This window comes from Haemaphysalis longicornis, unplaced genomic scaffold (genome assembly GCF_048455015.1).
Source record: "Haemaphysalis longicornis isolate Haplotype H1 unplaced genomic scaffold, Haemaphysalis longicornis Haplotype H1 scaffold_1, whole genome shotgun sequence".
Taxonomy (NCBI): domain Eukaryota; kingdom Metazoa; phylum Arthropoda; class Arachnida; order Ixodida; family Ixodidae; genus Haemaphysalis; species Haemaphysalis longicornis.
This window is the reverse complement of record NW_027526203.1, coordinates 430577155-430640753: the sequence shown is the minus strand read 5'-3', so window position 1 is coordinate 430640753 and position 63599 is coordinate 430577155. Positions and strand designations below refer to the sequence as shown.

At 48.1% G+C, this 63599-nt stretch overlaps 1 protein-coding gene across 1 annotated transcript; it reads right to left on the bottom strand.

Moving 5' to 3' along the window:
* Nucleotides 1-7177: 7177 nt before the first annotated feature.
* Ccap (Crustacean cardioactive peptide) lies at nucleotides 7178-59035 on the bottom strand. Its single transcript, XM_077701478.1, has 4 exons — nucleotides 58878-59035; nucleotides 14725-14832; nucleotides 12089-12304; nucleotides 7178-8833 (listed from the first exon to the last, which is right to left on the bottom strand). Exons 2-4 carry the CDS (start codon nucleotides 14797-14799, stop codon nucleotides 8759-8761), a joined length of 366 nt encoding a protein of 121 aa, XP_077557604.1. The 5' UTR covers nucleotides 14800-14832; nucleotides 58878-59035; the 3' UTR covers nucleotides 7178-8758.
* Between the last annotated feature and the right edge of the window lie 4564 nt (nucleotides 59036-63599).

Below are 63599 nucleotides of genomic sequence, written 5' to 3'. Positions count from 1 at the left end.
CTTTAAAAATAAACATAAACAGTGGGAGGCCGGCGATGAGTTGGCTGAAAGAAATAGAAATGGCATGCAGACTCAGTCATAGCCAAGAACAGCCTGCACTGTCTAAAGCAAAGCATTGTGATGCCAGCATGGACCTGAAACAGTGATGTGTAGCTGTACTCAGCCAGATCCTGAAACACAGTATTTTCCGAAGTGTAGCTTTATTACTCTAGTGTGTAAATTTCTCATCTGGGCTGTGACCACACCGTAAGCGCCCATGCTCGGCATGTTCAAGTGACAAGCAAGTGTGACAGCAGGGGTGACAAAACCGCTGAAAACCAGCGCCTGCCTCCTGTGGCAACGCCGCCTCTCCAAAAACTTGGTGTGGTCTTGGCAGTGATGGCGAGCCATGAAATACTTAGCTGCATTAAGACCGGCTCCTGGCAAACCATTCAGAGTAACGTGCTTTGGATGAGATCAGATGTGGCTCTTCGCTCACTTTAGAAAAGTTGGACCTAGATGGGTGCCCGTACTCTCTACTGCATTTCGGCTGGGTGGCGTTCTGGAGTTCATTCTTTACTTGACCTACAGTACACAGCTGAGACAGGGCAAAGTGTCACGTTCTAGTTAGCACTGCTGCTTGAAGTACTGCCACCTCACAACGCGCTTGACGAGGTGATGGTTTGGTGGTGTACCCTTGTCCCTTGTGCAGGGGAGCCGGTAGCTCTACAGAGGATGCCAGTTTTGCATAAATGGAGAAATTGGGAGTGTGTCTTTTGACTTGTTCAACAGAGCTGCCACATCAGCTTCATGATGACCATGTGATCAATGTTGGCATCAAACTTTGCATTATACTATATACCTTAATGTCTGTGTAACAAAATTTACTACAAAGCAAACTTGAGTTATGCTTTAGGCCTGCTTTTGTCAACACCACCTACAATCACCTACCACCACACTTTTTTGTTATGCTGTATGCCACAAGTGCAGTGGTGTTTGATATTTGAATGCTCCCATGTTGTGAAAGGTCACCAAACATGTTTGTCGAAAGCATAGACCTCATATTATAGTGTCCAGTGTTGCAAGCTGCAGAGGGGGACCATAATTGGGGGTGCATTCACGTTATAACTGCACGGGACCAACTCTCGAGAAGAAAGTAATTTTCTTTATCAGATAGTGTAGCTGAACACTAATGCTAAAGTTCCTATGTTTCGTGTGATTATTTTTGCCACACCACCAATCGGCCCCATGTGCACATTCTATAGTAGCAGTTGCAGCAGAAGACTTGTGCAGGTACACCATGACTCCTTTGTGGGCACCCGGGGTGTTCCAAGACAAATTGAAACCAGATCTTCCACCTGTTAGATGGCAGCTGGTGGCTCTCGGGAAAATGTACTGAAAACCATGGAACAATATTGAAAACCTGTGCGCCATCGTCTGACTAGGAAAAAAAACCATGGCAGGGACGGGAATCGAACCCCGTTACATGCAGTGCCGTCTCGCGGCGCGCGGAGCAGTCACCGCTGAGGCGGCCCGTTTCGCTCAGTCCGCGGCGGCGGGGAAATTTCGGCTGCTTCACAACGGCGCACGCGGTTAGGGAGCTGCCAAGTGTCTCGAGAGTAAGTAAAAGCATATAACAATACGAATTAAAACGCACAACAAGGCACTCACACAAAAAAAGAATCGAAGAAAGAAATCTAGTAAAAGCATCGAAATGCCTTGATGTACTATGCAGGTCCTTCTTAATGTGTTGCTCATTTTTTTCCCTGAAGAAATCGTAAAGTGCCAAATTGTCATGTTGAGAGAATACATTGAAACCCTATATAGTTGTCTCGGAGACTGCAAAATGAATTGGGTATATCTGAAATAATTATTCGATGTTAGGAAAACCTATAGTGCCTTTGCACCTGGGCTCAAGTAGTAGCAATAGTAATAAACTTTAATATCCAAGCAGACATTCGTCTTGCATATCGTCCTGGGTGGGTTGCATCCCTAGTCCGGGGTGCCCAGAACCCTGGGCTCAATTTTAGATGCAGAGCATCTGATTCACTCGCCTTGTCCCTCCGGCGTCGTCGTCGTCGGCGTTGTCCGCCCCTCCCCCATTCTCCTCGCCGCGCCAGCTGCGCTCTCCGCCGCTCACCCCCTCTCCTCTCCGATAGCGAACACTCTCTCGCCAGGGGCATTGGATTGACTTGGATTTGGATTGGATTAAAGTGGATTGTGTTGCGTCATAACCGCGGCAGGGGGTTCACGGCACGTTTCACGCGATGGGAGAATCAACCTTTGGATTCGATTCGATTGGATTGGATTAAAGTGGATTGTGTTGGATTGTGTTGCGTCATAGCCGCGGCAGGGGGTTCACGGCACGTTTCACGCGAGGGGAGAATCAACCTAACGGAAACAACAACGGAACCCCCTATGCGTCGCATCTACACAGGGGTTCCCGCGAGAGGAGGTGGGAGTTTTTTTTTCAGGTTGGGGGGGGGGGGGGGGGGAGGCTCCACTGTGCATACGCCCTTGTAATTACACATTAGTAGGGTGGCCATATTCCTGCAGGTAGAAAACGGGACACAACGGGGGGGAGCGTACAGAAGACAAGAGCAAGAGGTTGAGATTGGTAGAAAGGTTGAGAACGGTTGTATTTTTTGCCGACGATTTAGTTTTTAAGCTGGAATTTATGACGCAAGACTCGGTTGTAAAATTCTTCACACTTGTACAGAAAGTTCAGCCGCACAAGTAACATTGCACACAATATTGACAGCAGGTTGATGTCAATATCGAGTTCACAATGGGGAAAAACGCGCTCCACTAGAGCCGTGCATGGTTCCAGAAAAACAGCTGGGCCAGTTCCCCGATGCGAGTAATCTCAGCGCAGCATACATCCCCTGTTGCCATCTCTTTGAAGACGTGAACCCATCTCTGAGACCGAAATACCTGAAGAGTTCCGATCTTCTACTCTCTTTTCAATGATTTGCTTGATATTGGTCCACTAGTGAAATAATACCTCTTCAAAGTCGTCTTCTCCAAGAAACTTCAAAGCGCTCTTCGGTAAGAATAGATCTAAATGTTACTTTCTTGGCAAAATATTTCGAAGTACTTTAGGTCATATCTGTAAAATATGCGAGTCGGCACAATTGATTTGATCAACTTGCTTGGCGTTAATTTTGAAACAGTAAAGTCCTGCGAAAACGGGACGTGAGTGTTTATTGGGACAAAAAGACGGGGCGGCAGAAGCGGACCTCAAAAACGGGACTGCCCCGGCGAAAGCGGGACGTCTGGTCACCCTACATATATGAGACACTAAAAGTTATGAAATAAGAGTAACGGCATAAACTGCGAACAAACAAACAAAAACCAACTACGAAGCATTCACCATTTGCATGCACCATGAGAGTACCGGAAACGGTGGGTTGAAGGCCGTGGTTGAAGGCTACGAGGCCGCCTCCTGGTGACCCTGGTGACCCCTCCGCTCCCATAGTTCGGCCCCGCGAACGACATACATACGCCACTGAGGCACGCAAGTCAGCAGCGGCGGCCGTTTCGGCGTTCATCAGTGCTCATCTGCCGCCTCGCCGCTAACTTCGACCGGGTCGTTTGTTAACAACACTACCGAAGAAGCGGCAAAACGGCATTTTCAGACATACTTCTGCTGCTGATATGCTACTACACGCGTTATCTTTTATTCGCATTAGGAACGACTTCCGCTGCTGATATGCTACTACACGCGTTATCTTTTATTCGCATTAGGAACGACGTCAGTCCCGCGCAGCCAGCGCAGCCGCAGAGCAGGGAGGACAAGCTAAGCCTACCAGTGTTGACCGACTAAAACGCACAAACAACAAAATGGCGGCGCCCATGAACCGTCACAGTCTAAGCAAATGTTATGTAATGCGAACTGACCAATGATAATGGCGGCGGCATGGAACAATAGGAGAAGAGTGCCGATACTCTGTACCTTTTTCTAGTGACCCTAGCCGAGCGCAAGCGACAAGCCCTACGAGACGACGAGAAAAATTTCATACCCTCCTCCATCACCATTTGTAGTGGTTTACAACACCTTTGCTGGACATCCACTTTCGCAGGGCTGGATGGCGACCAATTTTTTTTGTGTGCGTCACTCATTCGTTTCTTGTCAGCGATAAGCAGTTTGTGCCCCCAGTAAAAATGGTTGCTGCTTAGCTCAGCCAACTTTGGATATGCAAAGCAAAATCTTGGCTTAGTCTGGTTGAGTCTTGGTTTCGCTTGGTTAACATTTGATGTAGCTGTATTGCCGACCACGGCTCAAAGCCGTTCGGTCCTGTGCAACGATCACAGAAGGAGGCCCGGCCTCGCTTTCATTCTCGGCGAACGCGGCGTTCCTCTTCCACGGCGAACGCGGCGCAAGATGAGTAACATAGCCTTCCTGTAACATAGTCTTTCGTGTGTGTGGTGTCTTTCTCGCGCAAAGCCCGTGTTTATTCTCCAAGATGCACCAACTCGCCCAACAACAAGTTCTTCTAACATAGCCCGAGACGACCCAGCGGCGCATGTGTGGGAGACTGCGGGTTTGGTCAGCTGCCGATCAGCTGAGCGGCCGCTCACATCGCGGCCGCCGCCGATACGTGAGCAGAAAGACTTCAAACGGGGCCTTGCGGGCAGCGCCGACAGCGGGCCGGCGAATCACGCGATGCGCTTCGAGGGGTGTGTCGCGCGGGGGTTTGTCTCGGGTCAAAAGGTTAACTTGCGCATCCTCCGCGAAATCGCTGGACGAAAGTTGTAAAGCTTTGCTTTAAAAACATTCAAATTTTTTGTGGGCATTTCTTCAGAGGCCAAGAAAGAGGGTCACTTGTGTGGCCAGCATTACGTGACAGCTGCAAAGATGGCAGCACTTCATGTCGCAGAACAGTATCTGCCAATAATTTTTTTGTGCGGCAGAAAAGAGCCTTGCTGTAGTTCTCCAATTTCCCCTGCCAATAAGGTCTCAATTCGTCCATCTTAATGGGCATTTGAGCATGTTCCCAGTGTATCTTTGTGGTATTTTTTCTGATGCATGCGCTACTTTGGATTGCGTCACAGTTGACGGGAATTGAACTCGCAACGAGGATTAGCTGTTCCGGACACTTCTTGCAGACGCCAGCCAGGTGCGTACTTTCGCCAACCTAGCCAAGTAGTGCTTTCACATTAAAAGATAATGCATTCGTTCATGCGCAGCTCCGCAAAGGAACTACTTTGGAAGGGATAACCCTGATATATAAAAAAAGAATAAATATCAGGGCTGAAAAAAAAAAAAAAAAAAAAAAACGATCTTGTAACGGACAGGCGCTGCCGACAACGTTAGCGACGTCGAATGCTCGGGCAGGCGAGAGGGCAATGGCCTCGAGGTCGTAGACGTAGGAGAGTCGGGGAGGGAGGGGGTCCAGCACTGCGAAGCGCGTAGCAGCTGTCGGGCTTTGAGAACGCGCGCAACTGCACGCGGTGGCCACCACGGGCTACCTCCGAGGTGTGGGCCGGTCCCGTGGGTGACACGGACAGGGCCTGAAAAGTTTCTTTCCGGGGGCAGGCCTTGACGCGGGGTGAGGAGAGAGCGCGGAGGGGGGAAGAAATCGAATAGCATGCGAGGTTTCTCCTGAAAGTGTGGAATGTTTTGGTAGTCTGGGTTGGATCGTGGGCTCATCTCTGACAGGGTGCCGTGGCTGCTACCAGGGACCAAAGAGCTCAGTATCCTCCTTGTAAATGCAGGGTTGCTATGCAAAAATTGTGAATGCAAAAGTTTTTAATTTAGAAACTTCAACAGCGCGAACTGACAGGACGAAAGACGAGAGACACAAACGACGTAGACAGCGCCCGTCTACGTCGTTTGTGTCTCGTCTTTCGTCCTGTCAGTTCGCGCTGTTGAAGTTTCTAGATCATGAACCAACTAAATCGCACCAGAGTCTTGTTAAGCCAAAAGTTTTTGTTTCCGTCTCAACTGCATGTCGTCATCGTCATCCCTACCGCAGCGCAGGGCAAGCACGATCAACTCCAACCGTCACCATCTGCCTTGACGAAGGCGGAGGGAAACAGGACCATTAGTAGTCTCGTTACATTTTTGTGAGATGAATTCGTATGCTTTTTATCCGATGAAAGCACTAGAAGTCTCGAGCATCCTGCCTGTTCAAGCCAAAGAACGCGGAGGTTCGGTAATCTAAAACTTTTGTGCCATTGCAGCCATTCTATCATATTTGCAGCTACGAATTTTCAGGATTAATTGATAGGCATTGCTTACAAAGGGTATTAGACGTCAATAACCAAGTACAATTGGTTGCATTTGAAGGGGGAAAAATTGAACTTAGCGATTAGTCAAAGCAGAATTTCCTGCTAGGCCCTAGCGTTTATATTAAAAAAATGAATCTCAGGATAATTTTGCAATTGTACCCTACGCAGGCATCCATATACGAAATTTTACTACTCCGAACATCGCAACGCATAAAGTTTATTTACTGTTGGGATTCTTCCTTGTAATTCGCTATATTTATTTACCAATTTTTAAAAAAAATCTGAATGAAAATTTGGCTCTGGTCACTCCGGATTTTGGCATCTTTTTATTATGTTTGGATGCAGCTAATTGAATTCTATGCGTGTGAGCGCATGGTTAGTTCAAACGTTTGCTCATGTTTAATAAGGGGGCCATGAAGATAAACTACAACCTTGTTCAGTTTGAAATAACTAGTCTTTGGTAACTCATTCAGCTCTATTCTAACTACGAAAAGCATTTGTTTAACTAAAAAGTACGGCAAAAATGTTGAAAAATGTTCGAATTTTGAGTTACATTGACGCAATAGCAGCAATGGTGAAGCAACATAGGCCAGCACTGAAAGCATAGTTATCAGTGCGTTTACTGCGTGTTAGTGTACACGTGATAATATTCATGATCAAACGTGATATTATCAAGTAGGGGCGTCACTACAATCACCCAGTGATTTTTATCGGTGGTGGCTTCGGATCAGCGGCCGCGAATCGCACAAACAAGATTCTGGGTTGTCATAGAGACTTCATCAGAAAGTGGCTGGCGACATCTAGATTAAATATCTAGACTATTTGGTCAGCTTTCGATAAAGTCGGTATTGTTATTATGACAAAGCAGTCTTTTAATGAACCAAACTTGCAGTTTGTCTTCGGGACCTCTTTGTTTCTATGAGTCGCCAGAGCTTGCGACCCAGCGTCTTTGACTCAGTTGTATCAGTATACCAGTTCTAAATTCCTGTGTATAAGTGGCAGCTATTGCCACTGAATGCATTTGGCGAATCGAAACAACTCGGCATGCTTGGAAATTATAAAATGACGGTTTTTGTTTTCTTAAAGCTACAGTTTTTATTATTCAGTGCTTACGGCGATTGGTTCTTCTCATAAATACATCTTATCATGAAGATAACTCCTTAGGAGAGTATGACACTGGCAATCAAGTAAAGTAGACGGCGTGGCATAAAATGAAGGCAAAGCAACACTCAGGCATGGTGACGTGGCACTATTATTGCAATTAATACTCCCCGATTAATATTCCGTGCGCTACTTTTTTGGCGCCATGCAGCTATGCTTTGGGCTGTCTTTGACATGGTGGCCTTTGCATATCTGGATACCTTAAAGGAATCGCTTAGAAATCCCCTGTGCTGCCGTTAATTAACACTCAAGAGATCTTAACAATTGTTTATTGTGCAGATTTCACGCTGGTCTGCTGTCGTCATTTTGCCCCCTCTGAAGTGTGCACACTTGTCCAACTTTCTTTCAGTTGACCAATTGCCAGCATGGCTCTTCGTTTTCTTAGTCAAACGCCTTGCCAGGGTGTTTAAACAGGAAGTTGTTCGGCACGAAGATCATTGAGCATTTGCGACCCATTTGTTATGACCTCACGAATCTCCACATGGGATGCTTGTTTGTCACAGCCAGAGGTGGATAAATGATCTCAGCCTTACTACTGAGGTTGAGGCTTGCTTGGAAAAGTTCACCTCTGCATTTTCTGGACATCATAGACATTACTTGATCCTTGCCTCAACCTCGACCTCGTGAAAATAAGTCTTTGCTATCCTTGTGTTGAAGCAAAAGACGTAATGCACTTCGTACATCTGAAATGATGAAATAGGTGCATAAAATCACCTTGTACAGGTAGTGGTAATCTGAAAAATGCATTACTTAAAACACTTTTAATGAATGTATTCTGTCTTGTTCGTTACCAGCACTTAACCCGGACAAGCATATTGCGAAATAGAAACAAAAGCAGCAAGTGCCAGATCCACAGGAGGCATAGATCGCTATAGGTAGGCCATTACAAAAACTGGTGCGAGATGTTACAAACCGTGACGTTGACGTCGGGGGGTATTTGTTTGGAGGATGCAGATGTCCACACGGAATTGTGCATGCACTGATCTTCAACCTCACCTTAATCTTGGCTGTAAACTCAATGTTACTCACCTCAAACTCGACAGCTGAGGTGGAGATCGAAACCTCCGCCATTTTTAATAAGCTGCAGCCTCAGACCTCACCTAATACGGGGATGGTGAGGATGAGGTTGCCCACTTGCGGTCACAACGCAACCTAATTTTAATGCGCTGCGCTCTTTCTCTCCCTACCTCAATTTCGGAGGGTTCCCGCCAAATTAAAGTCCGGGCTACGCTAGAGTGCTTCTTTGCTACAGAATTTGCTGGAACAGTTTTATCTGAAGGATGCTGGAAGCTTGGGGTCATCTTGGGCTTGTGCCCAATGCCCTGGCAGAAAACGCTGACGCGACCGGCACTTGCGCCGATGGTGCTTGAAAGGTGACTTCTGACTATGGATTCTTCAAGGAAAATCTCCGTTTCCGCAACAGGCTGGGCAGGTTCACGAGTATGGCGCCATTCCGGAACTGCAAAAGAGAACATCCAAACGGCTGTTTTATCTCAGAACATGATGTAAGGATAGTAATGTGGGCCGAAGGAGTAAGGGTTGGACAAGCAAAAGGCCACGCAACAAGGTTTCGTGCATATTTTTCTCCCTTTCGTTTTAGTCGGTCTAGATGGCAGATGGATTGTGGGCTGGGCGCAGTCCTACAATTTGTGAGCAACTGAACTGATACAAGCTGCAGCTGTACTGTGGCCAGTAAGAGAGGGCAGGATGTAAGAAGAAAAAAACAAATACCCTCGAACATGTCCGCTCATGTTCGTCCGGTGCTGTCTGGATTCCTCCCGCACGGGAAGCTTGAAGCATACGCACACCCTCCATCTCTGTTGCAAAGACTTCTTTATACATTCTCCCGCACCCCGTCCGAAATAGCTGTGGCGTGTTCGGGAAGGCTGCGGTACTTTTAATTGTTAGTATCATCCGGCAGTATGGCCGGTTTGTAATGCAATAGCATGCAGGTTTTGCTTAATGCGTAGCAGCTATACATAAGCCTCTGAGGCGAGCTATAGGGCTGCATAATAGTTTAGGCCATGTGCAGTTCCTTAGCGGGCGCAAGAATCACGTACACGGGGATTTTCTTTTAATAGCACAGCTGTTTAAGCTTTTAGTTCCGCCGTATATGTTACCAGGAAAAACTACCAAGAAAAAACACCGAGTGCACGTGAACGTGCGCCTCGTGAGGAGCGCCAGGCGTCGGCTAGCTCGACCTTCCAGAACACTCTGCCCAGCGTTCATGGCGTGATCTTTCGCGTGCTCTTCTACTCTCCAGTTCACGTGCGTTGGCGCCTGAAGTGGAGAGCACAGACCCCGAGTCCGCGCTACTAGACACCGAGCTCACGAAGCCGGTTGCCGCCGGTTCTAGCGCGTGCTGTCGCGGTCCACTTTGGGAGATATGTGAAAGGCTGCGGACGAAACGATCCGCGCCTGCCAGTCATGGAGAACTTTCAGCGGCAAGTTCGGAAACCCATGCATGTGAGGTGCAACGGCCAGGTCTCCGACGAAGGAAGATGGGCCGCCAGCTCTGCTGTTTCTCCAGCCTTATACACCACTAGTGCAAGCTGCGCCAATTTTTTTCGTCTCCGCTTTCACTTGCGCGTCATTACGTATCTTTCTTCTCTGACCACAGTTTTGTTAATGTGCTGCCCGATCTAACTAATTTTTATAGCAATGCAGCCCTTTCTGGGCCAAGCACAGATGAACCACATTCCCACAGCAATCACAGCCATACGTAAACTTTCATGACTGCCTTCACCAAACCAAACTGTGCTTTGGTACTGGCACTTACTACCCATTTACGTGCTACATTTATTTGTATGTTTACCCACTCCCACACCTGATCCTGAAGTGTCGATTCAAGGCGACCTTATCCCCTCCGTGACCACCCTCCGCGTCCTCGGCGTCCCCTTCCATCGGGACGGCACGAGTACAGCGCTCATTCCGCAACTCCAGACATCCATTACTCGCCTAACCCATCTTATCCGCAGAATCCGCAGCCGACATCACGGCCTCACTGAATGGGAAATTTGTCGTCTGGTCCAAGCTCTCCTGATCAGCAACATCACCTATGCCACACCGTACCTCAATCTTCGACCACAAGAAACCGCTAAAATTGAAGCCCTCATTCGTAAAGCATACAAAACGGCTCTTGGCCTCCCCATTTACACTTCTACGGACAAACTGCTCAAGCTGGGCATACACAACGTCCTTGGCGAGCTTGTGGAGGCTCAGCGAAACTCCCAACTTCAACGCCTCAGCTTAACGCCAACTGGCCATTCCGTTCTCCGCACGCTCGGCTACCCTGCACCGCTAAATCAAGACCGACCACAACGCCTCCCAACTACCATCAAGCACCGTATCCACGTTTCCCCCATACCACGACATATGCATCCCACCTTCAACAGAGGCCGTCGGGAAGCGCGGGTCCGCTATCTCATGAAGAAGCTAGCAGATGACCCCCAGGTCCGTTACACTGACGTCGCCTATGACTCCTGCGCTCGACGCACAACTTTGGTCACCCTAAATCACGCTGGCCGAATCTCCACGGCTGTCACCACGCACACCAACAAAATACAGACGGCAGAAGCTCTGGCAATCGCCTTCGCAGCCACCACCCATGCCAAGCATCCGCACATCACTGTAGTCTCCGACTCACAGCAGGCATGCCGCCTCTACCAGGCAGGTCTAGCCCCACCCCAGGCCATTCCACTTCTCCAGCATCTACCTGACGAGACCACCATTACGATCGTCTGGACTCCCGGACACTCCGGCCTTCCGGGGAATGAAGCGGCCCACGCCGCCGCCCGAGCTCTGCACTTCCGGGCATTATCCACCGATGGTCAAGTGATTCCATCACCCCGCACGAACGACGACCTCCTCCAAATACCTCTTGATAACACGTACAATGCCCTTCTGTCCCACTACACCCTTACCCGCCGAGTCTACCCCCCTCCACACCACTCCCTAACCAACCAGCAAGCCATAATATATCGTCGCCTTCAGACCGGTACCTTTTACAACCACGTCATCCTCCACCAGATCGCACCCACTATCTACCCCCGTCAATGCCAACACTGCGACACCCCACTCACCACATTCCACCTCGTATACTCCTGTCCACACTCCCCTAACCCACCCCCCTTCCCCACCCCGGAGCAGTGGGAGACTGAGCTGACCAGCCCGGACCCGGCCCGCCAGAGGGCCTTGGTTTCTCGGGCCATTGAGTCGGCCCGGTCGAGAGGCATCCTGGACTAGGGACGCTTCACCACCACCCTTTTCCCTTTCCCTTTTGCTCCAATAAACGTTTACTACTACTACTACTACCCACTCCTTTCTGTATTGCTTTCGGGTGCGGAAATTACTAAGTTAAATTAATGAGTAATAATTCTATCAATAAATAATCAGTTAGCGGATCTTTCATTGGATTTTTAGCGACTGTACAATGCGATCACAATGTTGCATTATTCCTTGCAGTCACCAACAAAATTCCTCCGTTTTGTGTGCGTGTGTTTGGAGCGACATATATCTTTGTTAATCCACAAGCGAACACTCATTTGCTGTTAGGAGTGCACGGGCTTCAATTGGTTGCAATGAAAAATAGGCACCAGAGAACGAGTCGCTAACGGCCCGTCCGTATTTATACCGAAAGCGACTCTGTGCGTGGCCGCTGTTGCGACGCCACCATCGAAAGTGTGAAGGGGCCGTATCCGCGTTGAGCGCTCACATCGTCCTGGTTCGAAGCGCTGCGGCTGTCGGCGTCGTCCGTGAGCTGGTTAAAGAAGCGGCGCTGACTGTGCGCCGCGTCAGCGAGGATCTTCTGCCGGAGTCTGGACATCAGGTTTCGCGTGCTGTACTGGGACCGCTTGCCTCCACAGCCGGTGAACGCATTGCAGAAAGGCCGCTTCTGCTCCGGAAGGAAGCGTTCCTCTGTTGCGTCATCCTGCTCGGATAATGGGCGCGCGCGGCGATTGCGCAACGCATTAGTAACGCGATCTGAGCAGAATAAGAGAGTTGAGCTTGAAAACCAAAGATTTCGCAAATCGCAATCAAAAGACGCGTTTTCACCCCTTACATGAACACTTGAGGAAACACACATTCCGTGAACTTTGTTCACCTAATGGCCACCCAAAAATAAAATGCAGTAAAAAATAAGCACAGTTTAAGACTCGTATTGTGCGACAATGTTATCTTGCAGTATTTGTTTTGCATAAAAGGCCTCCGTGGCATTCCAATCACATTTCGTCGCCCCATTAAATTTATAAAGTAACGGTATTTTACCCGCCGATGCTACACGGATTAATTTCGGCCACCTGAGGTCTTCAAAAATGCTCCGGAATCTCACCACACGGGCGTTTTTGTTTTTCGCCTCCATCAGAAAAAGGGCCGCTGTTATCGAACCCGCGCCCTTGGGCTCAGCAGCACCCAGTAAAGTACAAAGCAGTCGGCTGTCGTGTTTCTCAGCACCATGAAGGTTAGCACCACGTACAGGCTATTTAACAAATTGACATTTGCTAACAAGCAAACTTTGCAGCAGCTGACAAATATTTAATCCCATTTGTGCAAAAAATTGGTGGGCCGAACCATTCATACGGTCACGGATTGCCTAGTGAAGCAGTATCAGTCTCATCGGGTTGACACATTCACGAAACAAAACGTAATTGATCAGGGCGCTGCTCGAAGGAGTGCGTGGAACTGCTGCTGCGTCTTGCCGGCAGGCGGTGCCCCCTGATAGGCGGTAGAAGCGGCTGTGTCATGTTCGACGCCGCGCTTTGCGCGTCTGCCGCGCCCAATACCTTCTAGACTGGAGGGTGTTGCTGCGCCGCGCCCTGTGCCCTCTCCGCGGCGCGAATGCAGCGCCGACGCCACATTCTTTCCATCCTCTGGCGCGCCCCCCCTCTCTCTCTGAACCAAGAGTTCTTTTCGCGGACATTTCACAGCTCCGATACCCCCTCTAGAAACGCATGCGGGGGATGCGTACAAGGGATTGAGCTAAGCAGCTTTGCTGCAAAGTAAGCCGACAAAATTTCGGAATGACGATATTACGTCATGACTGATGTGACTTTCTAAAAGATAAACGATATTGCCATTTTTAATTGTTTTGAAATATTTTTTATCCACGCACGCGCGCGCATGCACACCCTCATACAAATTCACGCACGCACTCACGTATTGTGGCCTTATGATCACTGAAGTGAACCACAATGGGCTTCACCATTTTCACTGTGGGCATTCCCTGTCATGAGTACGCGTACGCTCCCGAGCAGCCGCTGCTTCCCGGGGATGTGCTTCAGGCTCCCTGTGTGCCGCGAAAAAGCTTTTACCCCGTAGCGCAGATGCTTCGCGAAACCCACGGGCTCACGTTCGTTTGCTCCAAGCTGAGAAAGAGCAGGTGGCAAGGCGGCATGATTGCATGATCCGCGGAGCGCAAACCACTGGTCAAACGCTCATCGCCTCAACCACTGCTATTTTCAGCGAAAGGATGACGGGATCACGTCCGCAGCCGCTGTCCTCCCGGCCCCAAGGCCACCTGTAATGAGTGCGTTCGCTCCGTTCGTTCTCAGTGGATATAAGCCTCACCCGTGCATCGTGCTCAGTGCAGCTGACGCTGCAATGCCGAAATTTGCTTCACCGCACGAATACCCTGCGTGCAGTGGTGCACCCTTTACAGGGCGCTTCGGTAGTTAACTAAGCGCCCTGTAAAGGGTGCACCACAGCACGCAGGGTATTCGTGCGGCGAAGCAAATTCGGCTGCAGCGTCAGCTGCATTGGGCACGATTCACGGGTGAACCTTATATCCACCGAGAACGAACGGAGCGAACGCACTCATGACAGGTGGCCTTGGGGCCGGGAGTAGGTCAGTGGGTGCGAGGTTTATTCAGTGCAACACTCCTAAATACACTTGACACTGCAAAAATAATGACATTTTAGCAACCTCAAAGGGGTTCAAAACGCGCTAGCACTATGTGCTTGGCGAGAGCGACATACCTCTCCGTTACTCTGACAGCTTTACTGCAAGAACACGGAGAGAAAGGACAGAAAAATTAAGTTCTTTCCCCGAATAACACCTTTAATTTACTCGTAGTAAGTGCCATGCAGTTTTGATTGGGTAGAGCTAAAGGGTGTGAATGCAGCGCATTCTATAACCGCAGGTCCAGATAATGCACAATAATGAACTCATACTGAGGAAGTTTCTTTAAACCACGTTTTATTCTTGAGGCTTTTACGCGCATTGTGCCTTCATAAGGCGGATGCGCGTGAATGGACATAATGCGCGTACCGGTGCTGCATCTAATAAAGCATTACGCAGTCCCGAGGTCTGTAAAGCCTACAAACGTTCATGGCACGACTGACGCAGCTCACCTGATTTTCTTGCGCCGCCGTGATGCAGATGCTGAAGAGGAGGACGCATGCTAGTAGCAGCCCGGTCGGAGACATCGTCAATGGCCCCAGCTTGAGACGAGTTAGAGCCTGCATGAAGCATTCACTAAGGCACGATACTCATCGACCTCTCACAAGGACAGCTAAGCCGTAATCTGAAGGGGAAAAATAAGCACTGCGTGTACCAAATTCATTTTGTGGCAAAGGGCGTTTACTAGGCCATCTAATAATTGAAGCCTGCTGCAGTAGTTTTGGTAAACAAACGGCCACGCGTCACCCAGGGAGCACGGAGCAAACACTAGCGGCACTTGCTGCACTCTTACTCGCACTGTGTCCTGTATTCGCCCCGGGCGAACCCCCAACAAGCACCGGCCCTGCCGATGTGCACCAACAGCTGCTCCTCAGGAGGGAGAGGTGGGGAGGACGCTTGGTCCCACAATTTCCCTGATGATGAGTTCCGTCTCAAACCTGGTGGCCTCACCGATTGCGTGTGTTTGAGGAGGAGGCTACAGGGTTGACTCGATGGGAGTTTTGTGGCTTTTTTTTTTCTAAATTAAGAGGATTCCTCCGCTAGGGGGCCAAGCAGCGCAAACCCGCTTCGCATGGGCTCCCGCATCAAAGTTGTTTCACGCCGAAATACTGTCTGACACTAGCTGAAAACCTTCCCATCGGATCCGTAACGTCATCCGACGCGCCTGGACACCACCCAAGGTCAGTTCGGTCTCCTCACGGGACCACAGCCAACATCTGAAGACCGGACCACGTCACGGCGGCTGTTAGGCCTACTCAGGCCTAGGCAGCCAAAGAACAGCCACGCCGGCCTCTGGCGCTGCTCTCCGCGCCAGTTTCGCTCCGTATGCAGCCGAACCCAGCAACCATGAGCCCCGCTGCCGAAAAAACAATGGAATTCGACCCACTCAGCGGCCGAACTCTCCCAAAACATGACCCTTGGCGACAAATCTTACAAGAGCGCCAGTCACAGAAGCAGCCGCCACCACCTGCAGCACAAGCGGGACTTACAAGTAAGCAAATACCACTACTTCGTATCCCGCCTGCGCCCAAACTCCCTGAAAGCGACCATAAGATCGTCTTTCGCCCGCGCTCGGGATTCCGAATCGCGGCATGGCTCGGCAGACAACTCATGCGCAGCATCCAACAAGCTAGCGGGATCCCAGAACGCCGATTGTATGCTCAAGTCATCACGCAACCACAAGCTCAGCAAAATCTCGTCACTGCGAGCACACCAGACGAAGACTGCGTAGAAGCTCTACGGCGTATCACGACCCTGCAGCTTGGAACCACCACCTTCGAGGTCACCGCATATCTGAAACCACCGCCCGGTACCGTTCGAGGGATTATACATGGCATTTACCCCGGCACCACACCGGACCAACTGCGCGAAGCCATCGTCACAACTGGACCGGTGCAAGGATGCTCGGCGCCTCGACCACAGCAGTCATTACATTTGAAGGCCCACACGTGCCTTTCTACGTAAGGGCGTACGGCATACTCACACGCTGCAAACCTTATAGGCGAACGTACCAGTGCTGCTCCCTGTGTGGTGCTGTCGGGCCCCGACTGGGCGTGGTCCCCAATCCACAAGTGGACATATGCAAACAGTGTCATGCAAAGAACCCTGTGCCGGACCACACGTGTAAGCCAAAGTGTGAACTTTGCGGACCAGAGCATCTAACAGCCAGCAAGGACTGCAAACGCAAACTTAGACCTCCACCACCACCCCTCCAAGTGCGTGAACGTGAACTGAAACTTCAGGACAACCAATATCATCGATACCAACCTGTGCAGCACCACCTGCATCCTCCTGCCCTGGAAACCCGCCACCAACAACCACAGGTGAGCTGGTCGGCAGTTGCTGCTTCTCCACCCACTGCTGAAACACACTTTCCCCCTCTCCCACTACGCGAAACACCCCTAGCTACTACCCACCCTCCCCAATCACGATGCACAAAATGAAACACTAAGGCAAGAAAACGCTCAGCTCAAAGCCTTACTGGAAGAGAAGTCAAAGCAGTTCAACATTCTGGAGCAACAAATAGCTGAGCTCCGAGCCCAAATGCAACGTCAGGCCACATCACCAGAAATAACCAGGACTTTTGATAATACCAACACAGTAATTACCACAGCTCCGACCTCTGAAAACACGAACGCCTAAACCACTGCACAACCGCCATACCATCCACAAACACGACTCTACTGTCATCGTTCGAAGATCTTAAACGCTTCATCCACGACGCGGTTCAGAAGTTCCAGACCCAATACCAACAACTTGACGAGTGGCTCACGGTCATAGAGGTAAACAAGCGCAAGCGGCTCAAGGCACCTAAACACAGCCCTCTACCACAGAGCCCAAAAGACCCCGCCGAACCTAACCTAACTGGGACGATGGCGAGTCTTCAATGCTCTCTACATAACACGGGTTCTACCCCCGCCCGAAACAACACGGTTATTTGGCAATGGAATTGTCGTTCATTCTGAAATTCTTTTAGAAGAGTTCATTGCTACAATTTTCACAACAATGTTTTCCGGACATCATAGCCCTGCAGGAAGTAGCCGTCAATCGGGTTGCCCTTCGAAACTACAATGCTTTTTGCACAACCCCACAGGCCCGTACGGCAATACTGGTGCGAAACACACGGATCCCAGCTACACGCACTCTCAACAACCATAGATTACGCATTCGTGGAGCTCCTTCCGTATAATAAGAAACAGCCAAGCCTCTACTTCCTTAATATCTACAGTCCACCCTCTGGGCATCTACCGGGAATTAACTCCTTGATAAAAGAAGCCACCATACGGGCCAAAGGAAACCAGCTGGCAATAGTAGGGGACTTTAATGCGCCTCAATGCCCGTAACACCCGCAAAGGTACCCTGGTACAGGAAGCAATCCAGCAAAGTTGCCCAACCCTCTGCAACCAACCTCATACACCCACAAGAATTGGCAATAGTGTCTCCCGAGACACCTCACCAGACTTAACGCTCACGCGCAATATAAAAAATTTTTCATGGCGCTGTCTCGCAGAAACTCTTGGCAGCGACCATTACATAATTGAACTGCAGTTTTCAAATCGTTCACGTGGGAACAAAAGACTGGGTACATCTCGCATAACAGACTGGAAGAAATTCCGAGAAGAAACACCGGATAATCCAATCCGAAATCTAGAAGAGTGGACCAAGGAGCTTCTAGGCCTGCTCAAAAAGCACACCAGAGAGCGTCCGCTGACGCAAGATTACCACGCCATTGACACTCACCTCCAGCACCTTTGGGATGTCCATCAAGGACTGATAAAACGCTGGAAAAATAGAAAAACAAATCGCAAGCTTAAACTCCGCGTTGCAAAACTAACTGAAGAAGCAGAAGAATACGCGAACCACATAAGCCGACAAAACTGGACGCAATTTTGCGACAAACTACAGGGGACACTTGGTACACGCAAAACATGGAATCTCCTGAGGACTCTCATGGGTACTCACGAAACCAAAACTGCCATCAGCCACCAAATTCGGAGACTTATCCATAACTACCCCGGTACTGAACAGGACTTACTTAATGAAATCATGACAACCCTTAAGGCTACGACGACGCACAACATATCCGTGCAACCTATATACTGGTAACCCTAACCAAGATCTGGATGCCCCCTTCACCATACAGGAAATAGAAGCGGTAACAAGAAATCTCCCTCGGAACACCGCCCCCGGTCGTGATCAAGTACCCAACAAATTACTACGCAACCTCGACCCTCTAACACTAGATAAACTCTTGGACTCCATCAATAACCAGTGGACAACAGGCATCTTACCGCCGCAGTGGAAACATGCCGACGTCGCTCTAATTCCCAAGGCAGGCAAACCATTAGTCCCGAAGAATCTCCGGCCCATTTCGCTGACATCATGCGTAGGTAAAGTGCTGGAGCACTTAGTACACAACCGCCTTTCGACGTACATAGAAGACAACGATTACTCCCCCCCCCCCCCCCCCCGCAATGTACGGATTCCGACAACATCTGTCCACACAGGACGTACTGTTGCGGCTGAAAGAAGATGTAATTCAACGGTTTTCAAATCAGCACAAATACTCTATATTGGCAATTGACATTTAAGGAGCGCAAAGTTTGACCACGTCTCGCATTCAGCCATACTGCAAGGCCAAGGCTTGAACTCCATACATTGCGGGAAAGACTATACGAATACGTCAAAGCCTTCCTCACCGACCGCACCGGCACCATAGCCATTGGATACCTACGATCTGATACATTCCCAGTATGCCCAAAAGGAACACCACAAGGTTCGGGAATCTCGCCATTGCTTTTTAGTCTGGCCATGAAAGACCTGCCTCCCCAGCTCCTAAACATCCCCAACTTACGGCACGCCATTTATGCCGACGACCTCACACGGTGGACACCGACCGGCTCCATTGGAGAACAACAAGAAGCCTATACAAGAGGCAATAAATACAACGCAGGAGTACTTACACGCCCGAGGCCTCCAGTGTGCCCCTGAAAAATCAGCCTTACTAACACTCCGTAAACGGCTATCCAGAAAGAACGCGGACACAATACTGGACCCTACAGTTACCATCGATGGACAAACCATCCTTAACGTACCGCACCTACGTATTCTGGGCTTGACGATTCCCAGAGACGAATCAGGATCGCGAACCATGTTACCACTTCAACGTACTGTTACCCAAATAATGCACCTTATACACAAGATTTCCCAAAGACGGTCAGGGCTGAAAATAAAGGATACTATCCGCATAATACAGGCTGTTCTCATCAGTCGAATTGCTTACGGAACACCCTATCTAAGTCTGAAACCCGCCGAAATTGCCAGGCTTAATGTTATGAAAAGACAAGCATTCAAAACAGCACTCGGCCACCCCCCGAAAACCTCGACGAAGAAGCTTCTCCAACTAGGAATATCTAACACCAGGGAAGAAATATGTGAGGCACATCAGACTTCCCAATTCCGCCGACTACGCCTGACTACTGCCGGTCACTTCACTTTATCTCAACTTGGCTACCCTGTTCCTTCCCAGCAGGACCAGAAAACGCGCATCCCACCCATGATCCGACAGAACATACGGATAGCACCCGTCCCCCGTAGCATGCACCTCGAATACAACAAAGCAAGACGGCAGGCTCGAATCGGATACATCCGCAAACGGTTTCAACACGTGCCGACCACCAGATGCACAGACGCATTGCCCTACCAGGACCAGCCGGCTCAAGCAGTCAGCGTAATCGATGCAGCAGGAAAAGAGCTATCGGCAGCGACCGTCCAAACAAAGTCAACGGAGATACCAGAAGAAGCCGCAATTGCCCTCGCAGCCACCACTGGAAAAGAGTGCATCACCATCATCACCGACTCACAGACGGCGTGCCGCAACTACTTAAATGGAAGAATTTCAAACCCCGCTCTGCACATACTGCAACGACACCCCCAATTGCCAAGCATAGAAATCGTATGGTCGCCCGGACACACCGCCTTCGAAGGAAACGAAGTGGCTCACGCCGCAGCCCGAGAACATTCACACCGGGCCGTCTCTGAGAGGGAACCACACCAACAGAGAGATTCATATCCAAAGTCTATGCCTCTTCACACATACGCAGAAATATTGCCGCACTACAGGCAGGCTCGTCGCAAATATCCAGCGCCGGACCACCGACTAGCCAAAGAAGACGCCACCGCGCTACGAAGACCCCAAACAAACACTTATCCTCACAACAGCATACTTCACGCCATGTACCCGACCCAAAACACTGCCAACTGCAAATACTGCCTGCAGACAGGCACCCTATACCACATCGTTTGGGAGTGCTCCCAGAAGCCGGAACTCACACCAAACCTCAATCCCTCCTTTCAGCAGTGGGTGGAGATGCTGACCAGTTCTGACCTCTCCGACCAGCAAACGTTGGTGGAGAGAGCGAAGAAGGCCGGTAGACTCTAAGGGGTCCTGGTCTGAGGACTCCTCTCACCGGGCGGGTGCCCCTGGCGCCAGCACCTTGCTGTTTAATAAAAGTTTATTCCTCCTCCTCCTCTAAATTCACAGCAAAACCCATGGCACTAGGTTATCTTTTCCTGTCTGGTAGCGCAGCATCCGTTCATTGTTGACTCAGGCCGAGCTCGTGCATTTTGTTCGAGTATGAAGAATTTATAACGTTCGAGACTCGCCTTGACCATTCTGGCTTGATCGGCAATCTACCCGTTCTAGTTGTATGCTTCTCGGAAGGGAAGGGATCTAGTATAAATACAGGCCCGGCGACTTTTGACTGAGCAGTCGAATTTATTTGACTGCTCCCCCGCAATCTATTTTATCGAAAATTCATTCCCGCACTTTATTAGTCCGCCCGATTAAACTGTTTTTAATACTGATACTTGGAATCGTATTTGTATTCGGGACATGAAATGTAGCTGCTGGTTGGGCACGCGTGCCCTAAGCCAGCGCCGAAGTCGCAAGCAAGTCAAAGCCAAGCACAGAGAGCAAGATATTTCCTCAGCAACATCACTATGACGTCATACTGATTGACTAGCGTGTTTCCGCGATTGACTAATCACCCTTCCCAGCCGAGACCATGACTGAACTCTTGTCTGCCGTCTAGGTTTTCCCCCTGTCGGGCATTGTGAAGAGTATACGGGGTGAACGCTTCTTCCCCCGTAGTTCGTCGGCAGCGCCGGCACACCGCTTTCGCTTCGCAGATCCCATGACGAGAACTCCAAAAAGTGATGGGTGACGAGTGATGTGAGCACCGCAAGCGTGGAAATGCACATCACATGTCACAGATAATGTCAGCAAGTACAAAGTCGCACTCTGCTTCGTTTATTATCTTTCCAAACTGCTTCCGCGGTGCCATTGTAGGGATGTGCTTTCGACCGGCAACGGCGCAATCACTGATCTACAGGCCATGCCATCAGTTACCGCAACGATCAAGCAATGGCACTGAAACACCGCTCCGAACGTCGTGCTGTTCTGAATATCACTGAGGACCACATAAGCTTCTGTCCCCGCACTATCGGGTCGCCAATTTTTTTAAGCGCAAGGCATAAACATTCTGCGTCGACAACTCCGCCTTGCCCAGAATTTCAGCACAAGCAGGACGAGCTGCCCTTTCATCATCCCAGCTGAGCTATGGAAGCGTACCCCGGTGATTTGATGACCCATCTTCTGGGCACCTCGGCACAGCACGCACACTCGATAAAGCCAAATCGAGGTGCTGGTCGCCCCGCCTCACAACATATGTTACCTACTACGTGCGGGGCTGCGCTACTGCCAACTGCGCAAAGCGCCGTCGCGGAGGGCCACCGAACCACTGCATCCCATCGCCTGATCATGAAGAGCCTTCCGACAAATCTGAATGGACCTCGTAGGGTCATTCCTTACGTCACGAGGCTAGAACAAGTGAACCATTGTAGCCACCGATGACGCGCAACTAAGAAACTGCCACTCTTACAAATAAAACTGCGCAGGCGAGATCTTCTTCCATCATGTTGTGCTGCAACATGGAGCTCCTGTGCAACATTCCTCAATACTCTTGACTCTGCAAAATAAGGACCTTTGGCCAACTAAAAGTGGCTCAAAACGCGATAGGACATTGTGCTTGGCGACTGAGATGCCCGAAAACATTGCTCGCAGCTCCTTCGAAGCGCTGCGAGCAATGTTTTCGAGTTTCGAGAAGAAAAAAAAAAACTGCTCTAGTTCTGTAACAAACGTGTAATCTATTACATGTAGCTGATTATAAAACGAAGTATCAGGTTACTGTCAAAGCTTGAAAAAACAAGACACGCTAGAAAAAATACGCTAGAAATTGACAAGAAAATAGACCTTTAGCTCACCGTTACTGTGTTAACGTTAATGAATACTGTTTTGAGTTTGACGAAATACCGTACTCACCGCGACTGTGTGGTATGAACACGTTCTAGCACACCGTTGGCGGTCTCCGTATTCCGCATTACCGTCCTGTGCAACACAAGCTGCGGCATCTGACGAATAAGTATTAAAGCAAATGTAACGAAGTGTTGTTGACCGAAGTTACCGATCTTTCGTTTAAAGCAGCTTGAATCTCTGGCTCTTTTCCCAATTCAGCATTTTTTTCGCCGTATTATATACACCTCCTAAGCAGCTTAAAAAGGCATTTTATTTTTACGCCACCATCTACTGAACACAGTCGGCACCATATAGCGTCAACTGTAATTCACGCCTTCGCTAAATATTTCTACATAAAGAGAGAAAACGTATGGTGTAATAATTCTACCGCTATATAGGAGGCAAAAGAACGCTTTGCTCAGCAACTTGTCTGAACTTTTCGTGATTTTCGCGATTCTAAGCACCCTCGATTCTAAGCACCCCCCCTCCCGCCTCCCTTACTTACAGAAAAAAAAAATGGAAAAAAATTACACCATCTTCCCGTAGGGGAACCCTGAGTAGTACGCAGAGCAGCCATGGGGTCGATTCAAGTGCCCATTAGTTTTCGGTTCGTCGTTTCCGTTAAGTTGAGGTACGTAGCTACCGTTATATTTACAGTTTGGTTTCCATGGTGACTACCACACTTTTCACTTACCGGAACTACGAAATGGGAAATTGCGTTGAGTCCATGACTATTTCGCATACTACTCAGGGTTAACCTACGGGAAGATGGTGTAATTTTATTAGATGCGACGGGGCTATGTCCCTCTCTTGTCGTTGTTGCGCCGTCCACACCCCCACTGCGCATGCTCGGCTTGCTGAACGCCCGGTGGTGTCTTACCCTTTAATGGCTCCTGGAGCGACAGTGTTACCGGTGTCTTCCTGGGCCGGCCCGAGATGAGCCGAGCATGCGCCGTGGGGGTGTGGACGGCGCCACAACAAGGGAGGGACATAGCCCCGACCATGAGATGCTGGAGCCATAGAACTAGTGAGAAACTCTATGGCTGGAGCGACAGCGTTGCCGGTGTCTTCCTGGCCGGCACGAGACGAGCACGCTTCCCCTTAAAGGGCTCCTGGAGCGGCAGTGTTGCCGGTGTCTTCTTGGGCCGGCGGATTGATGGACGACGGACGACGGACAACGGAGCCGAGAGCAAGAGATGCTTTGCATCTAAAAAAGTTTACGTGCAAATCTAAGCACCCCATTTACTGCGAGGAAGGCCGTCTTGTCCAGACTAAAGAGTTAATACGACCCAGGCCACCAACCGCGCTTTCTCGCTCTGTTCTTGAGCCTTTCATTGCACTTGATTCATTTAAAAGAAATGTTTGATGGAGCAAAACCTGCTGTGAGGTACTCAGAGCAACGGCGCAAGTGGTGCTACACACTCGAGTGGTAGCGGCAGTGACTGAGTATCAGATGTAAGCGGGAAGTGCTTACTATTTTAAATGTTTGCTGTATAAAACATTATTCCTTGCGCCTGTATCGTCTAGCTATTGCCGGGAAAAGTTAGTATGTACGTGGGGGGACGTCATTTGAGATTTTTCGAACCTAAGCACCCCCCCCCCCCCCCCCCCTGACTTTGGGCATTGCGATCTTGGAAAAAAAAGGGGGTGCTTAGAATCGAATAAATACAGTATTTGAGGCGGGTGAGGCTTAGCAAAATTGAGGGCGCCCATATTGCTCGCCCATCTGATAAATTTCGTCGTTCGATGTGCTCCTCGGAATCGTTTACCAACACTCAATTGGTAAACAACATCAACAAATATTTCTTTTATTGTACAAAGCATTAGGCGCTGCTGAGCACGAGGACGCGGGTTCGATTCCCGGCCGCGGCGGCCGCTTTTTTGATGGAGGCGAAAAGCAAAAACGCCCCGTGTGTACGAGATTTGGGCGCACGTTAAAGATCCCCAGGGGGTCAAAATTAATCCGCAACCCTCCACTGCGGCGCGCCTCATAGCCTCCTTTACGTCGGTGCGTTAAGCCAAACCAACCAACCAGCATTAGGCGCGGATAGAAGGGGTTTTGCTGTAATCAAGACGCGAATGTGCATGCTTTGTCAGCGCAGGCAGCACGGCGGCGACGGCAAAACACGTGCCGGTGAGTGCCCGCTCTCGGTAACAACTGGCTCGCACATGCGCAGTGAACTCTTGTATGAGCAGTAAACAGAAACTGAAATGAAGTAATGGTGTGTTAAAGGAGCCATGAAGAGAAAACACAAGTTTGGTTCATTCGAAAGATTGCCTCGTTAGAACCATACTGACACCACTTTTAACACAAACTTCGCTCAAATAAGCTACATAATTAGGAAAAAAGGGAATGACCATGCGACCCACCAGCTCATTTCCCGCAACAGAACCTATGATGTCACACGAGAATGCTCTGCGATTGGCGGAGGCCGGAAAAAGCAAACGCAAGTTAGGCAGGGCTTACCAGTTTGCATAGTGAGCTGAATGCCCGTTAAACATACTGCACATTCCTTTTATGACACTAAGAACGGTGGAGTAAACGGTTGAAGTTCCGAATAAACGCGCAAGCGTGTATGCCAATGCGCACGAAACTACCGCCAGCCGAACTCGACATCTCGCCGTCGCCACCGTCGCGCAGACGAATTTTCGGGTTCGAGGCTCTTCGGGGCCAACGAACCGTCCCAGCACGCACAGCCGCGACCTTGCTTGGTATCGTAATCCCTACACAGGAGGTTGGCCGTCATATCGCCAACCAGCAAAGGTAAAAATAGAAACGAGGGGAATAAGGAACATCAAGCAGCGACGAGATGGTGACAGTCGTCGCAGAAGTTTCGGAATGGTGTTGGCTTGCTGCTGTTGTTAGGAGCTCGTTTCTAGTTTACAACCACTGAAAACTTCAGTTTGTTCGAGTACTTTACAATGAACTTTCGTTGCTGCGTTTTGAAATGCCCATGTAGTACCGGCAAATCGTCGAGGGAGTGCGACATCCCCGCCGGTGAGGAGATCTCCTTTCATGTGCTGCCCAACGACGAACCTCGGTGAAGCAAGTGGCTACGTTTTGTGAACTTTGCAAACGGAGGAGAAAGAGAGCTAAAGGAAGTACGAGTGTGCTCGCTTCATTTCCGAGGAAGTGATTACGGCAGCGACCCTTACGTTAGCTCACTCCTGGGACATGCTGGCGCTCGTCGCCGACTTCGTCAAATCGCCGTCAAAGCGCTCTGACCTTGGGGAAAAAAATGCCGTACACACCGCGTATTGACGCTCGTATCTTTCTGGGCGGAGCAGAGAGCTCGCGCGAACGGCTTAACATACACGACACCGGCCAACTGGCACAAGCGATACTGCTACTGAAATTGAACTATTATTAACCGTAATAAAAATACGGCACATACGTACCAGTCTGTATTCGTCCGTCGCGACGGGGCTGACGAGGCAGCGGTGCCGACGGCTGGGCGTTCGTCTGTTGTGGCTATCGCGGAATGGTCGCTTTCCGGTCCATCCGCGTATCCCACAACTCCTGCCGCTCGTGCACTTAGAAGCATTGAGCGTTCAAGTGGTGTGAGGTTGTTAAATGCAAGCCCGAGCTTCTCGGCGCGAGTTTTGTTCTCCGGATCAGGCGATTCCATGACTAGGGCTGCGGGTGCACTAGGTTTTACCAGTATTTTTAAAATAGCCGCCGTCTCGGTTTCGGCACGAGTTCCGGTTCCTGTTTGATTCCCGCGTGTGGGTGCTATATGGAGTCGACATACTAAGTATCTGTTTCATGGACCGGCTCGTATGACGCCATTGTTCACGTCACGAAATGTGCAATTTTAGCGGGAGATTTAAAATTTTGGCTTAAATTGCCTTATTTCTCAGTGAATAAAGCATCATTTGCTTCCGTGAAAGCGCTTAGGGTACTATGAAACACCTAATCTTTCGAATAAAACAAACTTTTGTTTTCTCTTCATGGCTCCTTTAAAGCTCTAATCTGGTTGATCGAAAGTAATAAAGTAAACGTACAAGTATGACGTGAGGTATCAGGTCTGGGGCTGCACGTCACTAGAAAAGATTGCATGTAGTGTCTTTATTCGGATGCAGTACACCACAAGTTGTGAAATGTCACTAAATCAAACTCGCTTTTGGTCTCCACAAAATGGCGTTTTTTCAAGTGCGCTCGCGGACCAGCAACTATCGTTCGGCCTTGCTTAACACGTAATGGCTGTGCCTCCTTGCAATACTTTGCCGTTTTTGGTTAGAACAGTAATAAAGGGGCAAGGTGGTAAACGCGGTGTGGCGCAGTTCCTTTCTTTCACATGGCGTATACCTGGCGTCACGCCTTGCTGCTTTTCGAGATATGAACGAAATATGTACCTAAAACGTCTAATAAGTCAAGCCTGTTTTTTTGCAACCGTTCTATGTGAAGCGCGCCGTAACCGTGAGGGGGTAGGCAAGGGCCCCACCCCATTGGAGGGAAGCGGTGTTCGGCGCAGGAGGACGAGGGGAGTGTAGCAATAGCTGTGTTTTTACCGCAGGTATTTTTGGTACGCCGGAAACGCCTGAACCTTTCTCTTGGTTTTAAATCGATGAAGTACAAAAAATAGGGAATAGCGGACTTTCCGCCAAGCACTCAGCTCTTATCGTAAAAGAGACGATTTACCCAAAGGCCTCTTAAAATCTTCAGGATGTCGACGCTGCTAAGTGCTAAAACACAGAAAACTCTGTCTGGAGCTTCTTAGAGGTAATGTAGCGCTTTAGGAGGACGCCATCAAAAATCTTTTCGCTCGCGCGATTATGGGCGCGGGGCTCGCCCACACAGGACCGCGCTGCGTTTAGACCATCGCCACAGCACCGATCGCCGATGCTCCTAAACAATGCCTCGGGGAGCCCACTTGCACGTAGCCGCATTAACTACTCTTTTGTTCTTGGAAACAAATGCCCGAGGGTGCTTGCGTATAATCCGCTCCAAATGTTATCTCGGTGGTACGCAGCCCTTTATAATTAATTTAAAAGTACGAAGCGGAGCGAACCTTCGGCTACAGTGGTCGCTGTGCTTTGTCTACCCCAGATCATGATTTTTTCGAATCAGTTACAAAAGACGAAGAAAACTTTTCTCCTCTCTTACCGAGCTTTTGAACAAGGCAGTCGTGGTCATTGGCCTCGGACAGAAGCACGGAACACCTCACGCAGCGAAAATAGAACAACTGGCTCTTTACCTAAGAGCGAGTTTTTTTTTTTTCTTTCTATTCTTGCTTGCCAACGTGACATTGCGGACAGAAGCCGTCCAGGGCGAACAATTGACTGCGCATCCTTTATTTTTCTGGCATAATGGAAGACATTCGCGTGATTCCGATATACAGTCGACTCTCGATAATTCGAAGTCGCTTAATTGGAATTTTCGGTCAGTTAGAAGGGGTGTCCGCTGGTCCTGGCCATGTTACAATGCCATCCAATAGAAGAGATTGACCGATAACCCGAAGCTAAAACCTACTACATCAGTTAAATTTAAGTTATTTCGAATAAAGAGCATCAAGGTGACCTCCGCTTTTCGATAAAGTTCAAAATTTGCAAGTGAAAAAAAGAAAAGAAAATAAAGAAACGCCGTGTTCCCTGTCGGCGCCATCGCAACCGAGGTAGCGCACAGTTGATGTAGCAGCGGGTCAGTTGAGATTCACGCCAGCGTAGGCCTCTCTCTCCTCTGAAGCCCTCAACCTTCTTTGTTGTGCACAGAGTCGTGTGAGCAGTTCGTGTGGTGGACGCTTCAGGCTTCGATTTTGGCCATAAGTCTAAACTATCATGGCAACCCGTGTCGTCTGCTCGACTTGGCGACGAAAGTCAAGATTCTGAACGAAATCGGGAAGGGAGACCTGATGCGGACTAATAAAAAATGCTGTTCTTATGCTTTTTGTTTAATTGAAAGTTTGGTTAATCCGAGGTGTCTGGGGGAACCCTTGACTTCGTATCAATGGGAGTCGACTGTAGCACAATATACCCGAGTGAAAAGTACATGTGAGCAACGAAGCGAATTCGACGAATGATGATGCCCGGCATACACTTTGACTCGACATTCGCTGTGCATGGCAATATTAGCAGGCATGCTGTTCTGCATTTCTCAGTGCCACAGCCCAGATCACGTTTTGGGGCCCAGTTGTTTGCACGCTGCTGCAATGCGCCGAATTCTCGTTGTCAGGAGCACGGATTGGTCCCTCGAGTGCATTGTGATGAAGCTAAACCACAGAAATGTCGTAGAGTTTATAGTCGCTTTGCAAACGCAGAGTTGTCAGTAGTGTAGTAGTCGATAGAAATCGAATACTTTTGTAGATATATTGGCTCCTACATGTGCCTTTCTTTATGACGATTCTGTGACCGAAAACAAATTCCGCCGCCTTTGCAATTGAGATGCGAAGACTGAGGAAGCAGCGGAACTGGTGGTCATTACTATAGCTTTAAGTCGGATTTTCTCAGCTGTGCCCATCTTGTCGGTATATCGGACACTGATGCCGACGAGCACACGCCGTCTCCCCCCCAACTAGGAGAGCACCTGCACGCCAGAGCTTACGTCATCACTAGGCGCAGCCAAACCCCCACGCGCGCATCCCCACTCGAATATCTGCGCCGCGACGGGCGCTCCCCACACATGCTCGTCGGCTCCTTACTTCCTCGTGGCTTTCCTTCGAACTTCTCGGCCTAGCATTTCCTTTTATTCTGTCATTTGAGCCGAGTTTTCATCGACGCCTGGAACGGAAGGAAGTCAAGCTTAAACAGCTCCGCTGTTAAAAAACTGGCAGCTAGAAAGTATGCGAACTGCTTCACGCACGTTTTCTTTTCTCACGACACGCACACGTGCTTGATAAGCCAGCGGATGACACCGAGATGCGCAGCGACCTTCCCATAACAGCGCACGGGATCATATAGTGCAACTTTGGAAAACGACTTGGACTCGTGCGCGCTTGACGTTGAGGGCCCCTCTGTTTCCGAACCGTTGTGGACGCTGAGAAGACAAAGATATGTCAGATGAAGGACCGTGAGACGCCTGGAGAGATACTGGGCATTCTTTGACTCCTTTGGAGTGCGGTGATGGCGTCCTCATTCGGTGCGTGAGGCTGCAGCAGGAAGCACGGCAAACTAAACTCTTTTGCGCCTCAGCGAGGATATATGTAGTTAATCAGCAAGGTTTCTTTCATTCATTATGCATTTGCTCAAGTCTTCCGCTGTGATCTTTTGCATTTCCAAGGGCATGCCGTTATTGTAATACTAATGCGTCTATCGTTCTAATCGAATTATCGTTTGTATTGCATTTCCCATCGTCCGTAGAATTAATTTTAACGAGAGATTAATGCGTTATAAAACTTTAACCTGATAAATCCCCTCCCCCGTTGGACCACAGTGATAGCTAGGCGGATCCACCTGCGATATTATGCGGCGGCTGAAGGAATACTTCGGGAACTGTTATGCTGTAACTCCATTACAACGACGTATTTTGTGCGCAGTATGAAGAAAACGATCCAGCTGCTGAGGAAAGGCAGCAACAGCACTTGACTACTACATCTTACTTTTCGAGGTATCTTACAGGGGTACATTGGGTGGATTGCGTTAAACGTAAAGGAAAAGTCCATCGCATCGTAACTGTATCATCTGTTGATAGACATTTGAACTGTACTGCGGCGGAAGTGGAGTAGCGGTAAAAAGAAAAAGGGTAGATGAAAACAGGCGGTATGACAGATCATGGCGGAGAAAGTAAAAAAAAAAACGATAGAAACTGCAACAATGTGGAAAACAAAAATTCAAGGGGTAGTGGGAGAGCACGAAGCACATTTGAAGAAGTGGAGAGGCCACGTAAGGATTCTCGGCAGAGACGGAGAAAGAAATTGCAGGTGAAGCTGTCTATAGTGAGAGACACGTTCGATGCCTTCAGTGATCCCAGTACCAAGCGGGAATGGCTTACAGAAGTGAACCCTATCGCACTCGCAAGCTGGGCCGGTTAGAAACGAGTAATTCCATGGAGTCCGCTGGAAGCTGAAGATGGGCAAAATGTTGAAGGAGCTGTACGGGCTGCATCCGTGGTCGGGGCAGCGGAGATTCTCGAGCGTTCCGATGTAGTTGCAGTAGCAGCATATGTCAGTGGCCGTTTTTCTAACCGGCTTTGAGCGTGCGGCTGTCCAGTGTTAGACATTAGAGTGCCAGTCCCGTAGTTCAGCTTTCCCGCAATGCACTCGAGTGACTAATCCATGCCCGAAACAAAAGAAATTAGGCAAATTACAGCGACGTGCATACAGTTTGACTCAAGCATGTGATCTGCGCTGTGGCACAGTACAGAACGTCACGCGTTCATTGCGTTATTGTGCCACAGCGCAGACCGACCATTTGAGACAAGTCAACAGGTATGTTCGATACCGTTATTCGCCAAAATTCTATTGTTGGCTGCACGAATTGGTCTGTCGAGTGCATTGGTGTGAAACAGAACCACAAGACTGCCTCATAGTGGTCACCTACTTGCTATGAGGACATATATACGGAACAGGCAGCGGAAAAGACAGAGACTGTTAGCGCATTCCGCTACGCTGCCGGGACGGCGAACACACGGTCGACTGCGCGTGCGTTTTTTACGCCTTCTTCCAGACGGGAGGCGGCACGTCACGGGAGCCCTTAAGCGTGGCATGCATGATGGCTGCTGTTACATTGGCGAAGGCGCCCCCGAACCGGGCTTCGTCGCCTCCGTCATGTATGGGTAGCGTGGTGTACGAGCGGCAAACCGAAGCAGCTGCCTTGGTGTTGTCGACAAAAGCCGAAGGCACAACTTAACTGGTTTACTGTATGGCGAGAGATGACCAGCGACGATACAGGAACAGCACCCTTCCGGGTGAGCTTACACCATGACTCGAACAGAGCAGCAGGATTCGATGCTGCTGATCGAATGAATAGTGCGCTCGGAGGAATCGCGTATTTATAACCCGAAGCACTAACGGTCAAACAGCTTTCCCAGTGCTTTGCACACGGGCCGAACACAGTACAGACACACACGAACACTTTTCGCGGGTTCGTGAGAGCCGGCGGTAGCGGCGCACGTTGATCTGAGAAAGGGGGGAGAGGAGATCTCGGCGAGCGGCGTCCGCTCACAGATGCACGTCTGTATATGCCCCCGCTAGAATGGTTTGTTTTGTATTTTTGAAGCTGCCGCAGCTTGAGTCACCGCCAGCGGGCCCCGCGCGGCAGGCACATGTAGTAACATGTTCGAGGAACGGCGGGCTTTCCGGCAAAGCATAGGATAACTTCACCGCACTACACCAACTTGTAGCACTCACGCACAGGGTTTCGGCGCTCTGAATCGTAACACTGCCCGTTCCAGGGGTCTCAATATCCACTTTACACCAGCATCATCATGCTCCCGAAATTCTGCCCTGATTCAGCTTCACGCGTTGTTGGAGCTCACGGAATGCATTTTCTTTGGCGTCTTCCCAGCAGAAAGCGGCGCTATCTTTCGTCAAGCGAGTGAGTGGCCGTGCACAAACGGCGGGCAGATAAAGTGTAGTGTATTTGATATCTTGTTTGTCTTGTTTGTGTGCTTTTATGCTGTAGTTTCACTATATCTTGCATGCATAAATGTTTTTCCCGTGTCAATAAAGTATCAGTTGGAAGTCAGCGCTGCGTATGTCCGTTACTTGTACTTGGGTCTGTCTTTATTGCGCTGTAAATTTAACACAACGAAGCAAACGGCCTGTAAAGGGTGCACCCCTGCATAAAGAGTCTTCTTACGGGGAAGCAACCTTTAGGGCTAACGAGTACGTTATACTTACGGTTGTTGGTTTTCGGGGGTTATATTTTAACATGAAAGTGTTTTATGACGAAATAGACAAACATTTCACTGACGTCATATCCATCACGGAAATGACGTCAGTACACCTTTGCCGAAGCGACCTGCCAGCAGGACGTCGCTTGCCAAGCACACCCACAAGACAGCCGCCGACCCCCAAATCATGCTCAGCTGCAGATTTCGCTGCACATTTCACTGTCGTGTTTTACCGATTCTTATGACAGAGCAATCAACCACAGTAATTTTTTTATTTAATCGGCTTATAAATTACTGCAGCGACGACAGCCTGGGTGAGGAAAGCACAGGACGTTACGCCTTTAGCGCATTGTCCCTTCAAAACGCGCGGATGCGTCGACGTCATGAGGCTGTCGCTGCGGCGAAGTGGTGCAGATATGAGCTCTTGCTGTTCTCAACTTGTTGATTGATTGATTGATTGATTGATTGATTGATTGATTGATTGATTGATTGATTGATTGATTGATTGATTGTGGGGTTTAACGCGCCGACGCAACGCAGGCGATGAGGCGCGCCGTAGTGGAGGGCTCCGGATTAATTTTGACCACCTGGGGATCTTTATCGTGCGCCGAAATCTCGTACACACGGGCGTTTTTGCTTTTCGCCTCCATCAGAAAAGTGGCTGCCGCGGCCGGGAATCGAACCCGCGACCTCGTGCGTTCTCAACTTGTACCCGAGTATAGTTACAGTCTTTGTTTACGGCCACCCACGCTTAAAGTCGGCCTATTTGTTTTACGATGGCTCGCAACTTCCGTTGACAGGCCGCATTCATACGCGACACTTTTTTTAAACGCGGAGCGTTTCTTAAGCCCGTACTACATGGAGCGATTTCGCCTGCGAATTCGCTGATGCGGCGCCGCTCGAGCGGCAAAACCACCTTTTTTCGTTGCTGCGGCAAAGTGCCAAACATTTGAAGCGGTCGAGCAAACGCCGCTCGTGCGGCGTGTGCGGCGTAGAGGGGCCGGACCTGCGGCCAATAGGAGCACAGCTCGGCACCACTTGCACGCTTGGAAACCAGATGGCGTTGCTTGTATGAGCGCGACAAAAACGCGGGCACACCAAAACGTTTGTCTTCTCTGCTGTGTGTGCGTATATTGATAAAGAATTGGCGATTCTTATATAAAACCGCAAATAAACTTATATTTACCGCAAACCAGGCAGAAACAACTTGCCAAGATAGTAAAATAAAACCACCCTGGTTAAAATCACAACACCTTTGCTGGTGGCAAACTTAATTCAGTCTGCAAACAAGGCGCATCTGAAATGCGAAAATCGCGGTGTTCGCAGGCCCCATGTATACGACAATTCCAGGCATTGCGAACTTCGCAAGTGCGAATGTTCGTTCCAGCGGATTCGCAGGCGAAATTCGCTCCATGTAGAACGGGCTTAAGTCGCACGATGTCCCTCGACCGTCGGCGGCGGCGTCCACACGCTCACTGCGCATGCGCGTCGCGGCGAGGCGCAGGTGCGCGTCTCTCCCCCGTACCCTCCTCGCTCTCAACAACAGGTGCAGCGTTGTTGTCCGTCCCCACCCCTCCCCCTACACTATAAAAAAATAATAGTTATCGGCGCTTGGTTTCGATCCCACGACCCTGTGGGCGGAACGCGAGGTACACGGTACTCTTCCCACTGCGCCACAAAACCGACACAGAATCAAAGGCTACGAACGCGCCTTATATCCTTGACTCATTCAAACTACGTCAAGAAGCATACGCCACCGGCAACGCCACTGGCAAAGACGACGACGACAGCAGCAACGTCAGCAACAACAAACAGCCCACCACCATCCATGGCAGTTGCATCGATATCGTATTCACCAGTTGCTGCAACGCACGACCACTGCTTAAAGACCCCTTAACAGTACACTTTAGCGACCACAAAGCCGTCGTTCTCAGGGTCCAATACAACGACAACAGCAACAAATAAATAAATAACGACTTACAACAACCTACTCCTTGCCTTCACTTGCGTCACAAAAAAAAAGAAAAATTGGGCCCATCTCTCCACGAGGGGGGACTCGAGTCGCAAAATCACGAAAGTAATAATTAATATATGAAAGAAATAATAATAATTAATAGTAATAAGCAATAATACTTACCACATTCACTACCACCCCACCACCACCCCCCAAAGACTAACGTTAACGCAATACACCAACCCCCTACGCGACGCATTTACTCGAGTCCCCCCTCGTGGGGAGATGGGCCCAATTTTTTTCAAATTTGCCGAGATTTCGGCGCACGTAAAGATCCCCAGGTGGTCAAAATTAATCCGGAGCCCTCCACTACGGCGCGCCCCATAGCCCAGGTGTAGCTTCGGTGCGTTAAACACCACAACCAATAAATCAATCAATCAATCAATCAATCAATCAATCAATCAATCAATCAATCAATCAATCAATCAATCAATCAATCAATCATAACTTTTTATCTAGAAAAGCCTCGCTGTCATGCGTGGCTCACTCATGCGGCCGATGCCACATAAAAACGCAAACGTCGGGCTTCGTCGTGAAGGTGGCTGCGTATCGTATACACGAAATTCGCTCCGTGCCAGGGATCCTGCAATCAGACGAGGGTAAAAACGCCTGCCATGTTATCTTGCCCTTGGCTGCTGCGCCACCACGGAGGCTACGACGAGCGGAAGAAAGTTGGTTGTGCACCTTGACGACATTGGACGTACGGACAGATTCTTCCCTGGAGCTCGCTCGTCGTCGTAGCTCGCTCGCTGGACCCAAGTAGAGCCGGCGTTCCGTCGTAGCCTCTGTCGTCACGGCGCAACCCACAGGCTTCGAAAGCCAAGCGGTTTATATAGTCATAAGCGTTCGAAACTCGTGAACAGCTGGCGCTTGGCATACATTTCCCCGTTGTTTAGCGCGAAGAAAACTGTAGGTACATTTAGGGGAAAATAAACGTAATTAACCGGCAGCACCCGCGTTCATTTAGTTACGAACGCTCGTTGTGTTGGCTTTAACGATAGCCAGCGAAAAAAAGTGGGAGTACAACGCCGGCACGTGCGGGAAGAAAAGCAAGCACAAAAAGAACTTAACTCCCGCTGGCGCAGTTTCAGGCCGGGGGCGCGCGAGCACAGCGAAGGCGGGGAATTTGATTTGCATTGGGTGCTGGCAGTGAGCGGATAACGGCGCTACAGCCCATTATGGCGAATCACTGCTCTGCACTTCCGACAGCTTTCACATTGAGTGGAACGGCTTTAATTTTTTAGTACGCGTTACATTCTAGCGCGAGGCGTAAACGAGTTTCCCGGTGTATTAGTACCGTGACTGCATTAGACGACAATTACGACGGCGACGACAGGAGATGCCAACAGCCCCAGCCCCTAAGGGGCTTCGCCCATAAAAAGGTATCTAGCAGTAGAGTAAATGTTATATGCTGTCTGCCGTAATAGCGGACAGTGCCTGTTACAGCCGCTGAGAGTACGAAAAGGATGACATATTCTCGTGGTTTTAAGAGGAACTGTAAGCGGCAGCTCAGAAAGAAGATCCGCACTGTTAATTTATTCATGGATTAGCGCAAAAAGGAATAGGGGGGTCAGCGGTATCGCGCCTAGCCTTTAGATCAGGCAGCACTCCCGAATATTGTGGTACTGAGTCATGAAGATGGTGATACTCCCGAAAGAAGGGATGCCCAAGTATCGGAAAAATCTTATTTTGCCCTTTATCAATAACCACGCTGTTAGATATGCACGTGCCGTTTCAGACAACCCAGGCATATTCCAGCACGGGACGACACACAGTGGAGTAGTACAGTTTCAGGAAGGATGTTGAACAACGGAACTCTCTAGATATCCTGCAAACCATGCCCAAGTGGCGGAGAGCTCGCGGTTTAATGAACCTAACACGCGGTGTAAAGGTCAGCTGGCTGTCAAAGAGCACACCAAGATCACTTGTCATTACAATTCGAGGCAAAGTAACATTATGAACAGAGTATTGAAACATCAGGCATTCTTTTTTACGCGTGTAAGACAACACTTTGCTCTTCCCCGCGTTCACTACCAGTTTTCTCTCTTTGCGCTAGTGAGCAAATGCATCGACGTCATTTTGCAAATGTCTACATTCGCTGAGACATAAAACTTCCTTAAAATGTTTATGTCATCCGCGAAAGTAAAAAATAAAAAATAAAAGGATGAATGCTTTATACCCGCCGATACGTCATTGACAAATAAAGAGAACAAAAGCGGGCCTAAAACGGGCCCCTGCGGCACACCATTTGAGGCACAGTAGCAATAGGATTGCTGGCCGGTAATATTAGCGTACCAGGTTCGCACGCGCAAGTAACTGAGTAATAGGTCAACAAATGAAGTATCTACGTTAAGGAAAAAGAGTTAAGTAATTCGTAAGCGGTGACTAATAATAATACAGTAGACTCCAATTAAGACAAACTCGGTTAAGGCGAACAACATTTTTGTTCTCTTGTAACGTCTACAACGCAGAAAACGTCCGCTTAAGACGAATTTATGACAATATGAACAAATTTTCACCATCCCTTTAAATTCGTCTTAACGGGAGTTTACCGTAATAATATTAGAAGCGATATCACTGACTTCCTACGCCAATAACTTTACTATATTACAAATGACAACACGCAGGCCTACATCTCAACAACAACAAAAAAAGGAAAGCCGGGATGCCGAAAATTAATATCGTGCATTTTCGTTTCTGAAAGCTTTTCTCCGTGCCTTAGGATGCTTCCGCTCTGAATTCCGCTTAAAATTTTAACCGTAACACGGGCTGTAAGGCGCTCTGGTTTAGAAAGAAATGGTTAGTAACTAACGAGACTTTCCATGTGGGCTGACTGTCACTTATAGAACTGGCCACCCCAACTTCCCACATGCGGAATATATAGCCTATCTTACAATTACCCACCCCACTGCACCTGCTGAATCTCCCAACTGTGTAAGCGGCGAAGTGAATACAATGTTTAAGAAAATCGCTAAAACTTCTGATTACTCACGGGGCACCGTATACGTAAAACGGCGCGGAAAACCGGCATAGCGAAAGTTTTTCTTGCCGCCTAAACGCGTGTATCGCGCCTTGTGAACTAAAACACAGCTCGACTGCAATATATTCTTAGTTTTTTTTTTTTTTTGGCTTCAAGGAACGGTATACCTTGCGATATTGATTGATTGTAGGGTTTAACGTGCCGACGCAACGCAGACGATGAGGCGCGCCGTAGTGGAGGGCTCCGGATTAATTTTGACCACCTGGGGATCTTTAACATGCACCGAAATCTCGTACACACGGGCGTTTTTGCTTTTCGCCTCCATCGGAAAAGCCGCAGCCGCAGCCGGGAATCGAACCCGCGACATCGTGCTCAGCAGCAGAACGCCTTAGCCACTGAGCCACCGCGGCGGTATTCTGAATTCAGCATGACATAACTCCTTTCTATGCAACTGTACACGCCTACGTGCCGAACGGAGTTCCGGCATGTTTGCAGCCTTGTATAAAGGCGCCCAACTCCCAGTGACTAATATGTTGTATGGTCGCGAAATGGCGGTGCATTGGGGGCGTCAAACTGGGCTCGAGAAGAAGAAAACAAAATAGTTGTTCGCAGTCCTTTTGGTTTCTAAACCGACAAGGTGCGCCCACTAGGGACGCCCTCGCGTCGATACATTAAAGCGGCGTAAAAAGAGGGTGCTATAGCAACAATTGGCGCTTAAGTACAAGTCTCGAGACCTCCTCTTATAACCTGCAATGGACAATTGATTACTGCTAATGCTCTGGGGCTCCAGAAAGCGACGGCATCGAAACAATGAGTATTCCGCCTTTTGTGCTGCCGGGGGTACAACATGCTCTATTTTTTAGCGGCAACTACACAGAACGCGTCGGTTTCCCGTACGGGAGTAGTTCACCTACGTTGCTTTGTTCCAGCTGCACCTATTTCAGGCAGGAGAGATGGAGGAACAAAGCGAAGACCACCTCCGAGCGGCCAACTAATGAGGGCGCTATTCCTTTATGCAGCACAACCACTCGGTTTGCGTGCTGCGCCTTATTTCTTTTTTTTCTCCGCCACCTCGCCTCCGGGTGCAGAGGAAGGGCAGCAAGTGGCTACACCCACAGCACGACTTCGCCCTGCAGCATAAACTTTCTCTTGGAGCGTCGTGGAAAGGGCAACTCCACAAAGACAGGGCCCACCAAAGTTCTGCATGCCGGTGTTGTTTTATTGTATTTCTGCCAATGCCTCCTAGGAGTGCTGAGGGGAGGGAAGCGCTTCTTTTTATCGATATTTGCGATCAAAAGCTGCTTATAGGGAACACTTTTCGCCTCGCGCTCAACTCTCAACTCAGTTCGCTTACGTAGACGCTATATATATATATATATATATATATATATATATATATATATATATATATATATATATATATATATATATATATATATATATATATATATATATATATATATATATATATATATATATATATATATATATATATATATATATATATATATACACAAAGTAGAAGTACGCTCTTCGGAGACTTTATTTCCAACGTTTCGACCTGAGACAGGTCTTCCTGAGGAAGACCTGTCTCAGGTCGAAACGTTGGAAATAAAGTCTCCGAAGAGCGTACTTCTACTTTGTGCGTATTCCTGCAGCAACTAAGGACTCCACTTCACGACTATATATATATATATATATATATATATATATATAAATATGAGCAGGGAGCAGGTAACGGATTTCGATGCAGTGTGCTTTTGTCGCAGGCGAAACGATCAACCTGGGATTCTCAAAAATTCTCAAAAATTCTCAACCTTCGAGCATTTTTACTCTGTGGCACCATGTAAAGGCGATGTTATTATCAAGGTCGATTGCAATTCAAGAGAGGTAAGGGAGTTGGAAGCAGAGCCGCTCTCGCAGCCTGCCGACTTACGATCTGCTGCACACAATGAGGTTTCGGAACAGGAAAAAAAAAAAAAAAATACCGGCCCCTTTACCACGGCACACAGGGCAGTTCATTGTGCCTACTGCCGTCTGCCCTCGAAATTCACTTCGACCAACCACATGGTTTGAAAGCATAAAACCTTTACTTTCTGCTAAGACTTCGTATAGACCTGCCGTTTAATGTCGCTAGAAGCTTCAATATCTTCATTTGTTTCTTGACCGCTTTTAGATTCGTGTGTATTCTGTAGACATTTGTTGTGATAAAAGACAGCGTTTCGAAGTTGTGGTATTTTTGACCCCGTGGGAATACATCATGTGCACTATGTATTAGTTTTTGCTTATCATATCTGCGAAGTTCTAAAATAAATTTACTACAGGGGAAGGTGAAGACTGGACGAAAACGGTGCGGTGGGCGAGCACTTATTTCGAAACAAAGTGCTGAAATTCTCTTCGTGGCTGGTTTTTACGTATGCGACAAAGTGGCGGCAAGTTAATGAACAAAATTTATTGGCTTCTCTGTCCATTACTTCACTCAGCCTCATTTATTGCAAAAAAAGAACACTATTTCACCGGCCTCTCAAAAGCGTTAGTGGTCGATTAGGGGTGCTGTCTGTCGAGCGCGCTGGAACGAAGTATTGACCGCACATGAGATGCCCGCCTGGGAACTAATAATTTACTGCCTCCGTGAGCAAAATCCCTAAAAGGAACAATTTCGGACGAGGTTCTTTCTTTCTGGTTGATTGGTGAACTTTGCCATCTACGGGCCTTGCACTTGGTTGAAGTGGCAGTGGTGACAACGATCGGATGAGAAGCGTAGACGATATATTTTGGCAAATACTGTTCGTAAGTAACGTGGTGACTTTTTAGATCGTACAGCTTCGCTGCGTGACGCTGGGCACCGCGGCACTATGTCACAGGCGGACTACTATTCAGTTAAGACTGCCCGCATGATGCAAAACTTCCATGCAAAAAACCGCGGGCAACTTCAGCGCGGTAGTAGCTGTCGTATTTATTGCATGGAAAAAGGAGGGAAGGCTACACATCGGATATTTCACCCCTGATTTGAGGACACGGACATATGAACTCGCACACGGAAGGAAAGAATAGCGAAGACTCGTATAAGGAGACAAAAAGGAAGGTCGAGGGGGTGGGGCAGGGGAGAAAGTGACACAGTCCCTGAGAGGCCGTGTTCTCTGGATCTCTAAGACGATTGCCCTCCTGCGGTGGAGAATTCGGCGCGTTTAGTGGTGGAGCAGTGATGGTTCCTTCGGGAAAAGAAAGTGTCCAGGTGTTCCGACGGAAAGCAGCTGAATCCATGGCAAGGGCGTGGCGCTCTGCGGCGCAGTGTAGTGGACCGCTAATCGCGGTATAAGCTCCTCGATGACTCTGAAGTGTCTCGGTATTTTGCGCAGTCTGCGGATACTAAAAGTCGTATGTGCGTAACTTATGAACTGTGCAGCAGCAAACCGACCGACCCGAAGTCGCAAGAGGAATGCATGGGCGCGAACCGGCTTATGTTGAGTTGGGAGAGGCGGCCAAGCCTGCTGTCACTGAGCTGTCCTCTGGTCTAGCGGACTACTCATGTGAAGACTACATGGCTTCGCTTAAGATTGAAATATATCAACGCTCACTAGTGCCATCTCATGCGCTTCCTCTGTCAACTTTACCGCAGTTGTGTCGGTGACTGAGCATGTCCAGGAAACCACTGAAGCCGAAGGTCATAACCTTGTTCTGTGTAGCCCGTCGTTTTGGAGACGCGGAGGTGCCGCACGTGAGTTGCTAAGGGTTGCTGCCTCTAAGATGCCATCATTCGAGTAAGATGTCTGCCGCCCAGTGTCGGCTATCTAGTTTAGCCCCGTGGAGGATACAAGAAACGGGATACGGCACTGCCTGTCCTCATTGATCTCTGGGGGCCGGAGACGGAGCAATCTGTGAATACGGGAAGGCAGTCTGCCTGATTCAATTTATGCAGCTGTCTGCAGAGGAAGCTGGATTAGTGGCCGCGAACACCCGATCGGAGGGATGGTCAATTCCAGGGCAGCAGGTGAAGCCGGGGGAAGGAGCCTCACGAGGACCGTAATGTGAGATCAGAATAGGTAGAATTTGCCTATTCTGAGATCAGATCTGCCCGAGTGAGATAAGAATTGAGTAACCGATTAAATGGGAGCGAGGTCCCTGAAGCTAAGTTAGCATCCCGGATGTATTCAAGTTATGTTTCGTGGGAAAGACCGTTAAGCCACCGATGGTACCGATCAGGCCTACCACCATCATTTCTTCGAAGGCCCTGCCCTGGGTGCATGTCCGTTATAAATGGTGAAGGTCTGCCGGAGTCGCGACACCGGAGCCTGTGGGGCATCTCCTAGGTCCGCGGTTTTCCCCTTTCCATCCGTGCGTGCAGGCCGGATTACAAGCCACTCACACTGAGAACTTGCGTAGGTCAACCACCTTCATATCGAACACGGAGGCATAAGGCCTCTAGTTCGGCGTTCAAGTTCCTCCTTTGCGGAAATCCGTGTGGGCCACGGGCCACTTGGGAGTAGGGTGGGTGATGACGGGGGCGGGAAACCATGCATCTGGAAGTCTGCCTTTCATTGCCTGCAGTACTGGTGTGACGAGGCATGCACCCATGACGTAACCACCTTTGAGGATATTTGGTTACGGAGCTGGTGAATGCGTTGGCTGGTGTTAGATTCTGGTCAACCTGTTTGAGATAATAGATCGCCCGCACAGATGCCGTGCGAACAAGTGTACTTTTCAACCTTATATGACTGGAAAGGGGGGATGGGAAGCGACTGCACACTGTAGGCCGTCGTGAGTAGCCTGCATCCTACACAGCTGTGTAGGAAATCCATCCTTCTATGCTTGGATGAGTAGGACTGGACCACGGTGTGACTCCGCATGATCCTGCGCTCGTGCCATCGTTGCTTAACACAAGCCATCGTCTGGAACCTGTATATTTGGGATGGAAGAGGAATGCACTTCGCCCTCTACCGTCCGCCTTTTCGGGAGATGCCTTGTGTTGTTGGTGGTAATATTGTATACCGCCGTGGTCGCAGTGTACCCTGAGGTTCGGTATAAGCCAAGATGCCCAAATTGAAGCTATTGCAAAATGCGGGAATGTTATGGAAACCCGAGTATTTTGCAGCCGAGCCGCGGAGTATTGCGTGAGCTGGTCAATTGTATTTAGCTGGGCTTATTCCCGGAGAACCAGTATTGGCGTAAAATGAGGGAAGCCAGTGATTGCTAGAATGGCTTCTCGATTTGGCATGTTGCGAAATGGTGAGGCGCTGAAACTGGGCTTCATAAATGAAGTGATGTTGCTCAGTTGTGATGTTGATGGCCGCTGTGATGGCCGCAACATCACATCATAAATGAAGTGATGTTGCGGCCTCAGTTCTTGCATCACTCGCCTTTGGTGAAATACGGCGGATTACAAAAATGGTATTTGCCGTCGGTTGCCCGAATGTTTGGAGCCATACTGAAGCGGTACCAGACTATTGAATATGCAAGCCAAAGATACAGAGCATCGCTGCTTTAACCAGCTGATATCTGCATAGATGCTGAGATGGCAGCTGGACAGCAAGCTTTTTCGACCACAGCAACTGTCACATGCTTTGTCTTCTCGGCGGAGACAGTGAGACCCACCTTTACAGAAATCGCCTGGATCACTCTAGATCATTCTGCAGTGCCGTATACTGCGTTTGTCGTAACCATACCGTGACATCACTGCATAGTTTAGAAAGCGATATGAGAGGCAGCTGATATAGCATGCGGTTCAAGATCAAGACTTCGTGCAATTTGGTCATAGATGCTGGGTGATTTCCCCACGTCACACCGCAATTCTCCGCAGTACATTAAGTCTGGGCGCCACAGAGGAAACCATAGAATCAACAGCCTTTTGCCAATGCAACGTCTGTGTAGCTTGAAACGAACATGCTGACAGCCTTGCCAAGGACGCCTTATCATCTAAAAGGATGGTGCAAGCGCGGTGAGATTTCCAACGCATACAGAAACAGACCGTTCACGAGCTCTTTAAGCTGTGGCAACCAGTACATCAACCACTCGTGACGAAAGGCCTGAAGAGAGCCGAAGCCTGTCTGCTCCACCGAGTAGGCTACAGAAAATCAACATTGTTTCATCCCCTTTGTACCAATTGTGCAGTGTGACCGGGGACATTGATCACTACATTATGAACTGCTCCAAAACCAACTTTGAGCGGACGAACTTTTTCCGTGATCTCCAGAAGCTAGAAATGCCCCATGCTACATCGAAGGACATGATTTTTCCTAGGGACCACTGGATTGTGCGAAAAGAGGCATCTCGTCTCCTGCTGGGATTTTCGCAGTACACAGGACTAAGTGAGGTGTGGTGACATTGCGTGCCTCTGATATAATGTTGGGGACGAGTGGGCGGAGCAATTGCCGGCAGTTATGGCAAGGCTAAGCCCGCCCCATCCAACAGCGCATACTACTACTACTAGTTTAGAGAGCGTGTAGGTTGCATGGTGTCGAGTTTCCAGGCTCACTGGACAAGTGTCATGTTCCTAATTGGAGAGATTTCAAATTACGCGCTTATTTTCGAGCTACATCTGGAACGGAGGCTGTCCAGTATAGCGCTACCAGGGCCTTATGAAGGAGCTTTGCGTAAAGGAGGGCCCGTTCTTCCTGCAGGCTGATAGGCCGTACGCCGGTTTCCGCTAATGCTGCTCCTCTCAATCGTGTGTTAGTTGGTTCTCTCCTCATTATCCCAGTTCCCCCCTTGGAGCCACTGCGGCCTTACTTCATGGGTCCCTCGTAATGGCGTTGCGCACCCTTGCGCTGGCACTGCGAAGACGCGACACCTGCATTTCCTGCGGCTATCTCAATCGCCAACGAGCTTTCCACGTTCTCGAGACAAATTTTTGTCTCTAAATGCCACTAAATACTTAACTAAAGATAAAAACATTCTTGTGGAATTATTTACCTTAAAGTTATCGTTACAGTAACTTTTAACAAAGGAAACAAAATCGTGCTACATGACTGCTGCCCTCATACCTAAAGACATGAAAAAAAAAAGCAGCTAGCTAATTATTCACTGCCACTGCCAGTTAGCACGCGTGGACAACAATTGACAACACCACATACGCTTCCAATGTCACTTTCACCAACTTCAGGTTCAAGTGAGTATTCAAATAATCCAACCTGTGACTAACTTGAACTATATCACAATCAAGAGAATGCTATACCACCGCTACCTACAGACTCACATCCGAACAAAAAGAAATTGTCGTCTTCCATACAATTTTTTGATTAGTTTAGGGTAGCTTTTTATACGCGTATACCTGGGCTACTAGGTACGTAGTTTTCAGAATGATAATTAGCTCCGCACAATGCGCTGCCGCTGGCAAGCCACACACTGAGGAAACACTACAAAAAATGGCTAGTGAATGTCATACACAACGCTCTACCGGTCGACTCCAGATAGCTGTGTCTGTTGCTTGGCCCTATTATCGCTTCCCCTCGCTGTAAAAATGGACTTGTCGTTCGGCTTCTGGTTCCAAGTGGCCGCGGAGGAAAGAAAACTAGAGAAGACAGTTTTCTTTCCCTCGTCAAATGGCAAATATGCGTATTTGTCGCGGTCAAATCAGCCGACCTGCCTTCAGGTTCCATGACACTTGTTTGGCGCAGGTCACTTCCGCGCCCCACAGTGCGCACGGAAGCGATCACAACTCACATTTGTACACTGTAGGGAGCTGTTGGGGTGGTAAACAAACATTGTCAGACGACACAGCTGACACAGAACCACAGGCAGGAAAGCACATCTCTTAGAACGATCGTAAAGCAGGTGGTGGGCGGGACGGGAACGAACAAGACAAGAGTTGTTGGATAGTGAGGATGGTAAGTATTTAGCCGTAGCTTTAGTGACGTCCAAGTTGCTATGGGGGAACCAAACACGCATGCGCCGCCCCAACCAGCGCTTAACTACTTAGTCAGCCCAGCAGGTTGGTAGCTTTAATGCTGCTTTAGTTTCGGTTACTCAGGATCAAGTGAGTGCTGACTTGCGTTAGCCGTTGATTAAGTAGTCAGGGCTACTAACGTAAGTCGGTAGCCAATAGTCAGTGCCTGTGAATACAGCATATTGTCGTCGAATTGTTTGCTGCCAAGACCTCAATTAAACGCATGTATTGTAGTAAACTTTCCGGGGCGTAAAACACTTGGCCCCACTTTGGAACTGATGGGACTAACGGACCAAAAACAATTTTTTGGAAGGGCTGCATTGGCTGGTTTATTTTTAATTTCATCTTCAGCATAAATAAAGCCTTATTGGACAGTATGCCGCGCATAGGAATGCTGCACCTCGCATCTGTTTTGATTCGAATGCATGATTGGGAAAGTTACAAGGAACGTGCTTCTTTTCCAGGTCACACGAACATTCAGAACCCATTTTGATATGTTCAAAACGCGTTTCAGAATGTCTTTAAGCCTCAAAGGTTAACAAATGAAGGCAGCGTAAGCAGTGACTATCACTTGGTGCACGAATCGTCTGTTGCAATAGAGACATCAATGGTATTTCGAACTTTGAAGCATTCTACCTTACCTTCGCGCACTCGTGGAAAGTGTAGTCACCAGCACCATCGTTCGTGCTGGGATCAATGCGAAGGTACTGTGTGCCCCACGAGGAGAAAAACTCGAGGTTGTAAGCACCCGATGACCCCAAATATTCACGCGCCTTCGACAACAGCAGAAACCGTGGCCGGAACGGGAATCGAACCTATAGGCGCGCACAGTGATAGACAGATGACTTAACTGTATATATACTACTCTACGCTGACACGAAACACGACTTCCTAGGGTGCACTTAATTAAGTTTGCTTACCTGTTTTGAATGCGAAGGCATTAAGGCGTCCCTGGTTGATCAATACTTTACTGGTATCCACATTGTGAGAGTGTCATGCTAGTTCCGTGAAGCTTTCGTAATACAGATTCGTAACTTCTCAGTATTATAGTTGCGAAGGATGTAGGAAGAAATGGTCCCGGAACAAATGGTCCCGGGGCAAATGGCTCCGGAACATAAGGTCCCGGAACTTATGGTCCCGGAAAAAATGGTCGCAACTCCGAAATAGGAACAAATGGTCACGGAACAAATGGTCCTGGGCCCGTCTGCGGGCTGTACAACACTACCCTATAACACTACTCCACGTGTGCTCTGTTTGAATTCGATGTATCTTGCTGGAGTGCCGTAGTGCCTGTTATCTCAAAAATCGCCAGTAAATGATCCGTTAATTTTGTGACATTATTGCAGATACTTCTATAGGGTACAAGCAAATCAAGACTAAATAGATAAAGGGAAAAATTATGTCCATGACGATATCCCGCTTTTTATTCCGCATCGTATGCGGGGGACGGCGAAAAAAACCCCTTCGCCCTTCTTGGGCGACTGCAGCTTTCCACCGCGTTTGTTAGGAATGGCACAAGGAGGGATGAAAGAGCAGAATTTTATTCCTCATGATTTGGAGGGGGAGACGGCGATGCAGGCGCGGGCCATGAATCATGAGTAGTTGTCATTGTAATGCCTCCAACATTGAAAGAAATTTCTACTTGCAATTATTTTCTACTAAGCTATCCTTGCATTCTTCCCCGTATACACCCTTTTTCTGCTTCAAAGGACGGATGTGCAGGCACTTCGATACTACTAGATGTTAGTCGTGGGCGTGGGCGTGTGCGTACGTGAGCTATTCCCTTTCCCGTCGGAGGCATCTCCGGTCACCGCAACTAATCTCAGGCATAGTGCACCAGTCGCGAGACGCTGCGAGTCCAAGAGACGTTGTTGACAGGCAGTTTTCAGAGTAGCTAACTGAGGGCGACGCTCATACATCGGCTGAGTCGCTGGTCTAGCCAGGCTGGCGCGACATTCAGCACCATGAGGAAATTCTTCAAAAGAGGGCAATGAAGGACAGCTCAAGCAAAGGGGAATATGCCACGACTGCAAGTCCACTACCCCCCCCCCCCCCCCCTTCTCCCTCGCTTTCATGTTTTGATCTTCATGTTTAAAAGGGGCCTGGCGATGGGGCTATTCTGGCGGCGGTGGTGCACCAAATCGCACCATGCATGGGCTTTTCATTGAACGATGACTTCTGTGGCCGTGTTAGGTTTTTAGGTTTTTACAATTTGTACCAATGTAAAGCCATTAAGAAGACGCAGAAACAATGTTTGCGTTTCTGCGAATGAACCGGCATATTTGCGGTCTAATGTCGTCCGGAAAAAAATACTTATTGTCGGTGGGGGGTGGCCAGCTACGAGTATGAGCTCACCTGCTGCCCTCAGCAAGGGTTCACGCTCCCGCAACACGACGGCAACATGAACAAAACATGTCGTCTAGATACCTACTAAACCTTGCCGGAAAAGAACGGGCGTAATAATAGCTAAGTGTTGCATATTTTCGTAGAAAAAGACAAGTTTTTGAGCGGCAACAATCTCTGGGGCCCAAAATCGCTTGAATGGAGCTGCAGGCATCCAAACAATTGATGTAATGAGCACAGTAATGTAGCTTATCTAATGCAATAAAGCTTTCATCGGCCAAAGTTATTTTTTTAAGAATAATAAATCGGCAGACACCATGCACCAGCGCAGCGCTACGTCGACTGACGGTCAACGGTACCGGACGCACTCACGTTTTCTATGCTTCACATGACCGAAATAATGCCATCGCTGTAAATAAGCTGACTGCATGAGCCCAAGTGGGACTCGCTTCTCAAGCGTTAATAAACGTTTATATCGGTATCATCACTGCACGTCAGTCAGCTTAGTTTAAACCGCAGCTGTACTACTCCGGTTTATGAGAAAAGTGCACTCATTAGAAAAATTATTGGGGCGCGTCATTGTATTTACTTTAAACATTGGGCGAGGGATGTTAAGTGCTCGCATATGCTATACAGAAACCAAATTTTGATTTAACTACACCCACTTGTTTGCATAGCACTCGGAATAACAAAAGAGAAGGAACGACGGCCGGGAAAGGATAGACGTACGGGCAGACGTGCACGTGCTATGAGAAGTTAAGCGTTTGTATACAGCATTTAGCTCAAGTGAATTTAGCCTAAGCAAATGCCCTATACACGAATAGATAGAAAATGCATTGTACACAGATAGAAGTACATAAACATAAATACATCGGCCCCTCTCCCTCCCGCATAAAAGCGTTCATACATAGATGCAGCAGTTGGTGGGACCATTTTTTCGTACTTTTGGAGTTGGGACCGTTTGTTCCTGGATCATAAGTTCCAGGACCATTTGAACCCGGGCCATTTGTTCAGGGACCATTTGCTCCGGGACCATTTGTCCCGCGACCGAGTTGCGAATGATCTGCGGACTGATTACCAATGAATACGAACAATGGAAAGCGAAGAGAGAGACGCGCACAAGTATGCGACAGCCCGACGTTACGCCTAGCATTACGCTGTGAGGACGGACGTTATCAACCGGTGCCAGCAAGTTCGACGAACAATTAGTTTTACGTTGCTTGGAACGTCGTTAGGCTAAACCTTGTAAGGCTACGTAACGCTAAGGCTGAATACCGGTCCAACGACGTCCTCCCATATCCCTTCAAGGGGATTGGTCAGCGACGTTGAAAGCCGCCGTCAGAGACTCACGACCGATTCACTGATTCCAATTGCCATAAAGCCTTCGCATTCAAAGCATGTAAGCAGACTTAAGTGCCCGCGCCAATTTTTCGACCAGCGCTCCACATGAAGGAGAACACTCAATTGCGTCCTGCGTTATGCGGTGTCCTTTCCCTGGCTGAAAAGAATGCCCATAACACGGAGAGAACTAATAAAATCACGATCTGCCTTGAAAGAGATTTTCAAAGCAGATCATCATTTCACTAGATTTATCTGGGCGGGGAATACTTCTGGATTTCTTCGCACATCTTTCCTACGTCTAAATCGAAAGAAAATTGTCCATCAACATGCCTCACCTTTTTTAGCTTGTTTCTCTCTTTGGCTTCCTTGTTTTTCTTCCTTGTGAAATAATGAGATTTAGGGCTAACTGGAAAGGGAACACGTTGTTTGTAGCCTTTCCGCTCAAATCGTGCGTTAAAAACAGACGCGAGTAGCATTCTAATGCTGAGCGTACGTATGTGCCACTAAGTGCCTAAATAAACGCTAAAGGCCACCTGTTATACTGTAGATCGTTGATTAAACCTAAAAAAAACCCTGTCGGCCTAATACAGCGTGGGCGAAGCTTTAAGCCTTTGTTCCGCTAGACTCATTAGTTCCGGCATGGGGCCGCGTTATTTACGTCCAGAAACAGTGAATAAGCAGGCCGCTCAGTCGCTGTAGCAAAACCAACAACTCTGTGTTGCAGTGTGCGCTAAGGGCGCCTTTTCGCAAAGCAGTATCTGGGCTGCAGTGAGTTAATTGCGCTTCACAGCAAGGCAGGGGCCGCTAGTTCGCGCGCTGACGCGGAGCACCGCCTTCAGGTCCCAGTGCGCCCGTGCCGCTTTCCGCCGATGCACGGCAGCGCCAAATGCAGGAGCGCGCGCGCGCTCGCAAGTTCCCCTGTAGGAGTGAACTATGGTCACTATATAAAGGCTTATATAGCGGCTCTAGAGGAAACCAGTCTGCATGCCTACACTCTCCGCTCAGCTGCAGGGCCCAAATGTAGGCTGAACTATTAGAACACGCTCACCAAGTAGCAGCAGTAGCAGAGGGTCGAAGGTAAAATACTGTTTTAAAGCGAAGTTTGATATGTCTAGGCGAAAGGGAAATCCGTTGGTGCCGTGTAAACAGAAAACTGCTCCGGCGCAACCCCGTGCGCTTGCACGGGAGAACCAGGTTGGGGAGGAGTTAAAAATAAGGGAAGAGAGATTGAGTTTAACAGGATGGAAAGTTGGGCGAGTTGGTGTTGCTTCATCTTGAAAACAGGCGCGGAAAGATGTTGACCAAGAAAAGCGCGTCGTCCTGCGTATTTCTTTTTTTGATCAACGTCTTTCCGCGCCTGTTTACAAGAGAGATTGGCTATGTATATAAATTGCGTAGCTACACTCTCACATCTACCGACACTAGTGTGAGGGAACGGAGGGAGAGAAAAAACACCGGCAGCATACTATAACATCACTGGCTAACTATCTGGACAGAGAGCACGGGCGCGTCTTTTTATTCAAGCTGCTTTACAGTGCAAGGAGAGCCAGAAATCAGTAAAAAAAGATGACGGGCTATCTCGGTCCCCGAGGTAGGCTTTAAAGCACGTAACGTTTCATAATTGAAGAAGTTGCAGTCAAATGTATGGGATATCATTTTATAGCACTTTACTGTTTGTTATTCTTATTTTGCGTGATCTGCCTTATATACAGATAAAAGCTTGTTTTCCCTTTTTGTGTGACGAAGGAGTCCCGATCTCGGTCCTGCAATCGGCATCCCAAAAGGATGACGCCGGTTTCGAGGAAGCTTTAACGAGATTTCGCCCCATGTTCGACGAGATGCGCTAGCATCGACGACCCGAGGTAGTACAAGAAAAATCATTGCATGCTTTACCAAATGCCCACATTTTTTGCTTATTCCGTCGTAATTTCCTATTCACCAACTTTCCTAGCTGACTACTTTGCTACATGGCCCCGTTCGTAGCGTCGTCCCACGTACTAGCAGAAATAAGGAGTCTGCTTTCCTTAAGGCCACCGCAAGGACGCTGCGAGCACACTGCCCCAAAAAGTGTCCATAGATGGCGCGAAACATGTGCGGAGAACGATGCCTATGTTCGCTGCGTCTTTTGCTTCCGGCGCAGGCGCGACATGTGTCACGAATTGTAGCAGACGGTATACTGGGGATCGGTCGTCGGCGCGGTTAGCCTCGCGGGTAACCGGCTCCCTCTCTCACACATCTGTATCCCGCTTTGTAGCCAAGGGCGCTGCTGCGAATCTTTAACGATGCACGGGGCAACATAACCAGTAGTGGCGTCACACCACAAGCACACACAGCGCCAAAGGCATCTTACAGCAAAAGTTACCTTTAAAGGGGCCATGTAGACAAAACACAAGTTCGGTTCATTCGGAAGATTGCCTCGTTACAATCATACTGACACAACGTAAACTTCGCTCAAATAAGCCCTAAAATTAGTAAAAAAGAGAATGGACATGCGACCCACCAGCTCATTTCCCGCAACAGTACCTATGATGTCATATGTCCAGCTTTGCGATTGGCTGAGGCCGGCAAAAGAATACGCAAATTAGGGCGGGCTTATAAGCTTGCCTAACGAGTTATTTGGGCTTACATTTAGGGCACATTCTTTTCATAGCAGTAAGAAACGTGGGGTGAACAATTAAATGTACGAACGAACACGTAAACATCGAAGCAGTTACTGCGGCACTTTGCCGGCTGACACTGCCAAACACAGTCGTCGGACGCGTTGGACTTGTCTGTCTCAACACTGACCAACTGACATAGGCGGAATGGTCACTTGCATGACCATGTTTGTCGAGTCATAGCTTACGTTTTCGGAAACGATCAGTATGAACCCTAAAAAAAATACGGCAGGTATAAAAGTCCGGCCAGAAGCAAAGTGCGAACACTGGTGCTTCAGCTAACTTCAGCGGTATTGCAGTGCCATCTATGAAAGTGGGCGAGATAACCAAACCGCCTTCTGTGAGATGACACTGCGAAGGCACTGCAAGGACACTGCAAAATCACTGGCATAAAAAAACGCCCATTAAAGGCGACATGGTCGATAAAAACATTTAACGACAGACGTGACGCCATCATTAGAGAGATGTCCCAACGAGATGGGATTTCACCCATCATATTGGGAACCGAAGGGGTGTTCTTTCTGGTTATGGCGTCTATCCACGACCGGTGGCATTATCACTCGCGACACCAGTGCAGTAGAAGGTAGCGAATCAGATGTGCGCGGAACTTATAAACCCTGCGGCCGAAGAGGGATTGCAACGAGAAGACAGCATTTCTCGCTAAAATTGTTCTCATTACCAAATCAACTGCCTAAACAAAATCAAAACACGGTTTCTCTAAACAGTGATGAGTTTGGCGCACGAGTGCGCTTCAAATTGTATCATAAAATTATGTAGGTGTGATATTTTTAGAATATCAGTCGTCGAGGCAAACAGAAAAGTTGTCAACCTTTGCTAGATTTTGGCCGAAGCAGAACTAAAACATGCAATCCATTGGTTTATTCTCCCGAGTTTTGAACCACGCACTGAACATCTGTGACTTGTGGATCTAGCACCTAAAAGCTGGAGAGTGTCAACCAGCCGAAATTCATTGCAGGATGCATGCTGTACGTGATGACGACTGTGTGCCAAATACAACAGTGACTGGGCACGAATGTTTGCGCAAGGGCGTTGGGAGATGGAAAGGTCTTCCGCGGCCAGGCCAGGCACACGTGACTGCTACTGACAAAGCTATCGCTTAAGATTTATACAGCAATAGTCCAAAACCGTCGTCTAAGCTTGCGCTAACTAGCACAGGAGTCGGATATGCCGTTTGCTGCTGTTCAAACGATTGCGAGAAAAAAAAAATACTTCTGCTCATGTTACCTGAGAGCGATGTCGCGCCGTATCATAGGAACTGTTGGGGGATATTGTTACTGCAGAAATTTGGAAATAGCAATCAGTAGGCAGGAGAAGTAGGCAGGCGAAGGCCAGGCGTCATTGAAAATGACGATGTCAAACTTAGTTTGTCACGATGGTATTTGAAATAATCTCCGTTGATGGGCGGAACGACCATTTGATAAGCAAAACAGGGAATACAGTCGGCTTCTCTTATAACATATCCGGGTATAATGGTCATCCAATATAAAGACCCTACCACTGGCTTCCTTTCGTCCACGCAAAATATGATTAACACTGAACAAAGTTTAGAACCTTCCCCAATCAAATGTTTGCAGTATAGTGTTTAATGCGAAAGCCGTAGATCTCTATGTTTCATGGAAGGTGTGAGGTACAGAAACGCGTATACGGAAAATCGGTAGCTCACAAAATCTGAGCGCGACCAAGGGAGCGTGCGGCTGGGCAGGGAAACACCAGCGCAGGAGAGGGGTTATGAGAAAGAACGACGGACCGAAGAACGTTGTATACGTGCCTTGTACACGTCGCGGCTTAGGTTGAAAGCTTCATTCCACGTCGCTGTGGGTGACGACGCAACGGGCCTTAGTCACGGGCGGGCGAGACCAAGACCGCGAGAAGAGGCGAAAGAAGCTCGAAATGCCGCTAGTCGTAGCCCACATCGGGAGGAAGCGCCTATGGATGAATCTTCGGCAACGGCCAGACAAGAACGAACAGAGAGTTCAACAGTAGGTGAACAGGAGTTTCGACTAGGCTCCCGCTTTCACGTTCTTCCGCTTTCACGTCATTCTAAGCATCCCTCGTAATTTTTAAAAGTTGCCTACAGGCTTTTTTTTTTTTTTTTTACTAGGAGAGTGCTGTTTTTCTCTCAACATTTACTCGCACGGTTTGGTGGCGTCTGCTGTGGCTACACTGGTTACCACCAGGGCGGAATTTAAGCGATTGGAGCACCTTAGAAACCGCTGTTGATCTGCTTTACCCCAGCACGCCTGCATGACCAATGACAGGGGTACAAAGATTAAGAAAAGCAAATAAAGAAGCTAAGCAAATTATTTCTGTCACCAAAGCTTGGCAGTGGTCTAGTAGATTATGGATCATATTGAAGTTTGTAGGTGCGCTCCTACACAATAACTGCACCTACACACAACATTTATGTCAAATCATTTGCTCCGAGTAGAAATGTTTCTATAACATCAGTTGAGTAAAAAACATATGTCAGACCACGTTATAAGTCATATTTACTCCTTTAAACGCAGCGGTCGGTCCTTCATGTGCGTCGTGGCGAAGAAGAATCGTGCAATTTTAGAGTGTATCGGCAATGGGCCTGAAAAGGGATCTGTAATAACCACTCTTTCAAAAACAAAACTATAAAATGATAAAGAACTCGGTACGCTGCGGCCACAGTGCTACCAGAACGCCATCGACCCCACCGTAAAAAAAATGCTCCAAAGCTGTTCTGTTGTTTCGCGGCTTTTTGCATCACGCCATTACAGCGAATCAATTAATACGTGTGAAATTTCCCTCCAAAAACACTTCTCCCCTTAATTTATAAACTACCATTCCCTCTTTTAGCCCCCTCCTCTTTCCATCCTTTTCATAACACGGCCTCAGACCGACTTACTTTATGTGGAATAAATGTCTTTCGATCAATCAGTATATGCCTATAAAATGAAGGGCCCGACTGGCTGACTCGCTGACAGTCTCAAAGCCCAGCCGAAACTGCTGGATCTGAAGACTTGAAACTTCCGGACCATATTTCTCTCATGGGGTTGGTGCTCACTGCGGCGGGGTTTCCGGAAATTACGCCCCTAACAAGGGGAAGCGAAGAAATTATGTTTTTCTAAATTCATGATTATCTCGCTCGCCCGCTAGGATATCGAAGTGATTTTGCTGATATATCCCATTAAATTCTCCAAAAAGTAGTTTCCTGGTATTGCCATAACCGGCACTATTGGCGCGAACCTGCATTTTAGAGCGAATCGGGTGTTTTTAAAGATACCGTGCAATAAATGTTTCACTGATTGATTTACCCAATTGCTTTCTGCTAATAAATGTTACTCCTACAAATGCACAAAACCATATTTAAGGATTTCGCCTGCGACGCTGCTAAAAAGGCGAAAATGGTTTTTTTCTTAAATGACACCCATGATGGGCCGAAAAGGCTTAACATTTGATGTGAACTCCGAAGCAAACTGCTGGTTGTAGAAACTTCAGATCTAATGCGCAGATTTCTATTAAGGTGTAGGAGCTCAATATGATCGAATTTTTAAAAAATTACACCCTCGAGAGAGGGAGAAGCGCTGAAAAATTGTTTCACAAATTTTTGTTTTTATGGTAGGCCCATAGAGATATCGAAACAGGTTTTGTTGATATATGCAACCAATACAAATGTGCAAAAGCTGTTTTACAAGAATTTTTCATAAGAGCCATGTACTAGGAAGAATCATGATTTCTGGGAAATTACCTGTTGTTACAAATTTCTCAATAACTATTCAGCCCGTTGACATACTCCATTACTTTTTGGTTATAAATTCTGCCCATAAAGTTGTCTGAAAACACATTTCAGGATTTTGCCCCAACAAGCGTATAAAGATGCAAAAATTACACCCCTCTCGAAGTGGCATTCAGTTCCAATTTCCCGCGTAGCTTAGCGCTCGCCATCTCTTCGGAATTTCTGCAACCACACGCCTCCCGTTATGGCCTCTGTGGTGAGCTGCCGGCGCCGCGCCGTTGCTGATCGCGGAGGCCATGCTCCCGTAGGAGCTCGTGTTTTTTTTTTTTTTTTAATCATAAAACTGTGACTGATTGGTATCCTTCAAATATACCAGATAACACTTCCCATAAGTAAGTATACCTTTGAACACACCACCTTGGTCAAAATTTTCAGGATAGTTCGCATAACGCCCGAGCTCTTTCCCATGACCACACGCCCTGTGGAGAAGCCCCCGTATTGACACCAGGCAGGAGCTACTAATTGTGTACAACGCCTGCATAACACAAGTAACAGATAACTCAACACGTTTTATACCCATTCGTGCAGTTCGTATAGTGGCCCACCCGTGCATCGCCGGGTACTACCGCTAGTCTTATTAAAAAGACTAGCGACGGAATACGTTAACCAGAATTGAAAACATGGAGCCAGGGTCACATTCTATTCCAACTCATTGTGATATCGTTAAGGTGGTTGGAGAAACGTCTGCGAAGAGTTCCTGGTGTTTTCACGTCTTCAGAAACGAACTAGGTCTCTTCACTTGCACTTAATAGATAATCGCGTCAGCTGGACTCCAGAATGCAGCAACCAATTGAGGTTCAGTAAAATGACTTCAGTGCCCATTTTAAATGAGTAGCATAAAAACCTTTATTTGCAAGGAAAGCCAGCTTTCAGTTTGGAGAAGGGGGTAAGGAAGGGGGTTCTATCCATCTTTTAAAAGGACGTAGAAGCTTCGCATGAACCAGGCTCCAGCTACACTTCCCCCCGTGCCACACCACTTTTGATTGAAAGTGATCTTAGTGTGCAATCGAGATTCGTCTATAGATTTATAGCCTTTGAAAGATTCGAAAGAATGGGTGCGTTGAAATATTTAGTAAGGGCTAAGTGATTTGTTGAAACGAATGAAAAATACTAAAAGGAGATGCGTGAGGTCACCATATGTGAGCATATTTCAGAACGGGCATTTAGAGGGAAGGTGGGGTTAGAGAGCTGTTATAACGAACCTGTTTACGGAATACTATCGGCTTCAGAGAGGTAAATTTAATCCGAAATTTCTGGGCGAGCAGTGTTCGCCGTGGACTCTGGTGAACCCTAAGACAATACCGTGGTTTAGCTTCATCATAATGCTCTGAAGTTACCTATCCATGCCACCAACAAGTCAAATTCGACGAATGACGGCAACTACCACACCATTGTAATAAAAAAATGTCATTGGTGCTGGGGCACTGCGCAATGCAGAACGTCAAGCTCGCATTGCGTGATGCCTCAGTTCAGACCAAACTTTTCAGGCAATGCGTATGCATTGCCTGAAAAGTTCCGGATTCGTTATTCGCCCAAAACATTATGGTCGGCTGCATGGTGCTGAACCCCGATAGTTTATTGCCTGAAAAGTTCCGGATTCGTCATTCGCCCAAAACATTATGGTCGGCTGCATGGTGCTGAACCCCGATAGTTTATTGCCTGAAAAGTTCCGGATTCGTCATTCGCCCAAAACATTATGGTCGGCTGCATGGTGCTGAACCCCGATAGTTTATTGCCTGAAAAGTTCCGGATTCGTCATTCGCCCAAAACATTATGGTCGGCTGCATGGTGCTGAACCCCGATAGTTTCTTAGCGTCTGATGTTAACAGAATTTTGTTTTCTTCGGGAGAGAAAACAAGAGCAGTGCAAAGTTTCAAGTGTCGTGATCTAGAATCACTGGGAATCTACCAAAGCTAAGAACGTGGAACTCACTGCTATTTGCTTTTTCCTGGTAGAATCAATTTGATCCGACGAAATGTGATAATACTTTAAACGTTGTCGATGTGTTTTTACTGTGCTAGACTGCTCATCTGCTATACTGTGTTTGTAATTGGAGGTCGTCCGCACTCGCGGAAGTATATGATCCCGTTCTGTGAAACAAAAGCTGCGTACCAGTAGAACGTTAGACCACATCTTTACCCGCTGAAACCCGTCATACTTGCTGAACCTGTCAGAGAAGTTCTTTCGAGTGTGGTTACAGACTAGCTGTTGAATCAAAGGTTATCTAGAAGGAACTGAAGCTGTTTGCGGGCAATAAAAGCCGAATTTGAAATGAGGGTTGATATTTTGGCTTCCACGTGATTTACGCACATTACACCCCAGATGAATTTAATGAGTCAGTGGGGAGGGGGGGGGGGGCGGTGATATCACAGCCCACGGGGCAAAACAGGAGCGGGCACTGTGCGTTGGCAGTAACAACGTAGCTCAAATGCTAGGATTCGGTGGGCATCCTTAGGTCGGGGATGGTGATAGCGATATTATATGAACTGCCCTCTATACAAGCGTGTTATCACGAGCCAAGTCAAATGTAGAGTGGCGGCCTCAATGCTCTAAATTTACAATAAACTATGCTGTAGACATGTGTGAAAGTTGTAACTTTAATGCTCTACATTGCTAAATTTGGTGTTCGTTTCTTCCCGTCGTATGGCTAAGCTTTCGACATGAGAAACACCTGAACTAGATTATATGCATGGGTGGGAATTTTTGCCCACCTAGGCGTTCGAACGATCATAACACATGCAGTATCATTCTTCCTTTTTAAATTTCAGAAAATAAGATAATTAAGCTTTCTATAGGCCAAAAAATATTTAAAGCATTAAGTCTTCAAAAAATTAAATTAGTTACTGCTCTGCGCGGGTGAATGTAAGCCAGTGTAAAAAAATGGTATTGAGGTTTGCAGAGTGAGAAGTTATTTTCAAATAACTGTGTCCCCGCTTAAGCGCGACAACGTCATTCCTCTGATTCATGCAGCCTTAGGCTTTCACGAAAATAGGATAGCGCACAAAGTATCTTGCTGACAGGTTTCAGTAGTTCGGAAAAAAATAACTAATCAGCAAGAACGACACGCGGCGGCAAGAGCTTGCACAAATTATGAGTTGAATCAATTAAGTTCACTCGCTTTTCAATGCCGGACATACGTCAGGTAAAGGATTGCGTCGTATTTTTATGCCAGCGTATTTGAGCTCAAATCACTGAAGTTGTTTTTATACCTTATAAGAATTTGATTGTTGCAGTGGACTTGCACGCGCTAAATTCCGTCAAAAGATATTGCACAAGCAGCGTCAAATTGCAAGGACCACAAAAACATATTGGACCACGACTGACGTAATCTGCAATAAGTAGATCTGTATTATGCCGTACATCCATAGTACTGCGCCGTGTCTCTAATTAGGTCATGCCAGCTTCGTATTACTGCCACAGAACATAATGTCTCAAAACTTTTTCGATAATGCGCTATCAAGAAAGCCACGGGCACTAACCTTACGCTTTAGTCCCTCCCGGTGCACCTGCCTCCTGGTTGAAGTGGCCGCTGGTTGAGCGCGTGGTCGAGCAGACCGGCTCGGAGAGGTGTAGTGTGCGCCGCTCGGCTGAGGACGCTCGCGCGGGTCTCGTTCAAAGAGCGCGGTTTCGCTTAGCTAGGGACTCGAACTCTTTTTATAGCGGAGCTATCCGGCGGACACGCTCGATGACGCGGGCTGCCACGTGACCGGCCTGTGCTTATCCGCGGCCGGCGAACAGTTCGAACTCCGGGCGCGCCCGCGGTGGGTGTCCGGAGGGCGAGGGAAAAGCCAGCGCGCATGCGCAGCGCTGCTCCTTGTTCGCGCGAGTTTCTCTTCGGTTTGCCCGAGATGGGGGTTCGATCTTCCCTCCCGCCCGAGACTTTTGCTTTCTTGCCTTATTCATGTGCTCGCGTCGTAGCGCCCGGTATCGCGCCCATGTTTCGCTCAGTGCGTTGGGGAAAGCCCGCTTGTGCTAGGGACTTCACGCTGTCACTCTCGTTACTTATGCAAATCGCCAGAGAGGTGCTGTCCCAGACAAACCTGGGCCGTCCCACACGAACCACACGCGTACGAAGCGTGACAAATACGTTTCATATTGCATCCATTGTGTTATTAAGCGCGTGTCACATTACTGAACGCATAATTAAGCGGCATGTAGTTCGGTGCTTTTATAAGGAAGAGAGGTAGTGAACTGAGTTTTTTGAGCGTTGGAATGTACATTAAACGAGGTAACACAAGCACACTGCTGAACACAACGTGGCGCCAAAATTCATCATTTAAGAGCGCAACGACCGTCCTTTGAAAACAAGTCTGAACTGTGGTGGGCTTTGGAAAAAGCGGAGAGGGTTGACCCTCGTCGCCGACGTGGGCAGGGGCTCGCAAGTGTGTTTTAGGTGTAAGCTATGCGAATACCAATTCAGTCGACAAGCAGAGACGTTTGTGGACACGTAATTTCTTTTTATGGCATGCAGTTTTCCATTCAACGTGTTAAGTTTGCGTTGGGCTTCCTTGTGTTACCATATTATTTACCATATCATACATTATCGTACAAATACCTCGTACCTGCATATGTCACCGTCGCTATCATGGACAACCTATATACAAAACATCTGTTCCGAAGCCTCACGCACACTCGGACACTTTCCCTGCAACTTGCAATTTGCCTCACCCGACATAAAAGATTTCTACCTTTGTGTTGCGTTTTTTCTCTGTTTCAGTTTTATTCTGTTGTATATCATATCTTGTACACTTCCCCTCCGGGTCTTTAATGTGGAATAAATGAAAAATGAAATGACAAATAAAGACATCCTGCCCAATACCTAGATTGGCATTTAGAGTAAAGTGGATTTTAAATTTTAGTAATACCGTTGAGACTTTCGCTAATATGTGTATTCGCTAATATGCTGAACCATTTCTCCACGTACCCTAGTATCGCTCCATGTATCTAGAATCAAACCTTAAGTTCCCCTTTCACGATGTCCTCGTTAGCGCACAATGTGCCCGATACTCAACTCTATGAAGCTTCCAGCTGTCCTCTAAACCTCGCTGACAGGGGCCCTGAAGACAAAATACAACTTTGATTCAGTAAGAACACTGCATTGTTCCAACAACAGTGATGCAAATTTTATTGAAAGCGTTAAAAAAATAACGTAGATATTAACGAAAACTAATGTATATAAGGAGCACCAAGATCTGTCAGATTTTCACTGGCCGATTAGGAGCAGATTTATTAATGAAAACACACGGGCGACGGTTTTCTTTTTCTTTCTTTTTCATTTTTTTTTTTGCTTTTCTTGGGTTTTCACCTTTCTCTTTTTCTTTTTTTCAGTCAAAATATCGCAGGCATGGAATGCTGCCTGGCCCGGAAGTAAACACAGTCCTGAATACCTTAGAGGCTAAACGAGATAAGTGCAACCATGCCAGGGAGGCTCTTCTGGACACAAACAGCACTCCCTCACCAGACAAGGATCTGGCCACCCTGGTGTACTAGTTGGCCCAATACACCCATGATTGACCAACCCAAATCTCAGCCTTCGGTCCCCAGCAGTTGTAGAACACCTGACCACGGCGGTGGTCAGGCCAGTGATACAGCAGAGGGTGCTAAGAATTTGCGGATCCGGACAGGCCACCACAGGAACTTGCCCCTGGCAACATTCAACGCACGCACCTTGTCTAGTGAGGGACGCTTAGCTGTACTACTAGAGGAGCTCTCGGACATTAAGTGGGATATTGAATGGTTAAGCGAAGTTACAAGAACAGGAGACGGCTTCATGGAGCTCACTAGCGGGCATGTTCGGTGCTACAGCGGACCCCAAAAGAAGAAAGAACACGAAGGAGCACCAACAGCTAGCTACGAGGGCGCGGCCGTAGATTGCTTCCACGAAGATGTCGAGTCAGCAATTAATAAGGATACAGCACAGTTCACAATTTTAATGGGAGACTGTAATACAAAAGAAGGTTCAAACAGAATAGGAGAAACATCCGTGGGAAATATTGGTATGGGCACTCGCAATAGTCGAGGAGATACACTGGGTGGATTTGCAGAGAGAAACAGCCTGACACTAATGAACACACTTTTTCGCAAACGCAAGAGTAGGAAATAGACATAGAAAAGTACTGACGTGATGGCAAAAGTCATAATTTACTTCATTTCAAGTGACAACCCACGTATTGTGCAGGACGTGGAGGTTATCAGCAATACCCGCCGCGGTGGCTCAGGGGCTAAGGCGTTGCGCTGCTGAGCACGAGGTCGCGGGTTCGATTCCCGGCCGCGGCGGCCGCTTTTCTGATGGAGGCGAAAAGCAAAAACGCCCGTGTGTACGAGATTTCGGTGCATGTTAAAGATCCCCAGGTGGTCAAAATTAATCCGGAGCCCTCCACTACGGCGCGCCTCATCGCCTGCGTTGCGTCGGCGCGTTAAACCCTACAATCAATCAATCAATTATCAGCAAGATTCGGTGCAGGGATCATTGGGTGGTTAGGTGCAAAGTAAAGCTAAATCTCAAAAAAGAAAGACGCTCGGAAAAAGTAAGAAACCCAGCATCCCGTCCGTCAGAGACAGGACGCAGAAGTTTAAAATAACCATGCAGAACAAATTCGCGCTTTTAGACAGTAAGATCGAAGATAGCGTTTACACCCTAAATGACAACCCAACAACAGCAATCGCAGAGTCAGCAGCGGCTATTGGAGAAGCAGCATGTAGGAAACAAACTGGAAAACTAACTCAGCAAACAAAGGAGCTTATTTCGAAGCGTCAGAGCATGAAATTGTCGAGTACGGTGGATCAAATATAATTAGTGGAGCTGTCAAAATGGATAAACATAAGTAAAACAAATAAGATGCGTACAACATGGCGGTCATTGAGGAAACGTTGCAAAAAGGAGGAAGCTTGAAGGCAACAAGGAGGAGCTGGCTATTGGCAGAGACGGAATGTACGCACTTAGAGATGAACAGGGTAACATTACGTACAATATCGACGAGATAATAAAAATATCGGTTCGATTCTACACCAGGCTATACACCAGCGACGTTGGAGCAGGGGAAACTACCGAGCCTGCAAGCTTAGCTTGCTATGTTCCTCCAGTAACGAAACAGGAAGTAGAAAAGGCGCTTAAGGGCATGAAGAAAGGGAAAGCTGCAGACGACGATGGCATAACCATCGACCTTCTAAAGGAGGGCGGACGTATATTACTAGAAAAGCTTGCTAAACTATTCTCAAAATGTTTAAGGTCTTGAAAGGTACCCAACGCCTGAAAAATGCCAGCATAGTTTTAATTCACAAAAAGGGAGATAACAAGCCTTCTGTTGGTTGTATACAAGCTGTTTACCAAGATAACAGTTAACCGCATAAACGACAGCCTAGACTTCCAACAACCCAGGGAACAGGGTGGGTTTAGAAAAGGATACTCTAGAATGGATCACTCCGTGTCATCAACCAAGTAATAGAAAAATGCGCAGAGTATAGTAATACGCTTAACATGACATTTATAACTATGAAAAAAGCGTTTGATTCAGCTAACACAGCAGCAGTGATGGCCGCCCTGAAGGACCAATGAATAGAGGATACCTACCTAAGACTTCTAGACGACATATATGGGGAATGCACGGGCAGGATTACCCTGCACAAGCAAAGTGATAAATTCCAGATCTGAAAGGGAGTGCGACAAGTAGGTACCATCTCAAAATTGTTCACAGCATGTCTGGAGAGTGTATTCAGGAGGATTGAGTGGGAAAATTTAGGCTTACGGATAAACGGGGAATACTTGAGCCAATCGAGGTTTGCAGACGGCATAGTCTTGCTCAGTGAATATGCAGAACAACTCCAAAAATGACTGAAGAACTACAATCAGAGAGCTTCGCTCTGGGGATACAGATAAATATGAATAAAGCTAAAGTAATGATAAATAAACATGCTGAACGCGTCTTTTTCTGAATAGGTGACGAAATACTGGAACAAGTAGAAGAATATAACTGCCTTGGCAGTTATATATAACTGCCTTGGCAGCCCGTGCTGATCCCGAACACGAAAAAGAAGTCTGGCGCAGAATAGGAATGGGTTGGGGTGCATTCGGCAAACACCCGCAACTAATGAAAAGTAAGCTACCTCTATCCGTAAAGAAGGAAGGTGTTCAACCAATGAATCCGGCCGCTGATGACATACTAAACAATTAGAAAACAAACTTAGGACCGCTAACGTGCCAT

What these genes read in the sequence shown, in the direction of transcription:
- Ccap (XM_077701478.1), bottom strand. Translation starts at nt 14,799, where the DNA reads ATGTCTCCGACCGGGCTGCTACTAGCATGCGTCCTCCTCTTCAGCATC. An exon ending in CGGCGGCGCAAGAAAATCAG is followed by an intron (nt 12,305 to 14,724) that starts GTGAGCTGCGTC and finishes TTATCCGAGCAG; the next exon opens with GATGACGCAACAGAGGAACG. An exon ending in GCGCTTCGAACCAGGACGAT is followed by an intron (nt 8,834 to 12,088) that starts GTGAGCGCTCAA and finishes TCTCTTTTGCAG; the next exon opens with TTCCGGAATGGCGCCATACT.